Source organism: Alligator mississippiensis, chromosome 6 (assembly GCF_030867095.1).
Source record: "Alligator mississippiensis isolate rAllMis1 chromosome 6, rAllMis1, whole genome shotgun sequence".
Classification (NCBI taxonomy): domain Eukaryota; kingdom Metazoa; phylum Chordata; order Crocodylia; family Alligatoridae; genus Alligator; species Alligator mississippiensis.
The window spans coordinates 49,328,173-49,400,261 of NC_081829.1; the positions used below are offsets into that span (position 1 = coordinate 49,328,173).

The following is a 72,089-nucleotide window of genomic DNA, read 5'->3' on the forward strand; positions in this document are numbered from 1 at the left end:
GGGGTTGGGGTATAAGATTTCTCCCTTAGTCCCTCTCAGGAGGGAGTCTCCTACAACATGCACTCTGCGTTTCATCTTAGGGAAGTAGGGATGGTAGCTGTTAGTGTTCCTCCCTTGCCTGCAGGAGCTGGCAGCTCTGCAGGCTCTACTGGGGCTGCAACAGGTTCATATCTGTTGCAGAGCTCCAGAGGGGAGGGGACCCTGGTGCAGTGGGCCTTGGAGAATTGCCAGGAATTCTGGCAATTCCTGATTTAATTTGCAGTAGATGAAATTCAAGCATGCAGAGAATGAGGTATATTCTACTCTGCAAAATGCACACAACTTGGCATACTGTATTAAGGAGAGACTAATCACCCCATCCCTGCCAATATGGCACAAGGACTAGAGCACTGAACATACAGATGTGACTGGAAATAGGCAACTAAGAAATGAGTGCTAAATCCCAGTCAGCAAAGCTATTCAAGAATGTGCTAACTATAAGCATTTGAGTAAGCCCTGTGAAAATCAGAGAGGAGGACAGGAGCAACAGACATTGGAGAGCTGCAGCCTTATACCCAGCCTAACACAACTCTACTGGTGCTGTGCAGGTCAGATGGCCAGTGGCTCCTTGAAAGCCACATCTTCCTTTCTTAATTCCAGGATGGTTCCTATTATACCTAAAAGGGCTGTGTGAAGCTTCCGTCCCTGATTCGATTCAGCAGAGATTCAGCCCAGTTCAGTGGCTGAATCTCCAAATTGATTCAAGAGACCCTTTAATCTCTCCAGATTGAATCGGAACCCTCCGAATTGATTTGGAGAGATTCAAAAAGATTCGGCGATTTGGATATAGACACAGCTTTAAATGTTTTTTCTACATACCTCAAGGTACCAGGCGGCTCATGAATGCTATGATACTGGGGCAGATGAAGCACCACACAGAAGTATGGGGCCCCCCCAGCGCACTCGGCAGCAGACCTGGAAGTGGACTAGAAACACTTCTAGTCCACTTCCAGGTCCACTGGGGAGTGCGCTGTGGGGCCCCTGCACCCTCCCAGCTCAGTGACTGGTGCCTTCTGGGTTTGGGGGGACACCCAGGGTCTCCCCGTGGCTGATTGCCAAGCCACGGGGTGCAGGGAGGCCCCCCTGTGCACTTGGTGGTGGACCCAGAAGTGGACCAGAAGTACTTTTGCGCTCAGCCCCCCTGCATTCGGCCAGAAGTGGACTGGCCCCCCTGCACTCCTGTGGGACGATCCATCTGCCCCAGCATCGCAGCGTTCACGAGCTGTTCCTGGTACCTTGGGGTATGTAGAAAAAACATTTAAAGCTGCGTCTATGGCTGAATTGCTGATTCTCCGAATCAGCATCGAATCTTCAGTAAAAGGCCAGACTGCTACGTTTTGACAATGTAATGCAAGGTAAATGGTAGGGCTGAGCGAAACAGCACCATTCCATTTCGACTTGCATTTTGAGGCTTCAATGGAACAGCATTTCATTTTGAATTTCATTTCTATTCGAAACTACTGTTTCATTTCGTTTCATTGAAACAGTGACGCTGTTTCAACGTTTCGCCCATAGGCTATAATGGGGAAGCTCGAAACAGGCTCTCTCATCCAGCAGACAGATTGGGGGCCTGCAACCCTGGGAGGGCTGTGGGGCCTGTGTCTTTCCTCCCAGGGTTGCGGGCCTCCGATCTGCCTCCAGATGAGGGAGGGAAGCCGGGTGCTGGGGAGGGAAGTCAGGAGGGAAAGAAACTGAGCCCAGCTGACCTGAGTTCCCTAGCCCGATTGTTGCCTTCCCCAGGCTGATCCTAGTGTTAGGAAAGGAAACTCAGCTCAGCTGGGCTGAGTTGCCTTCCTCAGCCTGATCATAGTGCTGGGGAGGGAAACTAAGCCTGGGCTCAGTTCCTTTCCCCTGCACTGCGATTGGCTTCTCGCAGCCGGGCCATGGGAGGTGGGGAGAGGCAGGGCTGTGCTCCCACCTGTCTGAGCCACGTGGGGCCGTGGAGCCTCTGGGAGTGCAGCCCTGGTTCTCCCCTGCCTCCCACCACCTGGCTGCTGGCTGCTTCGAAACTTTCAAAATGTTTTGACTAGCCTTGTTTTGTTTCAAAGCTGTTTTGAAGCCCTTCGTTTCGTTTTGATTTTGCTGTTTCAAACTCTAAATGAGTCGAAACAGCGTTGAAACAAAACAGCCAGTGAAATTTCGCACAGCCCTATTAAATAGTGCATACATGATATTTCAGCATGGGTAGTAAGCCACAGACTTAAGGGATTAGATGATGCTCTAAGATGCAATAAAAATAATTTTCTTTGATATATCATCTATAGAATCATTTATGGGGTTGTCTTAATCACATCAAAGGCATTTATCAATGTGCTTCCAACATCTAGAGCTATGCTTATATAATTTACTTATTAAAGAGAAGTGCTATAACAGTGTTAAATATTCCAGTATTCCCCTGTCCCAAATTTAAAAATACCATAGCATGGTAAAATAAACATCTCTCACACTACCATTTAGAAGAGTGACATTTCCCTATTACCCCAACAGACATACACCTCTGGGCTAGCCTTAATGTTATTTCCTAAGATTTGCAACAATGTGTATAATGGTCAAGAATACCCAAACAAATTTTAAAACCTTATCTTTTATTGAAAGGGTCCATTTCCAATAACAGAGCTAGATCTAGAATTTAGAAAAGGGAGGGGGAGAGTGCAGATGGTGAGGTGCATAATCACATACAAAACAACACTTAATTTTCTCTAATTAAAAATAAACTAGAGGCTTTATTAGTATGCCAGGGGCCTAGGGCTGTATTGTTCAATCTAGAAGTGAAGTAAAAACAAATATAACTTCATTGGTATGAGTTAAAAATGATCTGCAGCGCTGTAAAATAGGAGCAGCTAACAGACAGCAGCACTTCAGAACAAAGAATAGCTTGACTGGTGGAACATCAAATCCATTTTAAAAAGAGACGGTCATTAACACCTGTAGAAGTAAGAGTTTAGAAGGGATCAGGTAGATTATAATATGCCATGAAGTCAATTGACTCAGCACTGCCTGACTAGAAATGCCTCTGCCAGGCAGTTAGTTTTAAACTTTGGGTGAAGCAGGAATCAAAGTGGGGTGCAAGTGCACTAGTACACCCCTCCACCTCCCCAATCCCTCTCTGAAGTTCTGATCATGCAGATGAAAGCCACACGGGCAGAAGAGTATATCAGTATGAATGCTGTTATAGAATCTGGGCCTTCCTTGTCACAAAAAAAAAAAAATCCTCCTTTAGTTACTGACTACTAATACATTCGCTACTAAAAATTTGCAAGGTCTACTGTGTCTTTGTGAGCTTATTCTGCCATATGAGCAACATATGGCAGAGCTCTCCAAGAGCAAAGAATCATTTATTAAAATGTTCTTTCTCCAGCCCATCAAATTAAGAAAAAAATTACAGTAGTCTCATATAATGTAAATAGAAAAGGAAGGGATTTCCTGGGTCATCAAGTCTAGTCCCCTGCTCTTATGAGCAACTACATTATATAATCCTGTTAAAAAATTTGTCATGTCCCATCTTAAAAACAACTAAATGTTTTATGCCCTCACTATTCCAACTGTAAGTCTGTTGTAGAATCCCTGATATCTGGAGACCACCTTCTAATTTCCAACCTTAAAGTATCCATTGCTGGTTTATGCCCATTTGTTCTTGTGCCAGCATTGCACTTTATCTTAAATAGCTTTTTCTCTATCCCTTGCTACAGACTTATGTGCACTATATTGCTTGCAAAGATGTTATGACATATTAAATAAACATGATATAAAATCAACAGATACTAAACAGCATAGCATAGGTCCAAGTCAAAGGAACAAAGTTAATATCAGATAGGCAATGTAAACCCAATGGAGTTACAGTGCAGATGCAAAACACAGTTATTATGGAGTCAGACCAGCTGGCTGCTTGGGAAGTAGGCACCAGTAGTGACTAGGTGGTAGGGAAGCTATTTTGAAATTGAGCAAATGACTGTCCCAGGTTTGGACCAAGGGAGCAGCCATACATGTTCCACATAGTGACATTCCTACACAGTAAAGTTTCTACATAGTTTTTTCAAAAACCGATTTAGCTTTGGATTCAAGTAGGGCTGTCCAAATAGCCTGTGATGGTTTAAATTACCACCCCTGGACTCCCACCCAGCCACTGCTACCCCATTGTCTGGCTGGGGACTCCAGGCTCCCCTTCCTCCTGGTTTCCCCTTCCCACCCCAGGAGGCAGGGTAGTACAACATTCAGTGCCAGGTTAGCCCACAGCCTGTGATGCCTGAGTGGTGTGGTGCAGTGGGGGACCTCAGGCATAGGAAGCCACAGGTGAGTCAGGTGCTTGGATACACAGCGCAGCTGGGGTGTGTGGGTAGCAGCAAAGAGGCTGAGGTGCCCAGTACAGCAGGGAGGCTTGGGGAGCAGCAGCAAGGGGGGTGCTTCGTACAGCAGCATAGCACCTGGGAACATGGTGTAGCAGGGGAGGTACAGTGGGAAGACATCCTGCATGCAGTGCAAGTGGGGATACCTGGGCATGGGGTGCAGCCACACTAGGCCGTGCAGTACAGCGTGGGGGTGGCATGTAGCCTCAAGGGCCCACACCCCACACTGGGCGGTCCCCAGCTACTTCAAAGTTGAACACTGTGGTTCAAGTACTTTACGTTGCAAAGCTGCGTCACAAGCCTACTCCACTTCTACTGAGCCCTAAAGTAGTAAATGTCACCAATGCACACCCAAGAGAAACACATGGGTTCCCTGTTAACTTCCCCATAGTCCGCTATTCTTATACGATTATTGCCAAGAATTGTATCAGGTTGGCTTGGATGTGACCTGGCTCTCTCAGTTCCAAGCATCCTTCCCACCTGAGAACACAATCGTGGCTAGCAAAGGGGCATTTCGCTTGCAGGCTAGGCTGTTTGCAAGATCTGGAGCACTGCTGGTGAAACTTGGCCCCTACTGAACTCAGGGGCAAAATCCCTATGAAGTCAGACAAGACAAATCATAGAAAATTAAGATTGGAAGAGACCTCAGGAGGTGATCTAGTCCAACCTCTGCTCACCCAACTAGTTCATCCCAGCCAAAGTTTTGTCTAACCAGGTTTTGAAAACCCCCAAGGATGGAGAGTTCACAACCTCTCTGGGTAACCTGTTCCCGTGTTTCACTACCCTCCAAGCAAGCAAATGCTTCCTAATATCTATCCTAAATTTCCCTTGCTGCAACTTGACACTGAGCTGCACCAAACCCACTGCAATGCAAAAGGCCCAAGCCCTTCCCTCCCCATCCCTTCGCCTCTTTGAAGAGCTTGTTCCTGCCTCCTAGCAGCGCCTAGGTGACGAAACCGGGGCTCATTCATGACCAGGTTCCCCTTGTCTTTCTCCTCCCCTCGCCGGGCTGCTTTGCCTGCCCCGGTGCAGCGGGGCCCGCGCGGCTCCGGCTCCGCGCCCCGAGCTCCCCGCCCCCGGCTCCTCCCTGCGCCCGCTCCGCGCCGTGGTGCGCGGGGAGGTGGGACGGCGCCGGGCTCAGCGTGATTTACGGCTCTGCTGAAAACGGCTTTACCCGTAGCATTAGCCCCGGCCGCGGTAGCGGCAACAAGTCAGGTAAGTGGTGCTCGCTGCAGCGGGGGAAGGCGACGCGCCTGCTGCAATCTGGGCGTGCGTTTGCCAATGCAGGGAAGCGTGCGGGGCAGATGGACGGAGCCCGCAGCCCTGGCACAACTAGGGCCAGGCCGCCTGCCCTGCTGAATGGGGCTGTGCTGAGACAGGCACCGGCGGGCTGGACCTCGGCCAAGCCTGTGCAGAAATAGTGACCTTGTCTCGCTGAGCCCGGCGTGCCCTCTGCCTGACTGCTGACCCCCTGTGTACACCCCACCTTTGTCTCCTCAAGCCTGCCAGGGTACGAAACTCCCAGCCCAGTCCTGGCACCTCTCTGCATCCCGATCTATACACATCAGTAGGAAATTTTGCATCTGTTGTCTTGCATGAAAGGGTTAGGTCTTCTTGCTTGCTGCTCCACATAACTAATGCAGCCATCTCCCTGGCCTTGATCTGTCAGAAACAGGAATAACAAATGAATGTCAGAAAAAAAGCATAGTAAGATATTAATTTCTGAGTGCACAGCACTACAAACTAAACCTTTCACATCACTTTCTTGTACAGTCTGCTAAACAAGTTCTTTAGGGTCGTGCTTCAGCTTCTCTAGTGAGCATATAGCAACTTCCCTAGTTTTGCAATAACAAAAAATCTTTGTAACTATTTTGTTGTGTCACTTTGGGATGAGACGTCTCTGGTTGCTTTTCCCAGAAGCAGGCTTGAAAATTAGTTTAAAGGCTTGTTCAGGGTTTCCCTCCATGGATTGTATTAGTGGAATATGTGCACTTATTTTTTTTCATTAAGAGATAAGGGCTTCTTTTAAAACAACCTTCAAATGAATCCATCTTTTCTTTCTTACAGGAATCTAAGAGTAATGCAACAGAACACTTTTGAAGAAAGCAGATATTCCTGGCAAGAATCTTTTGAAAATGTCGGTATCTGTATGCCATTTCGTTGCCCACGGTGTGGTGACCACACCAGATTCAGAAGCCTGTCTTCTCTGAGGGCACATCTGGAGTATAATCATAGTTACGAGGACAGAAGTCTTTTGACAAAATGCAACCTACTCTCCTCCCTCAAAGATGCAGATTTGCTTTCTTCCTCAGAGACCTCAACTCAAGGAAAACTGGGGAAAGCCAGCAATGCAATAAAACAAAAACCAGCCTACATAAATTTTTGTGATGCATCACATGAGAACACAAAAAATAGAAAATTGCTGGAGGTGGAAGCTGAAAGGCCTGTCTCTTTTGTCGCAAGTTACATGCCAGCAAACTCCCCTGATGAGCAAATTTCTAAACCCGGGATTCCCACAACAGACTCAAAAGCACCTTTTGAGGCACATGTAAGAGAAAAGTTTAATATGATGGTGGAAGCTGTAGATAAAACAATAGAGAAGAGAATTGACAGGCTTACCAAAGAGTTGGCCCAAAAAACTGCTGAACTGCTGGAAGTTCGGGCAGCTTTTGTGCAGCTGTCTCAGAAGAAACAGGAAGTTCAAAGGCGAGAGAGGGCCTTGAACAGACAGGTAGATGTTGCAGTTGAGATGATTGCAGTGCTGAAACGACGTCTCACAGAGTCCGAGGAAGAACTTCACAGGAAAGAAGAGTAAGTAGAAAGGCAAAAGAAGCAGTGTTAATGGCTTTGTATGTGCTTGGAGAACAGATGTAATATAAGAAAATATCTAGATGGAAAAAATATTTACGGGTAATGCTACTTTACTGGTTATGAAAGAATGTAAATGAGGGTGGGTCTGGTGTTTCTTGAGTTGTAAGCAACCTGATGCTTCTATTGACAGAAAAGTGCATTCTTCAGCAAAATGGGTTTCCTATTAGAAAGCAGTGCTTTTTGGTCACAAGAACCCTTCTGTCAGTACTACATTACAGTGCTAGCTTAGGAAGCACCTCAAGAAATACTACCCTCAGTAACATCAGCATAATGTGAATGACTACAGTGGGATGGCACGGGTATAAATGATATTAATAACTGACTGAACCTGAGGCTATAGCTACAACTTGCAATGTAGTATGTACTGATACCCAAGCTGGGTAATGAAATATCATCCTGGTAAATCAGTCCTGTGGATTGTTGCACTACCATGGCTATTACTACTTCTGGTACCAGAGCTAGGTCAAGTCGGAGTTAGCTTGACTATCTCCTACGTGCCACTACATTGTGTGGTGTGGACATCCTCTAACTGATATGTTCTAGCACATAACATTTTAAAAAATATGGGTTTAATAGGTGATAGGTGGAAATCCTCTTAAACCTGTTGAATACTATTCTCTGAGTAGTCCTACTGAAGACAGTGGGCCTATTTTTTGGAGGAAGATACTGTCAGTGTGAGCATTATCATTTGCCTCTGTCCAAGGGCCAAATCATGCCCTGTGTTGTCCTACAGTAGAATTTTGCAGCAAGGCAGCGTTATAAGGTAGTGCTCAATAGAACCCATATAGAAAGATTTTATTGGGAATTGGATCCATAAAAACAGATCTGTTTATTACTAGAACCAGAAGCATATTCTACACTCATTTTTACAAGCCCAGTCCTTCTAAAAATATCTTCATGATGCATCTATAAATAATGTACCAGGTTACTACATTTTTAATGTTTGAACTAATTCCTTTTATTTAGCATTCTCCGAAACATTTTCGGGCAGTTTGGAGTAACAACATTATTTTTAGGAAAATGCATATTTTTGATAATATAATGTGATTTCATTAGCTTAAAAATAAATTGTGTTGAACACCAGCGGACATACCAGTAAAAGACATAAGATCTCAAACAAGGGAGTTGGTGTGGGAGCTAGTATTCCCTAGCCTAAAAAAGAAGGGATGAAAATCCCCCAAACTCCCTCCTACAAAGAGAGCATGATGATAACTCCTGGTGCAACGTTACAAGAGTAATGGAGTAAGAGATCACAGAAGTGACTGGATACATAAGTTATGGGATGTATATTATCCTTGAGGGGTTCTTCATGGAATTTCTATCTGATATTTCCCCTGAAAGAGCTATGGAAGACAAGAGTTGAGGACTAAAGATGTAGCTGAATATGTTGGTAGAGTTCAGACAGTATCTGAAAACATGATGATGGTAGGAAGATGAAGGTACCTTAAATGTTCAAGGATTACAGACCACTACTAAACAAGGAGATCTGGAGCAACAGATGGCCCACAGAAGAATGCGTCCACAAGTATAAGACGGAGAAGACACCGTCTAGTGGAACAGAAACACAGTTGAGCAACTGCTCTCTAATTTCTGCTAAAGAGAGGAGAGACTGGATTCCAAGGAAGAGGAAGATCCTATATAGGGGACTGCTAAAAAGAACGGAAAGCAAGATGAACTGCTTACAGAAGAATGAAAAGCCTGAGGCTCACACCTGAGCCTGAGGTCTGTTTGATCAGGAACTTGTGACTAAGATGAATTGTCAAGCCTGTCACCAGAAATGAAACAATGTGCTGTCCTCTGGGAGCACCCAAGATGTAAAGGGTCCAGCTGGAAGTAGGGAAAAGTCTGCTTCATGATATCAGAAATGGCAGTGCCAGATTCTTGCTGACCTGGAAAAAGATACTCAAAGAAACGAAGGCTTAGAAAATCTTTAGTGAAATTTGTTGGATAAATGAAGGAAGGACAAGATAATGGGAACTGAGATTTGGTGCTGAAAGGAAAGCTTTGAAATTCCTTACCACAAGGAAGCATTCTTAGAAAGAGGACTCTTCCTAATGGACTGATTTCCCCTGAGTTATTGGGGTGCGTACCTGATGAATGTTTGAGAACCTTAGATATACAAATCTTCCACTCTTTTTTTTTTTTTTTTTAATATTGAAGGAATTGATGATTCTAAATGTGGTGCCACCCTGTCAACCAATTCATGAAAGATGGCAACAATTTCTGACGGGAAAAGAAGCAGAAGACACTCTCTCATTTTGATCTGGAGAAGTGAGGACATCCACAGTAGATTCATTTAATTGTGATCTTCCTTTTGTGTCAGCAACTACTATTGAAGATTTGCCTCCTTCATAATAGATCAATCCAGAAATACAACACAAGGAGCCAAGGGAAATTGAGGCTGACTAGAATATTGTGTTCAACATGGGTTCAGGTAGAAATGAACAGACCAATAGAACCAACTCCGCCAGAGAGCAATTGATCTGTCCATCCAAGATCCATCGTCAGATCCACCTCTTAAGCTTAGCCAAAAGGAAGAAATTGTTAAAGATTCCAAATGCCTTTCCAAGCAGGATTCATCAGTTGGAACTCACAAAAGAAGTGAAATTGTTAATCACTGAATGATTATGTATACTGCACACAGCAATGTTCAGTAGAGATACACCATCTAGCTTTAAATGAGCTAGCTTGACTAGATTGGGATCAGTCTAGCCATGGTATCATTAAGTCTGTGGGAGCTAATTTCCCATCTCTTAAACAACACTGATGGTCCTGTGTCCCTAAATTTCCCTGCTTTCTTGATGGAGTAAGCTAGCCTGTGTGGAATTCCATATAGCCGTAGCTAGACTGCTTCTGGCATCTGAACCAATGTGGGTATTTGACAGTACATTGCAGCCTTGCAGTCTACATATAGCCAAGGAGACACCAGGATGCCACCATGAAAAAAGCAACTATATTACTTGGTAAGTGGCATTACCAGGATATATCAGGAAAAATATTTGCCATAGAGGCAGGGAAGTATTAGTGCCACTGTACAAGATCCTGAGGAGATCTCATCTGGAGTATTGCATACAGTTCTGGTCACCTGTGTTCAGGAATAATAAATCCAAATTGAAACGGAGGCAGATGGAAGAGGACAACTAGATGAATAAGATGCTGCTTTGCAACAAAGATTAAAACAGCTTGGCTTGTTAAGGTTTAGCAAACCAAAGGCTAAGTAGGGATATAATTACTTTATGTAAATATATCAATGGTGTAAGAACTAGGAAGTGAGAAAAGGTAAGGGATAGTGTTGACAGAAGAACAAGCGGGCATAAACTGGTCAGGGGTAAATTGAGGCTGGAAATAAGAGACTGTAAGTGGAGAATTATAACAGCCTGAAACAGACTTCCAATAAGGGTAGCAGGGCAATGTCAGAGGTACAGCTGGAATATCATATAACTGTGTGGTCAGGCCTTGACCCTAGACTAGAGGGTCTCAATCCAGGGGATCAGGAATAAACAAGGTCAGGGAAGCAAGGGTCCCAACTGCAGTCATGGGATCAGGAGCAGGTACATGCTGAGGTCTCTAAGGGACTGGGATGTGGGCATCGCCTTGGGTAGAACTAAGGGCGAATTCAGGGGTAGGGGAAAATGTGGGGCTCAGCAGCAGTATTCACCCCTGGGGCTCCAGAGCTGGGTGAACACAGTGGTTCTGGCAGGAGCCCGAATTGACCAGCTAGTGAGCTCAGAGAGCTCCTTGCCCAGGTGCAGCCCTCCTAAGAGCCCATGCCAGCCAACCAGGAGCTCAGAGAGCTAATTGCACATGTACCGCACAACTGAAGGGCCCTCCCTCCTTTCCTGGATCCACCATCTCCATCCTGGAGATGATCTAGCTCTTGCCAAAATCAGTGGGAGTGCTGCCATTGTCTGTGTTTGGCCCAACGTTTTGTGTTCTTTCAAGAACAAGTAGTTCCATTAACCTCAATGAGAGCAGTGTCAGACTGGAAAAATAGCAAAATTATAAAGTTTGGGTTAACACCCCACTGGCCTGCATGCGAGCAGTTTATACCTCTTTAAATGCTGTTTTAGGCTGTCAACACACTCAGGCCTTGTCTACATACAGATTTTGTATTGTATAGCTATTTACTCCTTTGGATTCTTTTGTGTATTTATTGCATCTTTTCTTCTTAAAAAAAACAAAAACCCAATAGAGTTATGCAACTACAACTTCTAGTGTGGACATAGATGTATCAGAATAAATTGCTTTTTCAGTTGTGTATTATTCCCCTCACAGGAATAGCTTTGCCAAACTAAAGTACTTTTACCTTGGTATAATAATAGGGATAAAATGACTTAACCATAACTGTAACAGTAGTTAACAGTAATATGGTAACATGATTAACAGTACACTAGTTTTGTGCCTAGATAGACATTACTGCAGATGTCACTGCTCTGGTTATTCTGTTCACAGTTAAAAAAGCCAAGAGGGCAGAAACTTTTATTTTGAAAATGAAAAATTAATATTCTAGTGCACTAGATACATTTTAATATTTAATGTTTGATGAAGAAGAAAAAGACTCAGTGTGAACACTGTGATTTTGAGAATAATGCAGAACCTGCACACAGGAAATACCCATTGAATGTGCTAGCAAGAAGACAACAGAAGCTAAGTGAAACAATGAACTCAACTTAAAAGGAGCATCTAGAGACTTCTTTCTGGAAAATAAGGGGTTGCATTGATATAGTAAAAAAAATAATCAAGCAGATGAGGTTTGAGTTCAATGAATCTAAACAGGATGGCATGTAAAGTAAGGAGACTTTTGGCTGGCCCTAATTTCAGGATTTGAAAACACTTAAAAGATTAGGTAAATAATCTAATAAGTAACTGTCTGCCTTTATCATTGTTATGCCTAAGAACAACAGACATTCTGTAGGAATGCTTTCTTTACAAAAGTCTAAGTTTTCTATGAAGAATTTCTTTTTTGCTTTGTTTTCTTTTGACCATGCTCTTATACCAAAGCCAGAAATGTTTAACATTGTAAGCCATAAGGATGCTCTTGAAGGGCCATATGTTTAGCAGTTCGAGAAAATTGCCATTGGCTTTGCCCCATACCCCATGTAGGTAGGTTTTTTTACTCACAAAGGAGAACAATTGCTGTAGATTAAAAGACACTTATTTTGGAGTAATGTGTTTGCACAAGAGGCTACTCAAGAATAGCTATTATGGTATAGCCTATTTTGGAATGGCACTGCCAAACAATTTGCCCTACAGGCAAGGCCTCAGAGCAGTTGGTGGTTTTCACACTGTGCTCTGTGGAACCCTTGGGTTCCATGATAGATTATCAGGGGTTCTAAAAAGAGATTGGGGGCAGAATAGGCTCGGAGGTGGCATGCTGCCATTTGCCAGGCTGGGTCACACAGCTCTGCATCAGTCTTAAGGATAGAGGTAAGGGTTCTGCAGCAGAAGTTATATGAAAGGGTTCCATGACTAGGATGTTTGAAAACCACTGCCTTAAGGTATAATTGTAACTTGCCAGTCCAGGACAGGTTACAAAGCATCATCCTCATGCCCCTAAGTAGCAGACTGGTACAGTTGATGTTAATGTGCTGTCAGCAGCACAGAACCTCTTCTTTCCAAATGCCTTTTTGGGGTTCCAAATAACATAAAGGGAACAAGGAAGAATCAAAGCCATTATTGCACAAAAAATGTTGAACAAAAAGGATGATAGAGTGCAAAGCCCTTATTCTTACTCCTAAAGAGTTATTCCTGTTGATGGCCCCACCATCATTCATAAATTTTATGAATAACCATTCATGAATATATCCATTCACCAATGGTAGAGGTCCTGGGTGTTAGAGACCAATGTAACTCATACTTCTGTACAAATTGTAATGTTCTTCCAGTTATTTTCAGCTGCAAAATAAAAACAACAGTCTTTGCCAGTCAGTACAGTAAATTAATAGTGGTAATCTGTAGGGGTGCACCGATAAAAGATTTTTCTTGGCCGATACCGACAGCTGATTTTTCACCAGGCATATCAGCCAATACCAATCTGATAACTGATTTACAGAAATGCAGCCAGGCAGTGTGGAGAGCAGTGTCCTGCAGGTAAATCTGTGGAGGGGAAGGAGCATGGGGGGAGCAGATTAAGTCTCCCTTGGTGAGGGCAGGGTGGGGGCAAGGTGGTGAATGGGACCCTGGGGCTAGGGCGAGGAGCAGGACAGAGCCTTGGGGGCTTGCCCAGGGGATCAGCGTCCCAACACTTAAAAATTGGGTGCTCCCACACCGCTATTTTTAAGTGCTAGGTTGCTTTTATTCAGTGTGGAGCCAAGTGGGACAAGGGGGGACGTGGGCTTCCCACTGTGGACTCGGGTCTCTTCACCCTGCTGTCTTTGTGGTGGCTGCTGCGCACTGGCTGCACCACACCCCCTACCTGTCCAGCAGCTGGAGAGACAGCTCGCTGCCACCGCTGCGATTGGATGGGCAAGGGGCACACCATCAGTGCACAGCTCCTGGGGCAAAAGCAGCAGGGTGAGGCAGACTGCCCTTGCCCCGCTCAGCTCTGCTCCAGGTAAAAGCATTCTGGCACTTAAAAATGGTTGTGGCAGCACTTTAACTAAAGCTCATTCGATGAGCTTCAGTTCAAGCACCCCTGCCACCACTTTTAAGTGCTGGGACACTGATCCTCTAGACAAGGCACTTGTGGCCCTGTCCCACTCCCCTGGTGTTCCATTCACCACCCTGCCTCAGCCCCAGCACCTCCCCCCTGCATGCCTGCCCTCACCATGGGGGTCTCGATCTGCCCTTTCCCCTCCACAGACTTACCTACAGGGCACTGCTGTCTACTCTGCCTAGCTGTATTCCTGGCCAGTGCATAAGTGTGGCAGTGCATGTATGTGGCATCTGGAGACCCTGGCTGAAGACCCTGTATTTACCAGTACGTTATTGGCTACACCAGCCAAAAAAAGCTGATAGCCGATAATGTTAATTTTCCTTTTATTGGTGCCAATCCCATATGGCACCAATATATCAGTGGACCTCTAGTAATCTGCCTTAAAGTGATAATACCAACTCTGCTGATAAAATGCCATTAGGGCCGCAATCTTAATTACTAACTATACCTAAATACTTATACAATGCTTACCACCAAGCTAAGAATGTAGCCTGCTAATCTTTAAAAAAACAAAATCAAAGTTTGCTGCATTACAAATGTAACATTTTTTGTCTTAAAGTAACATGAAGGTTTTCTTTTATTTTGGACAAAATTGTTCAAAATATAATTGTTTAATAGGATGGAGTGCTTAGATCCTGAACCTGAATGTTTGCAAGATATGAAGGTGCTTTCATAATGTATTGTAAATAACCTTGAGAATATGATGTATTTATTTTCAGGTACAGTCAAGATGGCTGACTGAAAAATATTATCTTCCTATGAATAGTCTTTAAAGAAAGAGGAATATCGTCACTGTCATACTTGAGATACCACAAACTCTGCTTCTGCTAAAACATATGGTGGTTGTCAGCTGAAAATCATGTAGAAAACCAAGAGAACTGCAATATGCCCAATCCTAATACCAATAGAAAATAAGAAATCTGTTATTGGTACAAGTACATTTACAAGACAAGAAAAAATCCAAATGCTAAAAAACTCAGAGGAATGACTCTGACTTAATCTTTCCATCTGATTCCTTGCTTACTAAGACTCATGCAGGTTGGATGAACTAGCCACTGTGACTGAGGTCCACAGAGATTCCAAGTTCCATTGAGTATAAGTCTCCCTGCTCAGAAGAGTCTGAAGCAAGGCTTGGTATTATACATTTAAAGGCACAAACAGTAGCAGGAGCAGCTTACATTTTTGAGGAAGGGAGTGGTAAGAATTGTTAGGGTGTATTGAACAGAAGGGGTAAAAGGGCAGTTTAGTGTTGGAGAGTGAAGATAGGATAGAAATGAAATCAAGAAGAGAAGGGTTCAGGGAGATTTGAAAAAAATTTTGGAACATTGAACATGTGCAGAATGTACTAATACTCTTTGGAAGGGATTGTACCCCAGCTTTGAATTGGCCTTTAACAAATGTTTCCCATTTCACCTTTACATTGCTGAAGAGGCTGTTTGGTTTGGAAACTTAGTGCAACTTGATGTGTACTCTCTATTGTAGCACTCTAAAGAGAGGCCTAAAATTAGGGAGGTTTGCTACAGACTTCTGTAGAAGTAGTATTTGACCCAGAGAGAATATCAGTTAGTTTGCAAAGTAAATAGCACAATGTGGAAATCCAACATAAGTAATGTAAACTGTCAGTTCTCAACCGGGGGTCACAAGCAAGTTTCAGGAGGTCTGCTGAGCCTGGAGCAGGTGCCTCAACCCCCTGGGCCTGAGGCAAGTCCTGAAGAAGGGGCAGACCTGCCCCACCTGACCCCACAGCTTCCATCTTGCAGATGATGCTGTGGGCAGACAAGCAAGGCTCTGTGCTATTGCTTCTCAGGTGAATGGGATCCCAAGGCTACACACAGCTGAGTCCTGCCCACTGTACCTGGGGCCATGGAGTTGTTATAGCATGCTGGGGGTGGGATGGGGGTTCAGGAAGAAAAAGGTTGAGAACCCCTGATGTAAACAATACTGGTTAGCATAGGCACTGTATGAAAACAAAATAAAAGAGGCAAGACTTAAGAGCAAAGAGGCAAGGCTTTTAATAATGGATTTTAAAAATATATCTGAAGCAAGAAGGTCTGTGCAAGCTGTAAGTTCATACAAACTGCAGGGTGTGACAAGAGCAATAAAAAAGACAAAGTGGGTTCTGTGGATCAGCCTTCTTGATTATGGGTGACAGAAAAAAGAATCCCAAGGGAACTTTTTTTAGTTAATCAAGAGTAAACAATGACAAAGGGAGAGGTCTCTAAGGAAAAAATAGTTGGAACAGCTAGAGAAACTTAATAGTAGCAAATCCTTCAGGGCTTTATGTTGTTCCTCAGGGAATTGAAATAAAAAATAAAAATTCTAAATATAAATAAATAATGCAAATGGAGCTAGGCTATTAACAGCAGTATGTCATTTACCTTTGTGATATGGGAGCTATGGCTGAGGTTTGGGGGTGGCCACTAGTGTTCAAATCTTTACAGATATTGTAGGAAGTATAGAGTGATGAGGGTCACTTCAGTCTGGAGAAAAAGTAATTGCCAGTATAATCATTAAAGGAAGGTTAATAAGCTGTGTGAATGAATCCAAACTAGCAAGGACAAAGAGCATGGTAATTCTACTAGTACTAATGGCTTCCCTAAATTTAGGTATCCTTAAAATTAATAATTTATACATTTATTAATGATTAATTATTAATTAATAACAAATATTAATTATTAATTAACAGTAATTATTAATGAATTCCCTAAATTTAGGCTTCCCTAAATGTGGCAGAATTCCATCTCAGTCTCTCCCAAAACTGCCATCTGACAATTTGGTTACCATGGTGTCACAGACTGGCTAGGCGCTGTGAGTGTATTAGCCATTAGGCTGCTGGGTTCAGGATCAAGGAGGCGAGTTGGGAGTGAAGTAAAGGCAATTTTACTTATAGCTTAGCATACAGCAGTTAACAGAAAGTGCAATAATAAAAAGCTAATAGTAAATAACAACAACAGATAGACAAAATGACAAAGAGTTCCCACATGGGATTGGTAATTTATCAGCAGTCCCTGTATGCCAGGTGCACACCAAGTTGTTCCAGTGAAGTCAGACATCCCCGATCAACGCTGTCCGAGGGGTCACCGGGAAGGTTCCTAGGTCAGGATCTGGTCCTCACTCACACTGGGAGTCCAGGGTTCAGGCTTGGTACAGCAATGGTCCTTCTCCTTCATGCTGGTCACTTGACATATGTGCTTCTTTATACCTTATTTTATGCTAATCTGTTAGCTCAGAGCCACTCACAGTCTTGCCCTACAGCTGTTACCCTATGAGATTAAAAAGTGTTAGAAATTATCATAAAAGGTTATTGCCTAAACTTGGACTCACCCAATAAGCAAATCACACCACATCACTTTGGGGTTTGAGATTAGCATTTACTCTGCCCAAGTTCAACCCCTTGGTTTCTTCCTCTTTTTTCAGCTCCTCCTTGGATTTACGAAACGTGCTAATTATATTTTGTGGTCAGGGTTTGGCGTTATGGCTGAACCTTAAGTAAGAACCATTAGATTAGCTGATGTTTGCAGTTTTATTGTTGGGGCCCAGTTAATCTCATGATCAGTGCAGACCATTAGTTTCAACACTTTGGTTAAACTTATGACAGACAAGTTACATTTGTGGATTACAAACCTGCAAGCTTTGCATTAGCTAATATTAACTGTCAGACAATTACCAGATGTCTCCAAGAGCATATATTTATTGATTTAACCCCTCTGGTTCTGGCTGTCACATATGGTCATTGCAGAGGGCAGGCACCCCGGCCCCATCTACTTCAGGTAATAACCCTGAGTTGTAACCTGAGCTGGATACATTCCTGAGGGAGGGGGGCACCTGCTCTCTTTGCCTACATGAGTGGCTTCACACCTGGGTGTAGGGCCTTGACCTCCCTTTTGTTCTGGGCAGTGACATTATGGCTGGGAGGTGGGGCTAGAGACTGTCAGTCTACCCAGCGATGCATTTCAAATTGGTTGTCTGGCAACCAACAAATGCTGGACTTCATTGGATCAGGTAAATTAGTTCATAAGATCTATATAAGTTAAGGACTGCCCAGGAGATGGGGCAGCAGCCATGATGAAGACTGGACCATCCAAAACTTACTCTCTTGAAACTCATGAACTTCTTGCCTCCAGAAGGAATCTCCATCTATCTCTGGATGATACTTGTGAGTAAGCTATTTGAGATCTAACTAGATATGTAGCTTACAGTAACTCAGATGCGTGATCAAAGGCTACCATGCCACTTTGCTCTAAGGATTATTCTTTGATATTGCTCCACCCTGTACCCTATTCCAAACCTACTCCTTGTAATCAATAAAGTTCTCTGTACCTAGTGTGGGAGAGTTATTGGGAGAGGGTCTAGATTATGCCTTGGGGTCCCCTTGGTCCGGCTGACTAAGGGAGAACACTGTTGGTGCTTCAGACTAAGGGAAGCACCCCAAGTTCTTGCAGTGGGTCGAGTACCCTCAAGGACTACTAGGCCTATGTTTCCAAGGGGGCACATGGCCAAGATCAGTCCAGACCCTGGGTGGTGGCAGCATTATCCCCCAGCTTGTAGGTGTGCTCTAGGACAGGGGCCGGCCAGATGTGAGGTGTCCCCAGGGAGGCACTTGGAGCCTGGAAGGTGGTCGGGCATAGTGAGGTGGGTGGCTCAGGGCACCCCCTACTGGCCCGCCACAGGCTACATAAAGGAAAATAGCATAGAATTTACCATACTCAATAAGATCATTTGCTTGTCTACCTTGGCATTCAGATTTTGACAGTGAAATGCAAAAATAAGTTCTGCCTGTATTCCCTAACTGTATATATAGGAAAAGGGAGAATTCCTTCCTGATCTGTCCTTTCTAACCCAGCTGAAGTAGGCGTATCTTGAATCAGGAGGTTAACATACAAGTTGATTATGTACAACTATAAGGAATTAAGACTTTTTTTAGATAAAACGTAATAAAGTGCAGGGAGAAATGTTTGAGTTCTCTTAAACAAACTAAGCTTTAGAAGATGTTATCTCTCTAATTTTTCTTTATCTTTTTTTTTTAACACTCGTCTCCAATTATATTTTTCCCACGAGCTAATTTTTTGTCATTAGGCAAATATGAGTTTTGCCCTATATCCCATACTCCAAGTTTTGAATGAAGCTAAAGCAAATAAGGCTGCGTCTACATACCAGCAATCTCAGTTTATTAATTGTTTATTATTAGGGGCAAGTCCTGGCATGATCTGAGTTGCTCCTAAACCCATACCTCCTAAATGTGGAGTGTTCATTTTATACCTACATGCTGTCTACTCAGAACTCCTACAACATGCTTTTTCTTCACCTCTACCCTTTCCCTTCACTTCTTATATAGGGAGAGAAAATGTTTATCCTGGCTTACACTTGTCTGAATCACAACAGTCTTGTTCTAGCTACTGGCTCCTTGCAAGTTCAGGGAGGATAAAAGTTAAAATGCAACTTCGTGACCCTTATAACTGGCTATTAAGACATAGCCTGCATTAGATGCTGAAAATAAAGTGGGAAGGCAAAATACCGAACACATAGGTGCTGTGTTACCTCTCAGCTCCGTGTTCTTGTGGAACCCTGGCACAGGATGCAGCCTGTCTGACTCACAAAGAATTTCCTCCCCTCGGCCCCCGCTCTACCTAAGCAAGAACTGATTATGAAAGACAATGAAGATGCAGTGGGAGATGCACCTAAAGCCCTCCAGATAAGGGAGCAACTCTCTAGGTCTCATTTGCATCCGAGATGGAACCAGATGACAATTCATTTACATGGGAGATGGAGAACAGAAAGCCCCAAGCAAAGACTGCAGTGAATTCTGGGATCAGAGAAGCAGCGGAGCACTGCATGATGGGGAATCTGTGCTCCAAATGCTAATCAATGCACATTTTCACACACCCAGCTCAGCATTTATCAGACCAATTCTAATCTGGATTTACAAAGGACTTGTCATCCTCCCCACCTACACACACACCCCTCATCTAACTAGAACTAAGCAGAAATAAAGTTTAATAGGCATCTTGGGCCGTACATTCCCTGGTCCCACTATGGGAGGCCTATTTAAACTTGGTTGCCAGGTTAGGGAATGCTGAAGCAAGAGACCAAGTCAGAGGGGGTATGGGCAACATTTGAACAATGGTTAAGGGTTCATCACAGCGTCAAGCCCGTTGGAGCCCTGACCACAAATGCAGTCATACTTTTCCTGGGGTGACTGGTGGAAGTCCTCCCCACAAAGTTTATGAACACTTCAAGTAATCAATCCCTTTTAGTAAGATCTGGAAAAGTCATGCTAAGCTGAGGCTTATTCTTAACAGGTAAAACTACAAATTCTGATGCTGCAAGCTATCTATTGTTTCTGAAGAAACAATGAGGTATCCCATCCAGTACATCTGCTATCCGTAAGAATTTCAAGCTGGCTCCGAAGTGTCTGGTTACTCCTTAAAAACTTATGTTTTTTTCTGGTTGTTAATCAGTTTCTTGAGATGTTCCAAACCAGATAACCCCTTGTCAATAGAAAAGACAATTATTTACGCTATTAAAAGAATGCTTTGAAGAAGCTGAACTGAGGGTATAAAAATCTGTAAAAAAACCCGCAAAGTCATGCTTCAAGAGGAGAAATCTTTCTGACGCCATCCGCTGTTGTTCCTGAGAAGCTGGAAGAAACATAGAATCTCCTGTAACTTTGAAGTTAAGAACTGTGCTAGAATAACTTTAAGTCCATGCTATAGAGTTAAGAGTTGTACTTTAGAACTAAGATTGTAGAGTAATACTCTGTCAGTGTGAAATCTAGGTGACTATGTAAAGGAGGCTTTTTGATAGTGATTATTAGTGTGATAAGGGAAACAGATGTCTGGAAAAAACCCTTTAGCTGCTTGTTTGAGGCAGGGGAAACCCTGCAGGTTAGAGAGATGGGTAATGAAGAAGGAAAAATATACCCATTTATTACCAGTTTGACTATAAAAGTTATTTATTGTTAAGTATATGAAATATATAATGGTACTAGTAGTAATAGACATGCAAAGGAAAACAAACACAGACAATTACAATACTACTCTGGTTTCACTAAGTATTTGGGGAAACTTAGCTCAAGCTTAACTAATACAGTTCAGGTTCAGAAATCTATGGCTAGAGAGAAAAGAGAGAGAGCGAGAGCTGGGATCTCACCAGCCCAAGGTACTCAGGTTCCAGTGCTGACAGGTAAAGTTCTTAGCACAATCCTTGAGGGGAGATGATCTATTTCTTCCAGCGTCTCAGGAACAACAGCGGATGGTGTCGGAGTGATTTCTCTTCCTGAAGCACAACTTTGCTGCTTTTTTTACAGATTTTTATACCCTCAGTTTAGCTTCTTCAAAGCATTCTTTTATTAGTGTAAATTATTGTCTTTTCTATTGACAAGGGGTTATCTGGTTTGGAACATCTCAAGAAACTCATTTACAACCAGAAAAAACATAAGTTTTTAAGGAGTAACCAGACACTTTGGAGCCAGCTTGAAATTCTTATGGATAGCAGATGTACTGGATGAGATACCTCATTGTTTCTTCAGAAACAATAGATAGCTTGCAGCATCAGGGTTTGTAGTTTTACGTGTTGTGAATAAGCCTCAGCTTAGCATGACTTTTCCAGATCTTACTAAAAGGGATTGATTACTTGAAGTGTTCATAAACTTTGTGGGGAGGACTTCCACCAGTCACCCCAGGAAAAGTATGACTGCATTTGTGGTCAGGGCTCCAACGGACTTGATGCTGTGATGAACCCTTAACCATTGTTCAAATGTTGCCCATACCTCCTCTAACTTGGTCTCTTGCTTCAGCTTTCCCTAACCCAGCAACCAAGTGTTAGTCAATCAAGATTAAATAGGCTTCCCATAGTGGGACCGGGGAATGTATGGCCCAATATGCCTATTAAACTTTACTTCTGCTTAGTTCTGGTTAGATGAGGTTGGGGTGGGGCGGGGGGGAACAACAAGTCCTCTGTAAATCCAGATTAGAATTGGTCTGATAAATGCTGAGCTGGGTGTGTGTAAATGTGGGTTGATTAGCATTTGGAGCACAGATTCCCCATCATGCAGTGCTCCGCTGCTTCTCTGATCCCAGAATTCACTGCAGTCTTTGCTTGGGGCTTTCTGTTCTCCATCTCCTATGTAAATGAATTGTCATCTGGTTCCATCTCGGATGCAAATGAGACATAGAGAGTTGCTCCCTTATCTGGAGGGCTTTAGGTGTGTCTCCCACTGCATCTTGTCTTTCGTAATCAGTTCTTGCTCAGGGAGAGGAGGGCAGGGGGGAAGGAAACTCTTTGAGTCAGACAGACTGCGTCCTGTGCCAGGGTTCCACAAAAACACGGAGCTGAGAGGTAGCAGCTGGAGCACACAGGACTCACACACTTAGAAATCACTATTAAGAAGAGGAGGTTGCAATGGCTTGGCTATGTTAGGAGCATGGGAGGAAAACAATATCCCCAAGAATATTTTGTACAGAGAGTTTTGAGATGGCTCCAGAAAGCAGGGTTGCCCTCTATGGTGGTATCATGACATATGCAAAAATGATATGAAGTCATTCAGCATAAATGTAGAAGGCTGGGAAGAGTATGCAGAATCCCATCTGATCTGGAGGGAACAACTGGCATTGGATGCAGCTAAACATGAAGTGGCTTTGATCCAGAGGATAGAAGCAAAGCGAGAAAAAAGAAGGCAGCATTCTGTAAACTGGACTCCTTCTCAGACAACACATGGATCTATGAAACTTGTAACAAGCTGTATCACTCTCAACTTGAATTTGTCAGCCACAAGTGGATTCATCAGGCACATGACTTATGCATACACCATGATCCAGAGGATTGATGATTGCCTGTATAGAGAATCAGGATAAAATAAAACTATTTGGGAACATATAATTTAGTTAATTTAAACCAAATCTATCAAATTACACTGGCAGGATTCAAGGACAAATTTTATTTTTTTTTTCTATTTCTGCTCACACCCCCAGTTTGAGTGTCAAACTGGTGTATATTTAAATATGGAAAAAGGCACCACTTTTTCACCTGAAAAACATTAAGGAAACAGATATTTTGGAATGTACTAAAAGTTGCTTTTGCAAAATTTCTCCAGCTATCTCAGATGGAAATTATGGTTATTTCTTAAATTATATGAAAGATTCTGGTCTTTTATTTGGCATTCTTTTATTTATTTAACGTTACTTATACTGCATACAGATATCTTCCTTTGATGCAATAAACATTTTCAGTGCTGATGGCCAGGAGCTGGTGTGGTAAATGTCCTTTTAGGAGAAGAAGCCACCTAAGTGGCAACATTTTCCTAAATCTCTTTATCATTTACGCATTGTAATTGTAAAGTGCAGCCAAAGGAGGGGACATTCTTTGGGAGCACTCTGCCCTAAAGACATGAATGAACATGGAGAAAGGAGAGGTCTGTGCTGTAGTAATCTCCTGAAAAGCACGGTGGCTGAGCCATCCCTCAAAGAATGTTCTAGTACTGAAGTATGTGGCATAACAGGGCATCTTTTTTGTCCCTTGTGGGTGGTTTAATCTCCAACCTGGCTAACAGTTGAACAAAAGGAATTTCTTAAAGAGCCTCTTGTAATCCCATAGATTTTTTTTCAAGTTTTTAGTTTTCTTCCTTTCCAATGATTTACAGGAAAAAAAAACTTAGAAACATGACAGCAAAGAGGAAGAACAAATCACCATCCCTCCTTTGCATTGTTGTCCTCATGAAATTTGTTGATGGCACAAAGTTGGCAGTCATCAGCAATACAGAGATGAATCCGAATATCGAGGAGGAAAGATTGGTTGACCTTGAGAACTAGAAAACTAAAAATGAAAGAAATTCAATAGCTCTAAGGGCAAGGTCAGGCACTGAGAGAATAGTAACAAGAGTTTCTATTATAAGCTAGGTGTTCGTCATTTGTAGACAGTGGCAGACTAGAAAACCTGAGTGTATTAGTCAATTAGAGGATAGTCATATAAAAGGCAGGTGCATTCCTAGGATATATCTGGAAAGGAATTGGCAGTAGAAAGGAGAAGCTATTAATTTCATTATACAAGGCTTTGGTGAGAATAACATACACTATATATCATCTGCAATTGTGTAGGTTTTTGTTAACTGAAACAGGTGCAGAAAGAGGCCCTAGGATGATCAGAGGAATTAAGCACCTATTTTACAGAAGAACGCTAATAAATGTTTAATTTGTTTAGCCAAGCAAAACAAAGGCTGGGAGGTGATATGACTGCTGCTTATAAATACACCAAGGGATAAATACACTTGGGAGAGAAAAGATAAGCAAAAGGACAATGTAGGCACAAAAAGAGTGGCAATTAGAACCAGGGACTGGGATTCAGGTGGCAATCTAACCACCAGGAACTGGGATTCTGGAACAGTTGTCCATTAGGAAGAGTGGGCGTAGAAGCCTAACTTATTTTTAAGATGGAACTTGATACATTAATTAAAGGGTTTATATGGTATGATTGTTATATTTTGGGACAATGACATGGAAGGGAATTTCAAGTGCTATATTCCTATTCTTTTTCTTACCAGTACCATCCTGAGCTGCATTCCAGTACAAAAATGGTACTTTCAATATTTTTGTCTTAACAGAGAAGTTGTTACCTTTAACCACTTCCTAGAAGAAGCAGCTGAGAAAGAGTTCCGTGGAAAAGCCAGACTCCAGCACTTCATTGAGAATCTCTTGCAGCGTGTTGATCTGGCAGAAAGACAATTAGAATACTATCAAAATCAACAGATTACATGCAACTACAGTAATGTCAATGAACATGTGGTAAGCTAGTGAGGTCGTCTCATTAATTATATTCTAGTTCACTGCTCCAGGGAAAGTTATTGAATGTGAATGTTAATAGATTCAGCAAGACTGAATAATTGAGAATCCAGTCTTATTTGTGAAGTGTTTTTATTTCTGTGTACTTAAAGGTATAAGAAGTCTCTCTATGTGTTTGGCATAATATATACTATGTTCAGCAAAATAAGTAGTAAATGGGACACTTGACACACTTGTGTTGCCTATACATGTGCTCTGACACATTTTATATAGAATGTGTCGGAGCTGGAACATTCTGATTAGAATGCTCCAGTGTGCTGCAGTGTTATATGTATTCAGTGTCACACGTTTCATAATGCCGGCAGGGGCACTTTAACTAAAACTCGTTGAGTGAGCATTAGTTGAAGTACCCCTTGCCGCCATTTTGAAATGTGGGACACAGAATATACATGACACTCTGGCGTTTTAATTAGAACACCTGTCCAGGAGCCACTGTAATTAAAATGCTGCCCCCTCACCCCAACCCCAGAGCACGTGTATAGATACCCTTGGATTCTAAGCTTAATTGAACTTTATCTGTAACTTTGAAACTCAATGTAATGCATAATGGTGAAAACACATTTAAACATAGTGAACACATAGTAAATTAGATGGGATGATTAAGGAGGGTGGGGGAAGGAAGGATGTTTTACATAGATTATCTGTGATATTCACAACTGTCACACACAAGCTGAGCTACAGCTGACTTGCTGTTGTTGGAACTAAGAACACAAGACACTATTTCAAGCTAGTATCTGAAGCCACACAGAGCAGGAATAAAGGCCTTTCTATTCTTAGAATCATAGAAGCATAGAATAGAAGGACTGGAAGGGACCTGTAAGATCATTGCGTCCAGTCCCCTGCCATGGGCAGGAGGTAATTGGGCTCAAACAAGTTCTACGAGATGCTTGTCCAGCCTCCTCTTGAAAACCTCCAGGGATGGTGACTGCATCACCTCTGCTGGGAGTGTGTTCCAGATTTTAGTTACCCTTTGGACAAGAATTTTTTCCTTATGTCTATCCTAAATTTTTCCTCAACTAGCCTGTGCCCTTTGGACCTTGTCCTCCCAAGGGGTGCCTTTCTGAAGAATCGTTCCCCTAGATCTTGGTGTTTGCCCCTGACATACTTGTAGGTGGCTATCAAGTTACCTCTCAGTCTTCTCTTACACAGAGTGAACAGACACAGTTGCCAGAGTCTCTCTTTATAGGGCCGATCTCCTGGGCCCCTGATCACGTGGGTGGCCCTTCTCTGTACTCTTTCAAGCTTATCCACATCCTTCTTGAAGTGCGGTGCCCAGAACTAGACATAGTACTCCAGCTGTGGCCTCTCCAATGCTGAATAGAGGGGAAGGAGCAGCTTCCTGGATCTACTGGCTACACTTTGGCTGATGCACACTAGAGTTCTATTTATCCTGTTGGCGACTTCATCACACTGATGACTCGTATTCATTCTTTGGTCGATTGTCACCCCCAGGTCCCTTTCAGATGAAGTGCCAGCCAGTGGACCACCACCCATTGTATAGTTGTGAAGGTTCTTCCTACCCAGATGAGGGACCCAGCACTTATCCCTATTGATCTCATTCATCTGATTGCATTCATCCCATAGGACCAGCCTGTCAAGATCATCCTGGATATTTGCCCCGTCCTCAGATGTGCCCACATTTCCCCACCACTTGGTGTCATCTGCAAATGTAATCATTGTGCTTTCCACTCCCTCATCCAGGTCATTGATAAAGATGTTAAAGAGCATGGGCCCAAGCACTGATCCCTGGGACGATCACTGGAGACGGCCCTTCAGGATGAGGCCACCCCATCAATTACCACTTACTGGGATCAGCTGCTGAGCCAGTTGCAACCCACCTCACCGTAGCCAGGTCTAGGCCAGTACACCCAAATTTAATTGAGAGAATCTCATGGGAAACAGTATCAAAGGCCTTGCTGAAGTCTAGGTAGGTGATGTGTACTTCATGTCCCATGTCCAGCTGGTTAGTTACCTGGTCATAAAAGGACACCAGATTTGTTAGGCAAGACTTCCCCCCCAACAAAGCCATGCTGGTTCATTCTCAGCACCCCACCAGTTACGAGCTTGTGGTTGATGGCCTCCTTGATGATTTTTTCAAAGATTTTTCCCAGGATTGAAGTCAGACTGATCAGTATAGTTAGCAGGGTTGTCCCTTTTCCCTTTCTTAAGGATGGGCACCACATCAGCCTTATTCCATTCATTCAGGACCACTCCTGAGTTCCATGACTCTTCAAACAGTCTTGCCAGAGGCACCGCTCTGACTTCGGCCAGTTCTTTCAGGACTCTCGGGTGCAGGTCATCTGGCCCAGCCTACTTGAAAACATCCAAATGTTCTAAGAGTACCTTCACCTGTTCAGGGCTGATTTTATGTGGACTACTGTCATCGCCATATTCTCTGGGTCTCTGGACAGGTGATGAGTTCACGACTGATTTAAAAAATACTGATGCGAAGTAAGAATTAAGGAGCTCTGCCTTTTTGCAGGGATCAGCTGTGGGCTTCCCTTCCGTATTCAGTAGGGGACCCACAGTGGAGCTTGATTCTTTTTCTTGCTCCCTATGTACCTATAGAAGGACTTTTTGTTGTCTTTTATTTCAGTTTCCAGCTTGATCTTGATGCATGCCTTGGCTTGCCTTGTCTCATACCTGCAGGCCCTGGCTATCTGAATGTACTCTTCTCTTGATGCTGAACTATTTTTCCATTGCATGTATACTTCTTTTTTCTTTTTGAGAAGTTCCCTCATGTCGCTGTTGAGCCAGGCGGGTCTCTTGGTCCCTTTCCCTCCTTTTGACTGCATGGGGATGGCCTCTTTTTGAGCAATGAGAATTGCCTCCTTAAGGAAGTGGCACCATTCCTGAACTCCCAAGTTGCCCAGTCGCTGGTTGCAAAGGGCCTTTCCAACTAGACTCCTGAGTTTACCAGAGTTTGCCCTTCTGAAGTCAAGGACTTCTGTTCTGCTGGTAGAATTCCCAGCCTTTTGGTGGATGGTGAATCTAATCAAATCATGGTCATTGTCACCCAGAGTACCTCCAATCTTCAGGTTGCCTACCATGTCTTCGCTTTTGGTCAGCACCAAGTCCAGAGGGGCTTTCCCCCTAGTCAACTCCTCCACAGCCTGTGACAGATGGTCTAAAATTGCCAAGAAGTTTGTTGACCTGCTGGAGCTGGCTGAATGGTCTTCCCAAGAGATGTCAAGGTAGTTGAAGTCACCCATGACAATCAAGTCTTTAGTGCTGGCTGCTTTGGTCAGTTCTCTGTAGAATGTCTTATCGCGCTCCTCTTCTTGGTAGGGAGGCCTATAGTAGACTCCCACTATTAGGTCCCCTTCTCCTGATCCCCCTTGCATTTTGACTCAGAGGGTCACAAGAGACTTCCTCATGCAATCAAATGTGACCTGAGGGGAGGGGTACTACTCTTTCACATAGAAGGCTACCCCTCTCCATCCTTCTTCCTAACACAGTCCTTCCTGTAGATCCTGTAGCCCTCAGTATCCACTGCCCAATCATATGTATCATCCCATCAAGTCTCCATCAACCCAATGATGTCAAAATCCTTGTCTGCCAGAACGAGTACCAGTTTGTCCTGTTTATTGCCCATGCTTCTGGTGTTCCCATAAAGACAGCTGAGTTCACCCCTAGTCATCCCAGGTTTTCTGTCCGTCTGCAAGTGTCTTGGGCATTGATAATCATTTGGATGTCCCCTACGTGAATACCCTCCTCTGGGCCATCTTGGCCAGAGGATTTATGCCCAGTAGTGGAATCTACCCCCACTACCCTGGGCTTGTCTAGTTTAAAGCCCTTCTCCACAAGTCTGTGACTCTTGTGGAAAAGAGCTTCTTCCCTCTGCCTGTGAGGTGGATACCATCTCTTGCATGCAGACCAGTGCTGATGAACTGCATACCAAGGTTGAAGAATCCAAAACCAACTCAGTGACACCATCTCTGAAGCTTTTGGTTGACTTCCTCAATGCATTCCTCCCTCTGACGGCCACAGCCTCTAACTGGGAGGATTGAGGAGAAGACCACTTGTGCTCCTAGTTCCTTGAGCTTCACCCCCCTAGTCTTGTAGTTGCTCATTATTCTCCTGGGGGACATAGAGCATGGGATAGTAGTCCTTAGGACGGACCAGCTTTGGGATCCTGTCCATTACATCTTGGATCCTGGCATCTGGAAGGCAGCAGACCTCTCGAGCAAGGGGGTCTGGGTGACAGATGGCTTCTTCTGTTCCTTGCAGCAGGGAGTCTCCCACAACAATCACCCTTTGTTACTTCTTCGGTGGGGGTGGCTGTTCCCCTCGTTCTCGATGCGGAGGATGCAGATGCCTCCTCCGATGATGGTATCAGGGCTGCGTAGTTGTTGTGTAAGGCTGTCAGTGGAGCAGCTGGTGCACGTTGTGGCTTTGGGCCAATTTTCACTCTCCATCACTGGGGGCATCGTGCTGAAGCTCACTCTTCTGCCTGATCTCTGTGGCATTCTTCTCCAGGTACAAAGTCTGTCAGTAGGCATTGATGTCCTTCTCATGATCCCTGATGGAGTTCCCTCATCCGGTCTGCCAGAGTCTCCACCAGTGAACACATCCCACAAGTAGGAGTGCCTGGAGCCCAGATCCCAGCCCCCAGCAGATGCACCAGGTAGCCTCCACAGCCTGGAGTCAAGGGCTCCATCTGCATGGAGGCCAGGACCATGTACCCTGTCCGGGGAAGGATCCCCAAGGTACCAGGTGGGGGAGGTCTGTCCAGCTCAGGAAGCCTTGAGGTGTAGTGCATGCTACATGCGCATGCATATAGTGCTATATGCATGCTATATGCGCATGCATATTACAGCGTGGTCCCTGTTTGCATGGATCCTTAGGTGCTTTATTGAGTAGAAGACCTGGTGGGTACGATTACCCCCACATGGCCCTCTTCAGCAGCTGATGCTGTTGCTGTGGCCTGTCAGATAGGCTCGCGTAGCTGCCTACAGGGGGGTCCCCCTGGCTTCCCATTTTTTCAGGCAGTTGGGGGATTCCCTGAGTCCCCAGGTCTCCCTGGAGGGGGTGGGGGTTAACCCTTGTCCCCTTAACCCAAGTTCCAGCATTGGGGGATCTATCCCATGGCATGTGTGCTTTGGCTGCCTGGGGTTACAACAGGCATGGGGTATGCCATGCCTCTCTGCCCGGGGGGCAACTCAGGGCTGAAAGCCTGTTGGTGGCCCCTCTGTGCACCCCCCCCGCACAAACAGAGCTGACCCTGGGGGGTGCGGGGCCTGGGAAAAATCAGGCTGTGTGGGGCCCCTTTAACACTGCGCAGTGCCATGGTACCCCTGTAAAGGGGGGAGGGGTCTCTGTGCTTCTTCTGCAGCATGGGGCTGAGCCACCAGTTCCAGGCGGGGCTTGCAGAAAGAGCCACAGCCACTCTGCCTGGCTCTGCGGGGCCCCCCCAAAGCATAGGGCCTGGAGTGGTTGCCTTGATTCTCTGTACCCTCGGGCGGGCTCTGCGTTTAAAGTCCTGTGCTAACTCATGCACCAGGCCCAGAGCACACCTGTTTGTGCGGGTCCCAGCGGGGCTGGGTTAAATAAGGGCTGAGCGGGGCATGGCTCTCTTCAGCTCCACTCAGCTGCCCCGACCATTATCTGTCCACTTGCTGCAGTCCTCCTCTTACCTCCTGGCTCCTCACCAAGGGTAATGGGTTTTGGGGGTCTGCCTGAGGGTCCGCCAGGGGTCTACGGCACTCATGGGTGCAACGGACATCCATCCGTGCATCTCCTCCTAGGAGCTGGTCCCAACGTAGACGTACAGCGAGCCAGTGGGCATGTTGCTAGTGGGCATGTCTACATGTCCAGCGGTCTGTGCAGTTGTTACTGCACAGTCATTGCTTAACCAAGTACTAAATGACTGTGAAGTAACCAGCGTTACTGCATAGTCCTGTTGCCACATGGTTATTTTTAGACGCTACTGCCCAGTAATGTCGCTGTCATGGTTCGTGCCTAGCAATGCTACAGAGCTATAGCAACCAGCTATGGCACAGCAGCTCGTTGCTACTGCAGCATAGTGTCTCACATAGAGGCACCCACAATGACTCAGTCGTTTCCATCTAATATGTTACATTTGTATAGCAAGCTTCATCCACAAACCTTCTAGAGAACATTTCAGGCTTAAAATAATACAAGGTGTAAATTTTACTACACCTAATTTTTTATTTCATCCATCATGGAGATGCAGTCACATGTGAGGTGCAAGGCAGCCATTGTTTGACAGTGCACAGTGCTAAACAGCAGCTTATGGACAAAAAGGCAAAACTCACCATAACTATTTGAAATAGGAGAATCTTTAGATAGGTTGAGAAGATAAAACTGAGGTTAGTTTGATATGGAAACCAAGGTTGAAACCAAGTTCTTTAAAGAGGACAAGTAGTAAGGAGCTTAATTTCAAATCATTCCTGAAAGAGGCAACCTCAGTAGCATCTTTAGCACACTGGATTATTGTTTCAAAACTGTCTTTTAGGTTGTAAACAGACATCTTATTTGACACAGCATTGATTATCCTGGTATGTGACTCAGATTAAAACTAGTGTGGCAGTGCCTTATGCGTGTGCCACTGTTCCAAGCTACATTACTACTTCTTTACCAGTAAATGGCCAGCTAGAGTAAAGAGCCTGACAAGTTTGTCACTGGAATGAACCACAATATCTGTTCAGAAGTATAATGGGCTATAATGGGGAAAAGCATTAGTGCGTTTTATCTGGCATGCTTTAGAGGGACTTGAAGCAGGATAATGGATGTGTACATCAGACAAAAGACTTTCTCCTGGGACACATGCAATGTCTGTTCATTGCCTTAGCAGATAGTGACAACTACTGAATAATCTTGGTATGCCTTTGAGATTACTCATCCAGGTACTGATTAGCCTCACCCTCTTGAGTTCATGAGATTATAAAAACCTAAGGTGATATGGCTGCAAGCACTTGCATCCTAGTAGGATGAAAGATGTTGTTAAGGAAATCCAAGAGTAAAGCATGAAAAATACAGCAGAAAATAACGTTTATAGGAACAATATTTTTGCAAGCATGTCAGACAGCTATGTATCTAATCACTGACTATGCATATTCTATTATCCTTTTAGGCAGGGGACACAACACATTTCACATGTTATCTTAAAGGCTGCATCATCCCCAAAATTCTTTTCTTCCTGGTTATTTTCCTTTTAAATAGGTATTGGAAACAACTTTGGGGCATCTGATGGCTTTTGGCCATGTTTGATAAGTCTGATTTCAGTGTTTTAGCCCAGGTCTCAGTGAACTGATAAACAATAGTGATTAGTAAACAGCACAAAATGGGATTATAGCTGAGCTTGAACTATAATTGCCCCCTCCTCTGTAAGCAACTTTGATAGAATGGTCAAGAAAAGAAGGAACATTATTAAGAAAAACTTTCTTACTAGGAGGGTAGTAAAATACTGGCTCAGGTTGCCCAGAAAGGTTGTTGAATCTCCATCCTTGGAGATTTAAGACCCAGCTAGACAAAGCCTTAGTTGGAATGATCTAATTGGGGATGGTCCTTATTTGAGCAGGGGGTTGGTCTAAATGACCTCCTGAGGTCCCTTCCAACCCTAATTTTCTATGATTTTCTATGGATATGGAAAATGCGAATTAGGAAAATTTAGTCTGTCATTGCCAACATTTCAAGCAGTCTCCTAGGGCTGTCAACCAGGCACTAAAGTACATATTATATTTTTTTAAAGAAAAAGTCAAGGTCAAATTAATAAATGCTAAAGGCTGCTAGTGTTCATGGATGTTGGGAAGTGTAGCATCATATCAAACACCATCCTAGAGAGTCCACAGACAAAAGGACATGACCAAAGACCCTTAGTCCCATTGTGAACTGAGAAACTATAAAAAGGCAGGAAACTGGTGAAATGCTACCTGGGTTATATAACCAACCAGAAGGGTGTTTTCCTGCAGTTTTCTTAGCTGTAGTCCTATACAGGCCTCAAACCACAAAGCATTGTTCTGTATGCAGAGTTTAAATGGATGGAGAGGAAAGCAGAATTAATGGAACTTTTTGTTATTCTCTGTGATTTTTAAACTTTAGTCTGTGGGGATTTTTTGTCTCAAAATCCTTGCCAAGCAGAATGAGGGTTTGGGGTTTTCTTTTGCCTGCAGTTTGAGAGGACATTGTCTGAAATTATTTGCCAACAGGTCAGGAAGAGTGTATACCTGAGTAAATATGTTAGTCTTCTGTGCTGCCAGAGACTTGAAGACCCAGTCCTTACTGAAACCAAACTCCCCTTGACTTGAAGGAGTCGTGCCTGAGTAAGGATTGCAAGTCAGGGCTCAAAGTAACTGCATAGAGGACTATCAGAGGGAGAACAATGGGTGTAACAATTCAGAAACTGAACAGCCCTGTTAAATGACTGAAATCTGATTATTAGATTTCATTAAAAGCCACTTCCACTGCACCAGGTCAGATACTTGCCCTGGTAAAGTTTGTTTGTGCCAACCCAGGGGTGCAAAACAGCCTTAATCAGCTACCTAGGAATTACCCTGAAGTAGGGAAATCCCTGTCTGATTTTGAGTTGGCTACATTGGTGACCCCCAATGAAGAGAGGATAGGCAGGTGGTCCATGCTTTGAGAATTCCCTAATACAAAATGAACCCTTGAGGAATTGCAGCCAGACAGCTTGTAACAGCTTTGAGGCTGCCATTTTGTCAAAAACTAAACCAGTTGCACCTGGGAGTTTTGAGGGAAGGATGAAAGAGGAAGAAGTGGTAAAAATCAAGTGTTGTTCCCCTCCTTCCATACACTGAATGCTACTCAAGGCAAGCTAAGAACCTAAGCCAGAGATCTTAATTGTTCCTGTCAATGAAGTACATTTTGGCAAAAGTAAAGGCTGTAAGGGAAAATTTAATTAATGCGGTTTACTCTTGCACTATAGCTTATTAATTATCTTGAACACAATAATTATCTCTTACTGTATCTACACTGTTTAATCCAATGTAAAATAGCTACATTCAGCCCACACTATTCTACTTTAGCAATTTACTTTGATTATAGTTACAATAAGAAATTGAAAAAAAAATCTTACCCACGAGTTTAAAAAAAGATTTAATAAGTTGAAAGCATAATCAGTATAATCAGCCCTAAAAAGGCAAAGAACTTTCCTCCTAATATTTTGTCCAGTAAAATAAGAGAAAGAAATATAGTTTTCTACATACATTGCACATGTAAAATTGTTATTAGCCATCTTCATCGTATCTCCAATCCAACCTTTCTATCTGGTCTGTTCCAAATATTCTCTACAGGCGACTGCTTCTAGTGTTGGCATTGCCAGATCTTGTGGGGTGCATTGTGGTGCTACAGGGCATCTCAGGAGATGACCCATGGTTTGCTTCTCTTGACAAACATTGGTCGGTTGCATAGAGGCCATGTGATTTCATGACAAAGTTGCATCTGCCGAGACCCACTCTCAATCTGTTCATGCTTTGCCATGTGTGCCATTTGTCTTTGCCATGTGTGCCATTTGTAATTGGAGCCAGATGCTAACTCCTCACTGGGGGGGGTTTTCTCATTGCCTCCATTCAACAGGGGTGGGTTTTAGGTAGCCTGTTATAATTATGCTTGTATCATTTAAGGCAGTGTCAATATGTTTACTGTGACTTGAGAGTCCTGAGGTGGTGCAGGCATATTCAGCCATAGAGAAACAAAGTGCTAAGGCAGTAGTGGATAGATGTGCTCCTCACTTGAAATTTGTGAGCTTTTGCGGAATGTTGTTTCATATGTTGACGTTGGCTTTGGTATTTAATATGTGCTTTTTGTAAGTGTTCAATCTAGTGTTACCCCTAAGCAGACCGGGTGTTTCTGATGTTCAAGACTCTGGTCACTGCAGGTGACATTCAAGTGTTATTCCACATCCTGTTTCCTCAGACGCAAAGCACAGATTTGGGTTCTGCTAGGTTTCAGTTTCAGGAAATTATTTAGGTAATAATCTGATATCTTGTTCAGTGCTTTCTCCTGGATCGTCTCTGTATCCTCAAAATTCTTCTGCTATGTGGTAGTGTGGAGATTGTCAGCATAAATGAAACGCTGACATTTAGCAGGAAGTGTCTGATCATGTAGATGTTGAATAAAAGTGGGATGAGCACACTGCCTTATGGTAAGCTTTTGAGAGTGCCACCTACTTTTCTGGCCATACATGTAGAAGCGCCTGTTCTCCATGAGGCTACAGATGGTCTGGCTTAGATCCGAGTTGTTAGTCATAAAGTAGTTTGTGGATCATGATGCAGTGTTACAGTATCATATGCAGCAGATAGGTCAACAAAATCTGTGCTGGTGATCAACTTTTGTTAGAAACCATCTTCGATATACTGTGTGAGGTTTAGTAGTTGGCCTGTTGCTGTTAGTAAGCATTTTTAAAACACTCTTTCACTGGCCCCTTATTTAAAATGTTAGTTTAAAAATGTGAGTGACTGACCTAAAGTAGACAGCTGGAAGATAATGTCATAACTTCAAGATAACTGGATTGGGAAGATACAGAGCCACATCTCAACTTTGCCAAAGTAAATTTTCCATAGAAATGTGCTATGATATAACTATAGTGTCTGTAGCACTGATTCTCAACCAGGGTGCTGGGACACCCTGGGGTACCACCAGATCTTTTTAAGAGTGCCGAGAGCTGTGAGGAAATAAGTGAGGTGCAAGATAAACAGATAAACCGAACAGATAAAAGCAGGCTCAGGCTTGTCCCTGCCTGGATGATCCTCATGTCCACTGCCGGGCCCCTCTGCAAGGAAGCAAGCTATAGCTTTTGAAACCGGAGGCCACTGAATTCACAAAAAGTTATGGAGGGGTGCCTGAAGTCCATTGAGGGATGCCTTGAGTTCAGAAAGGTTGAGCACCACTAGACTAGGCAAAAGAACACTTCTGAAATTATACAGTGTATCCCTTATAACCCCTTAGTATTCAATTCTCTCACATTTTTATTCTCTTATTCCTGTTTTCAGTAATATATCAATTTTGTCTTGTTCTGAGACTCAGTCATGGACTTATTCTTTCTCATTTGATATCTTCTCTGAATAAATATTCCCTTTTATACCTTTTCTCTCCTTTTGTTTATTTTTCTTGCCCTTGTTTCAAGTTAAAATTGCTTCCTCTCATTTATAAGTTAGCTGATCTACCTCTGCATTTTTCTGTCCTTAAGTATTGTAATTGGAGGACAGTCTGACACAAAATGGCCATATGACTCAAAAGAGATATTCTTTAAAAAAAGAAACCTTTCATTTGTTTTTTGTAGATGCACATACATTTTATAGATATGCACATACATTTTATAGATATAAAGTAATTTATGAGACAGTGGATAACAGTGACATTTAGCAAGTTTATATTAATGTGAATAATATATTTTTGTTTCTTTCCAGCTTACAGACTTCTCATTAAATAAGAAACCCAGATGCCTGTATGTATGTTATTTCATTTTTCTTGTATTTGAATATTTTAACATGCTTGCATTTCTGCTTTTGTTGTCTAAGCTTTATCCTGAGCCCATTACTCTGATATCCATGGTCTTTGGATGAAGTCCTGTATTTTAATATTATATATATTTTATTTAACATAACAAAGGAAATCCAGATGTTTTACAAAATGAAAAATTAAACAATATGTTCCTAAAGAAATAGATTCCTTTGGTGTCAAATAAATTACCACTTCCTGATTGACCACACGAGGTACTCACAAAGTTTGATAAACCAGCAGTTGAATCTAGGCAATGAACATATGCTGAGTTCTGGATGAAAATGTCTTTAACATTCTGTTATGAACATCCTCAAGGGAGTTCTATACATGCCATTTTCTGTGTAAAAGGAACATTGTCAACTTAAAACCACATATAAACAACTACATACCCTGATCAACAGGATCAACAGTGTGTCATTGCAAATATCTTAAAGTATCAAAACAGTATAAAAATGTAGCTTAATTTCACATTGTTTTTGGTGCTTTGTTGTTGTTGTTGTTTGTTTGTTTTTTTGTTTGGGGGGGGTTGCATTTCTAAACTTGAATAATCCCTTTTGTGTCTTCCAGGTAGGCATGGTGGGAATTGTTATTTAACCCTGTTGGAGTTTGTGCCTTTAAAAAGAAAAAATTCTGTCTAATCAGTTAGTAAAAACTATTGAAGTGATTGGAAGTGGGAAAAATAAATAAACATGATTGGCCAAATTCATTACTGGGCTGTGTGAATGTAACTGCTGAAGTCAGTGGAGTTGCAAGCACTTTTGCCTGCATTAAACTAGGCCTAATATATCTTATTTCTGCAATCATGCATACTTTACTGAAATCACATATGGATAAGTGATGTGGAAATGGAAAATTGAAGAGACATTTGGCAGGACATGGCTCTTTTCACTGACGCTAACTGGTTTAAATCTAGTGCAATATGATGAAGTCCAGAAATTACCCCCATCTGCTGGGAAATTAAAATGTCTATCTAACTACTTATTAGACAGCTGTCCCAAGAAAACTATCAGAACTGGTGCAACCTTGTAGACTGAATCAACAGACAGACTGAAGTACATGTAGAGTGCATTCCTATAAAACAGACTTAAAGCAGTGTGGAGAAGCTTCTGCTGGTGTTGCTACATCTATTCTGTGGATGAAAAGAAAATTTGTTTTGAAAGCATTGAATTAGCTTAATTTGTAAAGTCATGGCACATTTAAACAGGATTGCCATATCAGCTGAGTTGCCATGCTGAGCCTGAATATAACCGTAACCCAAATATATTTACAATTTAATGCAACTTCAACAACAACATAATGTTCCATTTCTGTAGGTTTTAATTTAAAAATATATTTTGGGTCATCATTTGGCCTCGCAAGAGAACCAGGTTTGAATCCTACCACCACTCTAAAGTGATGATCCTTAGTTGACATTAATTACACCCACTGGGATTATGACTGCTGATACTAGGTGAGGATTTACCACCTGATCTAAAAGTGCACTGATACTGAAAAGGCTAAACAGAGAATAACATTTCTTATAGATTATCTAAATGCATCTTTCCTATAACAACTTTTTCTGTACTACTTCAACATCTAGCTGTGTAAATTAGTTCATAAAAGTAGATAAACTCATTTAACATGTTTAAAAGATATTTTGACTTCTGCCAGCAACTCCTTGGTGGATCTTCAGCTAGTATAAATCATCATCATTCCATTGAGGTTGGCAGAACTATGCCAGTTTACATCAGCTCAGGACATGTTTCTGGTCTCTCATTTCATCCATTGTTCTCACCACTTATTTGACCACCAAGTTGTGGCAAGCAGACACAGCTTGCTGGGTGCAGTGATCTCTGTTCATATCTCTTGCTTCAGAGTGAGGAGGAGGTGTCCATTTTAGAAATGTGTTCTTCAGGTATTCCTTATAAAGACTAAGGGATTTCTTTTCTCCTTCAGGGACACCTGCATGAAATCATCCAGAGTAATCAATAAAAGAAAACTATTAAGAGTAGAAAATAGAATTAAAATCAAAGAAACTATTTGCTAACATAACTACAATCTAAGCAAGGCAGGCATCCTCAGTTTAGGTACTTACAACTCTTAAAAGCAATCTCCTCTCTGACCAATCAGCTTCTTGTACTGATTGAATACTAACTACTGTAAGCACAGATGTCCATTATCAGTATCGTATCCAGACCTACATGCATGCTGCAGAATTCTTAATCCAGGGTTTCTACCTGGTTTTCCAAACCAGTTTTTTTTTCCCAGTTTCCTACAGACACAAGAAAGTGTGGGCTTAATAGCCACTTAGAAGTGGCCTGTTGAGGATGCAGAGGCCTTCAACAATGCTTAACACGTAACTTTCAAAGACTTAGGAACCCAGTTAGATACTACACTTTAAAGAGGCTGCATATTTCTCCCAAATCAGTTTCATATGTAAATCCAAATATGTTAAAAAGTCATTGTGCCCATCTCTGCTTGAAAAGACGTTCCCGAGCCGCTTTTTGCTCGGGTGGCTGACCGGGTTTGCCCCGGTCTTGCAAGAGGGCCCCAGAGGGTGCCTCGGGTGACTTTGGTGGACCCCTGAGACTCGCCTGCCTCAACTTTGAATGGACCTTCAGTGGTGGGGGTCCCCTTCTACACAGCCTCCAGGGTCATCACGCCTTCGACAGGCACTCACGGGGCTCCAACCTCCCCTACACCCTGGCCAAACGCCACCTTCTGCTGCGGATCTCTCAGCTTCTTCTTACCAGCCCCGTCTTGTCTCTTCCCCAGTCCCCGACCAGCTTGTCTCGGTGACCTAAGCTGGGCTCCGGTCTGAGGGCTACGAGACCCGAGGTCCCGTTGCCCCTGCGGACTCTCTCTCCGGCTTCCCTGCCGGCTCTCTCACCGGTTCCTTCACCGGCTTCCCTGCCAGCTGTCTCACCGGTTCCTTCACCGGCTTCCCTGCCGACTCTCTCAGCGGTTCCTTCACTGGCTTCCCTGCTGGCTCTCCCACCAGTTCCTTCACCGGCTTCCCTGGCAACTCTCCCACTGGTTCCTTCACCGGCTTCCCTGCCGGCTCTCCCACCGGTTCCTTCACCAGCTTCTTCACTGGCTTCCCTGCCGCCTCTCTCACCAGCTTCTACCCTGGCTTCCCTGCTGGCTCTTTCATTGTCTCCACAGCTGGTTCCCTCCCCAGGTCTCCTACCGGCTCTCTCGTCGGCTTCGCAGCTGGAGTCTTTGTAGCTGCAGCTCTCACCGCTTTCGCCACTTCCCTTGCTACAGCAGCTTTCCCTGCCCGAGGCAGACAAACCCCGCAGGTGCACTCTCCCTACCTCGTGCCTCCCTGCGGGCTCCATGGTCTTCTGCTGTCCGCCTCCTGTGCCCCCGGGGCCGCACTTTATTCCTGCCGGGTGGTGTCTCTCGCTGACGTCACCCGGTCTCAGCTGGATACGAGAACGCACAGGTAGTTTCCCGGCATGCGCTCCCCTGCTGCCCCCGGCTCCTGCAAGGGGTAAGTATGGGCTCTCTTTCTCTTTGGTTTTGGGCCGGGGTTTCCCCATAGCCCCGGCGTCCCTGGGACAGTCATTAATCAGGTCTTTGAAAACGATGAGAATATTGTGAAGAATCATGAGATTTTTAAAATGTAAAAAAGTTGTGTTTCTTTTGTTTACTTTTGAATGTGGTCGCCAGGTCTCAGTTTGGTTACCTATGCAAAACGTCTCTATATAACCCTGCAGGCTAGAAATGTGTTTCAAAATGAAAGCTGAGATTGTCACAATCACTTGCTTCCAGGAAGCAGGAGTAAAACCACATCACAAGACTTTTGCTCAAATTGTGAAATATGACAGCACTGGATTTTCTGTATTTTGCGTCATAATAGGCAAAAATAGCATTTTCTTATTTTCTGTTGTTATTAAATTAGGGTCCAGACATTGTGTCACATTCCCATTTAATTGAAATGAGATTTAGGCACAAATCTCCTTTAGATATTTTCCTTTGAGAATCTCAGGCATGCTACATACTATCTTTAATAACATTATTTGGTACAGTAATAAATTAATTAGAATTACATGTTGGGATAGTCCTGTAGCCTGCTTGTCTTGAGAATAAATTATTTAACTTCTTCATGATAGTTAATAAGTACAGAGTAGCATATCTTTTAACTTCAGTAGTTAATTGGTTGCAATATATAGTTCCATCTGTGTAAGCTCTTAAACCAAGAGTCCCAGCAGTGCTTCTTTTTAAGGGCAAGCTTTCACACTAAACAACCTTTAAAGGAAAAGAGGATTATTTGTACAGATTTATTTTACTGGTAGTTTTCTGTGCCCTTCTTGCTATCATAGAGTTTTAAATTGAATCCCATTGTGCATTAATTTTGAGAGCAGATCTCACATCAAACAAAATATTGGGACATGTTAAAACATCAAATATTTGCAGCTAATGATCTAAAAACTGAAATTCATACATGAAAAGCGCAGCCTGCGATATGGAATGGTGATTAAGTTGGCAATGTAGCTTTGAATTCCATGAATGTGGTGGTTTGAATTTTGTGCTCTTAAAGAATTGCAGCTTTTTTAAAATGGTCTCTATTAAATATGCAATACCATTTAAGTCCCTGTACAAGTAGTACTACAGATATGCTATGAGAATTCCAGAAACAATAAGATATGGAAAATAGTAGCCTTCTGGGAACCCTTAAACATAAATTTGTATGTCAAACCAGCTGTTCTTTGCTTTAATTGTAGTATTTGGGTAGATGTACTGGTGCCTTAGATTAATAGTATTTATTTTTATATTATAAATAACTGCTTTTATGTTATAAATAATTGCTATAAAACATCTCAAGGTGATGTAAAAAGGAAATAGTCAAAATTGTATTTAACTAAAACTTGGAAGTCTTGTATTTTCAGTTCAAGTTAAAATTTCAAGTTAGACAGCAAGATTCTGTTCTCAGTTACACTGATGTCGGTCTGAAATAACACCACTCAAATCAATCCGTTTCAATAAGGTTACCCCAAACACAGACATGTTTTCATTTCTGGCTGAAACTCTTATGGTTTCATTGTATCAAAGGTCTGCATTAGTGAGCACCACAGTGAAAATATGGCTGGTCCTCACCACGAACGTAACATACACTGAAGCAGATGTAACATAGCCACCTTATAGCATGTCAGTAGGCACAAACCAGTGGGCTTGCACCCAGCACCACAATGAGGTGGTTACATAACACCTACATAGGATAATGTGGAGCAGCTGTGCTTCACTGTGGTGCTCCTTAAAGCAGACCTTTGATGGTGCAGACATATTTTTTCCTACACCAATCTCTCTCCTCTTATCTCAACTTTCAGAACATAAATTAACCAAAAGCATAATTTCAAAACTAACATTTCTCTCAATAGTCAGCTAGTCAGGAGGCCAGGTACTTGAATTTCACTGAAGTCTATCTGCCAGTTTGAAAATAAAAGGCAGACTGTGGTGTTACAACAACCAGAGAGCTCAGTTTCAATACCAGAATCCCAGCATCCTCTCTCCACTGCTGCAGCATTAAATGTCATTGTTTTCAAAGCAAGGTGAAATATGCCCTTTGCAGAGAGCCAGCATTCATCCTCTGCATTGTATCATTCCTTTAAACTTCAAATCAAGGTGTGCCTTGTTCAGCAAGGTAGCAAATTTCACCTTAAATCAGTGATTTTCAACTGGGGTGCCCATGACACTCTGAGATATCACCAAAGCCTTTGAAGGCTGCTGAGAGGTGTGAGGAGATAAGCAGATAAGTGTCCCTGCCTGGTCAGTCCCCCACACCCATTGTCTGGCCCCTCTGTAAAGAGGTAAACATTTGGGTTCTACTCAATTCACAGAAGTTTATAGAGGGGTACCTCCAATCCAGTGAGGGGTGCTATGCGTCCAAAAAGGTTGAGAATCACTGCCTTAATTGAATCAACCAACATTGTAACATGTTCATCGACAGTACGTGTTCATTGATACTGCGTGCAATGATGCACGTACGCTTCTTCTGTTAAAGAAATTAACATTATTTCTTATTTGCATGGGGTAATGACCATTCTGCTTGCAATTCTGCTTCCTATTTGCAGTTGTTACATGACGTCCTCCAGTGCAAAAGAACAGTAGCTCTAAGAATGCTATTTTTACCACCCAAAAATTGATCGATGCCACACAACCTCTTAAAAAATCAGGCCATTTGATGCATATACAAAACAAGGCTGATTTTTTTATTATTATTATTTCAGAAGCCGAGGAAGTCAGCACACTTCATATAATGTCCCTGAAACAAAGCCTCATTCCCTTCAAAAAGGCAGAATGGTCCTGAAGAAAACCAAGGATGACAGAAACAGCATCCAACCCATTAAAATTATGTATGAAGCTGGTGACGGTTCAAGAGAATTATGGAGGCCACAGAGAAAAGGTGAACCAGTGAGTGCTGCTAGAAAAGTGAATGCAAAATCCAAGATGGGCAAAAAAAGCAAACCACTATAGTAAGAGTTAATATTATGTAATACCGTAGTAGTTAGGCTTCAACAAATCAGATATTGAATAAAGTCTGTTAGATGAGCCTTGTACTTTTTCATATTCATTAGTCATAACACATTAATTACATATATATAATATATAAAGAATGGAATATTTATTTAGTAACTTCAGTTTTGGCTCAGTAAGAGAAGTAACATTTATTTATTTCAATTAACATTTGTTTTTCCTATTTATGTACTATTTATTGCAAGAGGCTATTTAAAATGACTATAGTACCTTGCTGTACACTACTATGGATGTATGTTTTATAACCAGAGATTTTGGTGTCAGCATGTGGCTTAATAATCTATTTTTATATTTTATGTTTTTGCTTAAGTTTGGAAGAATCCACTTAATCAGCACGCTAATATTCAGTCTTAATTAGAATGATTGCCAGGGAACATGTTCAATGACTAAACACTCTGTATATACAAACATAGTTGTGAAAAGTCTACATTAGTGCTGTCCTTAAGGTTGTTCAGAGCAGTAGGTTGGCATTTGCAGTCCTGAATTTTCTGTTGTACAACCTTGTTGGGAATATTTCATGGTACTCCCATTTTTTATTTTATTAGCTAAACAAATTTGTCTTCTGAGGTCCAAACTCTCTGCTCATATTACTTGATGCAGTTTCACTGGCTTCAATGCTGCTTTGAAATGCTGTTCACTTTATATTTTTCAGTACTGTTATAACAGCTCTTGCCATAACAAATCAGCAGGAATAGAACCTGGGGTCTAGTACCTAAAACCATAAGCTGCTGGGTAGCATTAATAGATTCTTAACCTCTGTGGACCAGCAACTTTAGGGGGAGATAATTTACCCTATATGCCAGCAACTTGAGCAGAAGATGTTACACTATACGCCAGTGTGTTCAAATCAGGTGCTTGTTTTTAGACAAGTAATACTTACCAGCACAGTGTCTGGAATAAGTATGTCTTAACTGAGGTGATAATTTAGGCTCCAGTCCTTCATAGTTTCATATATAATGAATAATCTTTAAAAATGGTAACTGTCCTATGGATTTCAGGTGAACATATTGGAGCACTGTGTGCAGCTAGAAAAGGTTGTGGGATTAGAACTTCATGGAATGTCTGTTTCCTTTGGTTTGTGCCAGTTAAAATGAGTTCCAATTTGTCATGTTTGTCAGACTGAATTTTCTGTGTTACTCAGACTACGTATATTTTTAGTAACATTAATCTTTATGTCATGTTTACAAATATTAACATCCTGTTGATATAATTGACAAAAATAGTTTCTCAAGCAAAAGAAGGAATAGATGAGTCAAGTATTTGTAATTTATTTTTCAAATATTCATAAGAAATGTAAATTGTCCTTGTGGAAGGTGGTTTTTACAGTATGTGTATAAAGATTTTGTGGAAAATTTTTCTTGTTTTTATAATTATGACTATAATCTGAATTAAGTGATTATTTAAAAGAAAATATAACACTATCACAATTTCTTGCAATAAGCATTAGATTTGCAGTATATTTAAAATAAAAAGTGACCAATAAGCAGGTAACAACAAATGTCATATGTCCCAGAAGGCATCTTCATGAAGAATGAAAATATTAAGTCCTTGCTTTTATTCTAAATATTGTATAAGAAATAATCCTATGTCTAGTTAAACATTCACAACACTGCTTCAACTGAAATTAACAGTTTAAAAACAATTCAGGTATTTAATTTTTAATGACGTTAAAATTTGTTTTAATATTTCATTGTCAGTTTGGACAGTATGTCATGCTAGACTGGTAGAAAGGATTTGCTAATTGTATTGAATATTCTTTTTGTCAGTTAATATAGGATAAAAACTTATTTTGCAATTCAGATGGTCTAACTTTATTTTTATCTTCCTATTGCTTCCCACAGTTGGCTTTTTTGACATAAATGAAAAAAAATACAGCTAATACAGTGTGATCTTTAAAAACAACTTAAGTAATACATTAACTTATTTCTTTATTAAGTCAGAAGTGAAGTAACCTTTATATTTTCAAATATATTGCCTACTCTTTTCGATAAGGAGTTAAGTGTAACTATTCAGAATTCGTGAATAAGATGCTTACTTTCTATTTTATTTTTGTCATCTCAAAGTGATCGTTTAAATAATCTGTATATCTTTTTTAATGGCATGGTCTTTATCCTCCCAGATCCTAAATTATTGAAGTTATTTGCTGCAAGAATGTCAAGTTCATCAGTTACAAAGCAGTTGGAATGTACTGTTATCCCAGAAAAACATTTTACAAATATAAAAACTCTAATAATAAAGATATATTTCTCAGTTACTGTGTTAATGAGCTATGTAATACAATGCTAGAAATATTTTCCCAATAATTAGTCTGACAAACGTGGGCCCTAACCTTCTAATAAAATTATTTTTTCTTTAAAAAGAAATAGTTCTTTTGACAGATAAAAACACCTTTGGGAGAAGCTGATATAAAATATTGGAGGAAACCAGAAACTTCTGATATCTTCAATTCTGAATGTTATTAACTAGTTATTCTACAAATCAAATGGTTCCTGCTTTGGAATTTCATGTAATTCTATGGATTTGATTTTAGATTAATGTCGAATCATCTATATCCACCAGAGATACAGGATATCAATCATATTCATCATTTTATGGTACTGTTAACATTATAAAAAATAGTTACATTAAAAAAAAACAAGAAAAATTCTCTTATGCAGTATGTGCAATGTAATTGTATTTTGGTTGTGATTTTTGCCTGTTCTTTATTTTGGAACATAAAAATTGTAAATTTACAAATACTTTTTTTATATAGAAAAAAATATCTAAAGCTAAGAACTCTTAGACTGGGAACTTGAATGGCCTGTCCAGATGAGCAAGCATGTGCCTGTTGCAGCCTCGCAAAGCAGTTTGAGATGGCACAAGAGGCATGCTGGGAATGAAAAAATGTTCCCCATGCTGCATATTTGCAGTGCCGATTCCAGTTTTGATACCAGGAAATCCAGGTATCAAAAAAGAAAACACCCTGGAAAAAAGCCTCACACTCAACACCTGGAGGCTGAGTCTATGGCTACCTCTAATACACTGCCTCAGTGTGCTGGGGAAAATAGGGACAGGGCATGACTGCAGCAGTGAATTGACCCAGTCTCTGTCCCAGGTAAGCAGGGACTGGGGGTGGAGAGGATTGTGGGGGTAGGGAGCTGCTTGGGAGTGGTGGATTCCCCCACATGGCACATAGCCCACCCCACAGCAGCAGCAGCCATGGTGGCTGTTGGGCTGCTGGCAGAGCCCAACCTGGCACTGCCTGCACGTGCCCCACACACCTTCATAGATTCATAGAATCATAGAAGTAGGGTCGGAAGGGACCTTGTAGATCTTCAAGTCCCACCCCCTGCCTGGGCAGGAGGAAAACTGGGCTCAAATGCCCCAGCCAGGTAGGCATCAAGCCGCTTCTTAAAGACCCCCAGGGTAGGAGCCAGCACCACTTCCCTTGGAAGTTGGTTCCAGATCGTAACTGCCCTAACTGTGAAGTAGTTCTTACGGATGTCTTATCTAACTTGTCCTACTCTCCAACAACTTTTGACTGTTATTCCTTGTTATCCCGAGGGGCGCTAGGGGAAACAAGGTCTCCCCCAAACCCTTCTGGTCCCCCCTAGTGAGTTTATAGATGGTCACCAGGTGCCCCCTCAGCCTTCTCTTGTGAAGGCTGAACTGCTTCAGGTCCCATGGCCTCTCATTGTAGGGTCTGCCCTGCTGTCCCCAGATCATGCAGGTGGCCCTCCTCTGGACCCTCTCAATGTTGTCCACATCCCTCTTGAAGTGGGGTGCCCAGAACTGGACACACTACTCCAGCTATGGCCTGACCAGTGTCATGTAGAGGGGGAGGATCACCTCCTTGGCCCTACTTGAGATGCAACTGTGGATGTACGATAAGGTCCGGTTAGCCCTGGTGACCAAGATCTCGCATTGTCGGCCCATGTTCATCTTGGAGTCAATAATGACTCCAAGATCCCTTTCTGCCTCTATGCTCTCAAGAAGGGAGTTTCCCATCTTATAAGTGTGCTGCTGGTCAGTATTGAACCTGCACTTCTCAGTATTGAAACGCATCCTGTCTTTGTTAGCCCACCCCTGCAACCTATCCAGGTCTTGCTGCAGTCTTTCCCTCCCTACTAGCGTGCCCACCTCACCCCAAATTTTGGTATCATCAGTAAATTTAAACAGGTTGCTTTTCACCCCGTCGTCCAAATTGCTGATAAAGAAATTGAACAGCACGGGCCCAAGGGCCAAGCCCTGGGGGACTCCGCTGCCCACTTCCCCCCAGGTCGAATATGACCAGTCCACCACCACCCTCTGAGTACGACCCTTCAGCCAATTTGCAATCTATCTGACTGTAGGCATCAATGCCACAGTCGTCTAGTTTTTTAATGAGGATGGGGCGGTCGACAGTGTCAAAGGCCTTGCTGAAGTCCAGAAAGACTACATCCACGGTGACACCTGCATCCAATGCTTTTGTGACCTGATCGTAAAAGGCAATCAGGTTGGTCTGACATGACCTGCCCCTAATGAAACCATGCTGGTTGCTCTTGAGCATCATCCCCGATGCCGGCCCATCACAGTTGTGCTCCTTGATGATTTTCTCAAAGAGTTTCCCCAGGATTGAGGTAAGACTGACAGGCCTATAGTTGCCTGGGTCCTCCCTTCTCCCATTTTTAAAGATGGTGACCACATTGGCTATCTTCCAATCACCTGGCACCTGGCCCGAGCACCACGAGCACTCGTAAAGCTGTACCAGGGTCCCAGCAATAACCCCTGCTAGCTCCCTCAACACCCTGGGGTGGAGAGCATCTGGACCTGCTGATTTGAACATGTCCAGCCCCTCCAAAAGCACTCTAACCCAGTCCTCCTCAACCTTAGGTTTGGAGGCGTTCCCCTCGAGTCCGTCTTGAATCATGCTGGGGGAGTCCCGGTCTCTGCACCTTCAGGCCAGGCTGGCTTCATGCAGGCAGCACCCAGCCCAGTGCAAGGGTGCATGGCCTCTGTGTGTGGTGCCGGGATCTTGGGTGACAGCAGGAATGGCTCAGTTCTGGCCAAGGGTGTGCACGAGTGAGCTGGGTTGGTGCAGCGTGATATCACACAGGTGGTGCTGGGTTGGGGCTATGCCAGTACCTTGGTTGGCTGCTGCTGCTTCAGGGTGGGCTGTGGGCCATGGGCCATGCAGGGGGACCAACCCCTCCTGAGCAGTCCCACCCACCCCCACACACACAGTCCCGCCCAACAAATCCATCGACAAACCCCACACCCCAAACCACCCCTACAAAACCCCCACCCACAAACCCCACACCCCCAAACCACTGCACAAGCCCCACAGCCAACCCCCATACCCCTTCCCCCACAAACCCCACATCCTCCCACAGAGCTCATGCCAGCATGCCTGTTGTCCCCAAAGGACAGTGAGTTCGTGCCCAGTGCGCTTGTGCCAATAAACACAGAGGGGTGAAGGATCCAACTTAGTCTTTATTTCTGCGCAGAAAGTGGTGCTTGGCAATCGTTCGCAAAGCAAGCACCCACACCCCAGTGGGCGTCTGCCTTATATAGCTACGTAACAGGTTAAACTTGCTGATGTGATGAAATGTATAGCAAGCCCAGCAAGTAACCCCCCTTCCAGCTCCCCCCCAAGTAACCCCCCTTCCAGCTCCGGAACTTTGTTGATACAGCTTTCGTTCTAGCGAGGCCAGCAATTAAACAACTAAGCAACAAGCGATCTCCCCCAGCCTAAACAACCTAATCTATGCCCTTGGTTAGATAAAATACTTTTTCAAAACATACAAAGCTGTTCCCGAAGTAGAAAATGCATAGTAAAAGTTCAGGGGTGTTCATCAAATCCCCCCTTCGAGGCTATGGCCCTTATGGAAAAGGCCCATAGTCCTCAACTATCTTTCTCATCTCCAGAAATCTCTTCGCTTCCTCCTGATTGTTTTGGATCGGGTTTGTAACTGATGATTTTACAAACGTCACGCGGTGAATGGGGGAAGAAATTGATTTCTCGAGTACCTCACAACACATTGGTGCACACTGTATCCCACAACAGATTATCAAGAAAATACTTATACTTGCCACAATTAATAGGAAAATTTGCTTAAGCCATGAAAAATTAGGAAGCCAAGAAGTAAGCCATGAGAAGTTGAACCCTTCCCCTTGCTTAATGTGGGACAGAACCTTTTTTAACTTCTGCACTTTTGACTCTATCAACTCGGAGTTATCTGTCAAATTAAAACAACACATTCCCTTGAACTCTTCACATCCGTGGTTATGCCTTAGCAACAGGTAATCTATGGCTGCTCTATTTTGCAGAGTAGCTCCTCTTAGTTCTTTCATTTCAATATTGAGGGCAGCTAGGGCCTGTGAAGTTGTATTTAGGCCCTTTGCCAGGGCACAGGCCACCTTACCAAGCTGCCTCTCGGCGTCCACTGCTAGGCCTGGCACCCCTACTAGGAAAACTGCTAAGGACACTACCTCGGCCTCGCTCAGGAGGTCTACGTCACTATCACAGGATTCATCTAGCACCTTCAAACCCCTCCGGTGACGCTTACTAGAGGTCTTAGGCATACCTGGTAGCCAGACAGTCATTCGGCCTAGAACACAAGGGCCTCCTGTGGCATTGGCTGGGATATATGAATAGGCAGTCTTCCCACAAAGGAGGAACCACCCCCAGGGTAATATAACATGAATGTAGTTGCAAGATACATTAGTCATGTCTGAGCAATTGAAAATTTTCGTTTCTTTGGTTAGGCTTTTGCAAGCTTGGGTACAGTTCACAAAATTGGCACAGCTGGTGTTACCAGGGGAGGTGACTGTCAACAAATCTATTTCAAAGGTACTAGCGTTTCTTTCTGTGGTAATGGTTCCCCACATGGAGTTGTTAGTGTAATTGATTGGACCTCCTATTCCCCCAGATGTGAACCAAGTCTGATTCTGGAGTGCTTCCATTGGAGTGGGCACCCCTATAAGGCATGATGTGAAAACATCATCAACTGATATTCCACCTGCCAAACAAAAATGAGTGACATTTAATACATCCTTTGCCAAATGAACCCACACATTTTGACTCTTATCAAACCTTTGATGCACCAACCCCTAGACTCTAAAAACATTACGCCTGTGCAAAGAACTACTTTCCACATGGTTGACGTTTAAACAGAAATTTAAGTCCTTCTACTGGCTCTGCTGTCCAACGGTGTCCGTTTGTGTCGGCTTCCGGTGCGACACTCTCAGCAACTTCTCCTGCAGGTGGTACTTCTGGTGCAGCCTTCACCTGAGTGTAGTGTATCCATGGCTTTACCCCCTGAACTTTTACTGCAGCGTGAGTGGTGAGAATCACAGGATACGGTCCCTTCCACCTGGGCTGAAGCGGCTCGTCTTTCCACGTCCGGACCAGCACTTCGTCTCTGATCTGGAACTTGTGGACTGGTGTATCTAGAGGGAGTGGAAGTCGTTCCTGGACATACCTGTGGAGAGAAGACAATACAGCAGACAAAGAATACAAATAATCTTTTACCCAGCCTTCCCCTTTTACATGCATTTGACTCCCAGGCGTCACCACTGGATTCTTAGGATATGGCTTGCCATACATTAATTCAAATGGACTAACTCCCAATTTAGCTCTAGGGGCTATGCGCAGAGCTTCGGGCCATTTCAATTGAGTCTCCTGGCAAAGTTTAGCCAGCTGTCTTTTTAGAGTCTGATTCATTCGTTCCACCTGTCCACTTGACTGCGGTCTCCATGCTGTGTGAAGGTCCCATTGTATCCCCAGAGCCCGGGAAACTGCCTGGGTCACTTCTGACACAAAGTGTGGCCCTCGATCCGAGGCTAATCCCTCTGGGATTCCGAATCGTGGAATCATTTCTTTTAGCATCACCCGGACCACTTCTTTTGCTTGGTTGGTTCGGCACGGGAAGGCCTCAGTCCATCCAGTCAGTGTGTCCACGAGCACTAACAGGTATTTGTAGTGTCTCTTCCTGGGAACTTCAGAGAAATCTATCTGCCAACATTCTCCTGCTAATAGTCCTTGCCTTCCTGCTCCTGGCGGAGGTTTAGGGGAAATCTTAGGATTGTTGGCACAACAGACAGGGCATCTACGCACTATTTGTTCTGCTGTTTTTCTCATCTTAGGCCCCACTACAATTCTTTGGAGACCTTGGGTCATGGCGCCAGCTCCCATATGGGTGCTCTGGTGGTACTCTTGGAGCACTTTGCTAAGAATCAGTTTTGGCATCAGGACTTGTCCCTCAGGCAAAACCCACCATCCATCTTGTTGTTCTTTGCTTCCCAATTTCTCTGCGAGTTGGTTCTCTTTTTCAGTATATTTGGGAGGTTCCTCAGGTAACACTACCTGAGGCATCAATGCCAACATTTGAGTCTCCTGAACTTGTCCTCTAGTTGCCTTCTTCGCTGCAGCATCTGCTCGTCGATTTCCTTTAATAACGTCAGCATCTCCCTTTTGGTGGGCCTTACAGTGCACCACAGCTACCTCTAGTGGTTCCATCACGGCTTCAAGTAATTTCAGGATCTCTGTTCCGTGCTTTACTGGGCTTTTACTTGCCATTAAGAGTCCTCTTTCTTTCCATATAGCTCCGTGGGCGTGTAAGACTCCAAAGGTGTACTTCGAATCCGTGTATATAGTGGCTATCTTTCCTTTTGCCAAATGGAGAGCTCGGGTCAGCGCAATAAGCTCAGCTTTCTGTGCAGAGGTATTTGGAGGCAAGGCGTTTGCTTCCACGGTATCCCATGGTGTAACCACGGTGTATCCCGCCTTTCGGGTTCCATTGTCCATGAAGCTGCTTCCATCTGTGTAGAATTCAAGGTCTGCATTAGGTAGTGGGGCATCTTTAAGATCCGGCCGGCTAGCATACACACTCTCAATAGTTTCAATGCAATCATGCTGTAATCCTTCGTTCTGTTCCAATGGCATCAACGTAGCTGGGTTCAAAGTACTAGAGGTTTGCAACTGGATGTCTCCTTGATCCAGGAGAGTCGCCTGGTACTTAGCCATTCGTCCAGGGAAAAGCCAGGTTCCCCCCTTTGCATTCATCACCGTCAACACTGAATGTGGGGTATACACAGTTATTGGTTGTCCTAAAGTAAGTTTCTTAGATTCCTTTACCAGCATAGCGGTAGCTGCCACTGCTCGCAGTCAGGCCGACCATCCCAAACTAGTGGGATCCAGTTGTTTGGAGAAGTAGGCCACTGCTCTTTTCCAGCTACCTAAGTACTGGGTCAGCACTCCTGATGCTACTCCTTGGCATTAATGTACATAAAGTTGAAATGGTTTACTCAGATCGGGTAGGCCCAGGGCCGGCGCTGTCATAAGGGCCTGTTTGATAGTGTCAAAGCTCTTTCGGCATTCTGCCATCCATTGCAAATCTCCCTCACTACCAGTAGTGGCCTCATAAAGAGCCTTGGCTATTAGTCCAGAATTGGGGATCCAGATCTGGCAGAATCCTGCCATACCTAAAAAGCCTTGCAACTGTCTCTTGGTCTTTGGGACTGCCATCCGATACATGGCCTCTTTTCTTTCAGGGCCCAACATCCTCTGGCCTTGTGAGATGTCAAATCCCAAATATCGTACCCTTTTTTCTGTTATCTGGGCTTTCTTTCGAGATACTTGGTATCCAACCTGTCCCAGGAAGTTTAGTAAACTTACGGTCAGCAGGTGGCACTCTTCCCTCGTTTTTGCTGCAATTAACAAATCGTCCACATACTGTAACAGGGTTCCTGATGTCCCTTTGTCCCACTTCTGAAGGTCGGTACTTAAGGCAGTGCTGAAAGTAATGGGACTGTTCTTAAAACCCTGAGGCAAAACTGTCCAGCACAATTGGGTTTTTCTCCTAGTATTTGGGTCTTCCCACTCGAATGCAAAAATCTCTTGGCTTTCTCTTTCAAGTGGGATGCAAAAGAAGGCATCTTTCAGGTCCAGGACTGTAAACCACTGTTCCTCTGCAGACAAAGTAGTCAGCAAAGTATAAGGGTCCTTCACCACCGGATGAAGGGTCACCATGACCTTGTTCACAGCTCTGAGATCCTGCACAAAACGATACTCATTACTGTGGGGTTTTTTTACAGGCAAAATGGGGGAATTGAAAGATGATTGACACTCCCGAAGTAAACCATATTTAAGGAATCTCTTTATCAATGGTTCCAGGCCTTTCCAAGCTTCTATTTTCAATCGATACTGTGGCACCCTGGGCGGGGTAATTCCCGGCTTTAAATCAAGCCGGCAGGCACTCAGGCATATACAGGAACTGATGAGACACTTTCTTTCCTCCCAATTTGCATTCCATGGGTGGCACAAAAGGACGATACGTCTGCTGGCCAGTGGCTCCAATTATGGGGATCTTGGTTTTTGATAAGGGTCCTTTAAAATTGGTTACAACTGAATGAGTGGCTCCACTATCTACTAGAAAGTCAGTAAGTTCTCCCCCTACTTGCATTTTAACCAAAAAGCAGCTATGCCACTTCCAGAAGTCCCGCACATGCACCCCCTACGCATTGCTACTGCATGCCCCCCTAAAGCAGCCTGTGCAGGGGAGACTGGCCTAGAAAAGAAGGGGTTTACTCAACCCAGTCCCTGAGTCCCAGTTGAGGGCTTTCCAGGAATGGGATGGGGATCACTGGGGCCTGGGCACAGGCACAATGAGGATAACACCAAGGGCTTGCACTGCAGGTGGAACAGCTACAGTTGAACTCGTGTCCTGGTGCTGGGATGGAGCTAATGCCAGGAAGGAGCTAGTGAGGGCAGGGAGGGGCTATGGGTCAGGAGTGAGGGCCACTCCTGACCCATAGCCAGGAGGGCTCAGTTGGGATTGAATATATCAGTGCGGCTCAGCACCCCATATCCCGGTGAAAGAAGGGGGCAGGGGCAGCTCTGATTTTTTTATGATTAAAAAATGCAAATGCCAAAGTTATTTAGAATTCATTTTATGATGATGATAGAGGCACTACAGGCTTCCCAACTGCGAGGCTTTCAATTTGGAATGCTTCCAAATTGCTTTAAAATTGTAAATGCATCAATAAAAAGTTCCCCAACTGATATCTCTATATATAATGCTGTTTCATTTTAATAGCAGAAGAACATGGATTATGGGTATTTTAATGAGGGGATTTGAGTTTCTTATCAGAGAATTTGCAATTTTTAAACAGGAAACACTAGGATCTCTGCTGGTGAGGCAAGTGGCAAGACACAGGCAGAGGAGTCTGCCCTGGGGACCCCTCTGGAGGGTAGACAAGGAGGTTGACCTCCTGGCCATTTGGGGCCAAGAGGACACTCTTCAACAGCTCAAAGTGGGCCACTAAAATGAGCACATCTTCTGGGCAATTGCTGCCCAGATGGCAGAATGGGGGCACCAGAAGACCTGACAGCAGTGCTGTCCAAAGGCCAACTTTCACCCACTGCCCACTGGCAGCTGGCCCAGAGGTGCAGTGCCTGTACCACAGTCTGGGTGGCCATGCAGTCCCCACCTGGGTCTGGCAAGCAATCATAGATTCATAGATTGTAGAGTCAGAAGGGACCACAATGGATCATCGTGTCTGACCCCCTGCCCCTGGCAGGAAAGAGGACTGAGGTCAGATGACCCCAGCCAGGTGACTATCTAGCCTCCTCTTGAAGACCTCCAAGCTAAGTGATAGCACCACCTCTCTTGGAAACCCATTCCAGATCCTGGCCACCCTTACCGTGAAAAATTTCTTTGTAATATCTAACCTAAATCCACTCTCAACTAGTTTACACCCATTATTCCTAGTCACTCCCTGGGGCGCCTTAGTAAACAGCACTTCCCCTATTCCCCGTTGACCTCCCCTAATAAATTTATACATGGCCGCAAGATCTCCCCTCAGCTGTCTCTTGTGAAGACTGAGGAGATTCAGCTCTCTCAACCTCCCACCGTAGGGTCTATCACGAAGGCCACTAATCATGCAAGTGGCCCTCCTCTGGACCTTCTCGAGATTCCCTGTGTCCCTCTTGAAGTGTGGCGCCCAAAACTGGACACAGTACTCCAACTGCAGCCTGACCAGTGCCGCATAGAGGGGGAGCATCACCTCCTTTGTTCTATTAGTCATGCACCTGCTAATGCTTGACAAGGTGCGATTGGCCTTGTTGATGGTCTCGTTACACTGCCGGCTCATGTTCCTCTTGGAGTCAATTCTGACTCCAAGATCTGTCTCTACCTCCGAGCTGCTGAGAAGGACACTCCCCAACCTATAGGTGTGCTGGTGGTTCCTCCTTCCCAGGTGGAGTACCTTACATTTATCTTTATTAAATTGCATCCTATTTCTCTCTGCCCATTGATCCAACCTGTCCAGGTCAGCCTGAACCTGCCCTTCGGTGTACTAACTTTGCCCCATAACTTGGTATCATCAGCGAACTTGGAGAGGGTGCAAATCACTCGTCCAAATCACTGATGAAGATATTGAATAATATCAGTCCGAAGACCGAACCCTGTGGGACCCCACTGCCCACCTCTCCCTCCAGGCCGAGAAGGAACCATCCACCACCACTCTCTGGGTGTGGTACCTAAGCCAGTTGGCCACCCACCTGACCACGCCACAGTCTGCTAGCTTCCCAATGAGGATGGGGTGTGAAACTATGTCGAAGGCCTTCCTAAAGTCCAGGAAGATGACGTCAGCCTCGGCTCCCAGGTCCAGGCAGTGTGTGACCGGGTCATAGAAGGCTACAAGGTTTGTCAGGCAAGATCTACCTGTGACAAACCCGTACTGGTTTCCCCTCAGCATCGTTTCCCCTGCTGGGCCTGCACAAATATGTTCTTTGATTATTTTCTCTAGCATTTTCCCAGGAATAAAGGTAAGACTGACTGGTCTAAAGTTACCCGGCTCATCCCTTCTCCCTTTCTTGAAAATGGGCACCACATTGGCCCTTCTCCAGTCCTCAGGGACCTGGCCAGAGCACCACGAGTGCTCAAACAGCTGTGCCAGCGGCTCAGCTATGACACTGGCCAATTCTTTCAGCAGCCGTGGATGGAGGTCAGCCGGGCCTGCTGACTTGTACCCATCCAGCTCCTCCAGGAGCTCCTTAACTGTTTCAGAACTAACCGTAGGCGGACTGGTGCCATGTGGACATCCATCAATGATTGAGGTGGGGGAATTGGCTTGGTCGGTACATAGAAATACTGAAGCGAAGAACTCATTGAAGAGCTCTGCTTTTTTCCCTGTGTCAACCACCAACTGTCCTGATTTGTCCTGCAGGGGCCCTATGTTGCTCTGAGATTTCTTTTTGCCTCCTATATACCTGATGAAGGACTTTTTATTGTTCTTGATTGTTGAAGCCAGCCTGAGCTCAAGCCTTGTCTTGGCCTGTCTAACTGATTCCCTGCAATAGCATGCCAGGGAGATATATTCCTCCTTGGTGGCTGCTCCCCTCTTCCATTGCCTATACATCGCTTTCTTTGTCCCCAGACTCTCCTGGAGTTCCCTGTTCAGCCAAGGGGGCTTTTTTGCCCCCTTACCTCCCTTTCTACATAATGGTATAGACTCCTTTTGAGCCCCAAGGATCACTCCCTTGAGATACCTCCAACCCTCCTGGACCCCCATATGCTCTATGTTCTTTAGTTGCATCCCTTACTAACTAACCTTCTAAGCTTACTAAAGTTGGCCCTTCTGAAGTCCAACACCTTAGCCCCACTTGTTACTTTACCCACCCTTCGCTGGATAGTGAACTCGACCAAGCAATGGTCACTATCTCCCAGGCTACCATTAACTCGCATGTTCCCCACGAGATCATCCCCCATTGCTAAGACCAGGTCAAGCAAGGCACTACCCCTGGTGAGACTAGACACCACCTGGGTTAGGTGGAGGTGCTGCACACAGTGTAAGAACCTCCATGAGCGGCTTGTTTTGGCTGTCTGCTCCTCCCAGCAGATATCTGGGTAGTTTAGATCTCCCATGACCAATCAGCCATGGGGCCACAGGTCCAAGAGGGCAGATGATGTTGCAGGTGGCAGCAGGTCACAGCCAGGCAGTAGCCCCCACTGCCAGACTGCTCCAAGCTAGGGCTGCTTCAGCAGTCCAGCTGTCAGAAAGGGTAGTGTCCCCAGATACCAAATGGCTGGACCTCAGAAGCTCCTGTCTATTTGTGTTACCTAAATGCCATGGGCTCAAGGCCCACCCAACTAACTAGTGGCCCCTATGGTGTGGGGCCAATGAATCAATAACACAAGTAATACTTTGGGACAACTAAAGCAAAAACAGGATAGGAGTGATGTGGCGGGGTCAAAGGTTCAAAATGTGAAAATAAGTGCTCCAGAGGGCAGAGACCCCTGAGGCCAAACCAACCGGCCCTCAAAGGCATCCAGGGAGCTAGTGGACACTGCCCACTGGTGCTCTACCCGGAAAAGTGCATGGACAAATGAAAGGCAAGTGGCCCCGCAGACTCTGGACACCTTCCTGGCCATAGCCTCCTTCCTGGTTAAGTACAGGACCCACATGGCCAGGGCCAGGAGGAGGTGGACCAGGAGGTCCCAGGTCATGGGGCCATGGATGGGATGGCCAAAAACAAAAAGGTGGGGGGTGAAATTAAAACAGAACCTCAAGAGAAGGTTTTGGAGGTGGAGGTGGAGGGGCTGCAGCCTGGCACATTCGAGGATCATTTGCACCAGGGTCTCCCTCTGCCCGCAGAAAGGATGAGAGACTGGGTTGTCTGTAAAGCTCACCACATACACACCTGTGGCGACACCTTCATGCAGGAGCCACCAGCTGAGATCCCCAGCTTGAGGAATGAGGGTGGAGTACAGACTCAGCCACTGGGGTGCCCCAGCCATGCCCCTACCGAGCAGGTCCTGCCACTTGGTGTCTGGACGGGACACAAGAGTGGCATGATGGGTTGTGTGGTGCATGTGTGTGTAGAGGTGGCAGTGATGGATGGTAGAAAAGTGGACCTATCTGGTGTCCTCCAGCCAGCTCAGGTGGTGGAGTGGGGAGCGTAGAGCACCATGAGGCCAGGAGAGGTGCTGGCCCCATGAAAAATTCCGGTGGGCTGGAGGACATGGAGAGGGGCAGGGACCACCACCACACAGGACCTGTTCAACAAAGGCAAGGGCTTTGGGAGGAAGAGCAGTTTTCATCTCCTGGACCAGACAGCAGGTCGCACATGTTGAGGGTAGACCCATGTACCAGGCCAGTGCAGCGGGGTCCACCCACTCCTGCCTATCATAGACCAGGAGGTCTCCGATATGGGGTGACACCACCCAGGATCAAACTCTGTCACAACCAGGGCACCTCTGCTGTCGGTATCTCCAGCTGAGAGTTCCAAAGGGGCTAGAAGAGCAGGTCAGCAGCCTGGGCTACTGTTGCAGGGGACCTGGAGGCAGAGACCAGCCTCCAGGCCCAGAGGAGCTCCTAGTACAAATCTGGCAGCCCTCACAGGTCTTGCAGGGAGATGCCCTTCAGGCCAAGGACCTGCCAGTTATATCAGAGCCCCCAGAAGTGGCAGAGGAAGGCACACCCCAGGTGGCCCCATGCGATAGGTGAAGGCAGCGGGGTCAGTAGGATGACAAGCACGCCAGACATCCACCAGGGAGTAGTTCATCAAGATCTCCCCAAGGACACCCATGGTGGCCTGGTTCCGCTCCCTGCCTGACTGGTCTTGCATGTCTAGGTTGATCCAGTTGACCCGGGAAGAGGAGGTCACTGAGTACAATGCCTGGCAGGCCTCCACCTGTGCTGGGTCACCTGAGTCCTGGAGCACAAGGAGTATGTTGTCAGCATATGCTGACATGACCAGCTGCATGGCCAGCTTCTGGAGCAACAACCCTGCCACCTGCTTCTGCAGGAGAACAAGGAAGAGCTCCAGGGCCAAGATGTACAGCTGGCCTGACAGTGAGCAGCCTTGACATACCCCTCTCCTGAATGGGATGGGCTCCATCAGGGTCCAGTTGAGCTTGACAAAACACTCTGCAGAGGCGTACAGCACCTGGAGAGCCTGCACAAAGTGGGGCCCGAAGTCAAAGGCCAGCAGCATGACCGTGAAGTACCCGTGATCCACTCTGTCAAACGCCTTCTCCTGGTCCAGGGATAGGAGGGCAAAAGACAGGCCCTCCTGGCGTGCTAGCTCCAGGAGGTCCTGAACCAGGTACAGGTTATCAAAGATGGAATTCTGGGCACCGTGTATGTCTGGTCTGGATGGATCACCTCCGTCAGCATGGCCCATAGGCACAGCAAGATGGCCTTCGCTGTCAGCTTGTAGTCCATGCCAAGGAAGGACACGGGATGCCAGTTCCTCAGGTTGTGGGGAATCCCCCTTCTTCAGCAGGAGAGTCAGCATGGCCATCCAGCACAACAGGGGGAGCTCCCCACTTCCCTTGGATTTGGCCCAGACCGAGGCAAAGTCCAGGCCGAGGACATCCCAGAAGGCCCAATAGAACTCCATGGTCAGCCTGTCGATGCCCGGTACCTTGTTGCCAGGCATCAGACAGAGAGCAGCCGAAAACTCAGCCAGAGTGGGATGAGCCTCCAGCCAGTCCCAGTCACTCACACTGTCCTGTGGGAGTCCCTCCAACATGGTCTGAAAGGCTTCAGCATTAGTTGCATCCAGGGAGAAGAACTCTTCATAGAAGGCCTGCACATGCTGGCGCATCTCACCTGGATCCGTGAGGGGGGTGTCATCACCCACCAGAAGGCAAGTGATATACTTCTTGGACCCCCCCCCCCCCGCCTCCTCTTCAGGGCATAGAAGAAGCAGGAGTTGTGGTCCATCTCCCAAAGGAACTGGGTGAGCGAGCAGACAAACACACCGCTGGTGCAGTGGTGATCAAGAGCATGAACCTTATCCCACCTCTCCCAACACTCTTCACAGAGGGACGGGTTGGTTGAGCTGGTGGCCAGGCACCTCTCCAGCTCTAGCACTACCCACTCAAGCTGCTCCTGAACTGCCTCCCTCTGCTGGGTGTGCTCCTGAGTGTAGCCATGGCAAAAAAGCCAGATGTGCACCTTCCCCACATCCCACCATCTATAAGCCAAGGGGAAAGCTGCCCATTGCTCCTGCCAGGCCAGCCAGAACTCCCAGAAGGCCTCCCTGAAGCCCACATCCTCCAGCAGACTGGCATTGTAATGCCAGTAGCGGACCCCAGACACCCAGGCCCTAGTGTGGCCTGAGCCCAGACAAAGTGGTGGTCACTGAAAGGGGTCGGCCGGATGCTGAGGAGTGGGCCCAGGCAAAGTGTGGCAAGGAGATATAAACCCGGTCCAACCAGGAATGGCATACCTGCTCTGCTCCCACCCTCACATAGGTGATGGCAGGGGGGTCGATAGGGTGACAGGCAAGCCAGACATCCACCAGTGAGTAGTCCATCAAGATCTCCCTGAGGATGCCCACAGCAGTCTGGTTCCACTTCCTGCCTGATCTGTCTCGCATGTCTAGGGTGATGTTAAAGTCCATGCCAAAGACCAGGCACTTGCAAGGGATGAGGGTGCAGATATATGTGGCCTCCTGGTGGAAAATATCCACCAACTCTGGGTACCTCACAGGGGTGTACACGTTCAGAAGGTTCAGGACCACCCTCTGCACCTGGACCCAGAGATGCAGCAGGTGGTCCGGAAGCACCCCAATGTCCTGGAGAACCTCCAGCTGCAGACCTGGGAAAAACACCCTGCAAGAGGTGGCTAAGAGGTGACTAAAAAAGACCGTGCCTCCCCACTCCACCCGCCAATTAGGCTCACCAGCTGGAGTTGTCAGGGTCTTGTGCAAGAATCCCATGAGGTACCCTCTCTTCTGAAGGAAGGAGAGCACCTGGCATCTCTGGAGACCCTTGCTGCAGCCGTGGACATTGAGGGTCATGATCTTAAATGACCTCATGACTGAGGGGGTGGAGTAGGTGGTTCAGCAGGGGCCTTGTGCATCTCAATGCCCGGTGTGGGGTCCGCCGGCTTGTGTAGTGCTCTCCCATATGTATAGAGGATGTCTGTGAAACTGCAGGCCCGCCTATAGTTCCAGGCATTGCAGCTTTTGGGTCCCTTGCCTTCCCCCACCAAAGCCCTCACAGTGGCAAGAATGCTGTCAAAATTTCCCCAGAGGTCCAAGGCAAGCTGTACCTTGCTGGCAGACTGGCAGGTGTAGTCACAGTCAAAAAATGCAAGTAGTTCACCCTTGGGGACCACTGGGACTGAGAGGTCTGCAGGCTCCATGGAGCCTGCTGGTTTTCAGGCACCCTCCTCCTAGTCCTAAGGCCTTCCTTTTGCCTTTGCACCCAGAAAGGACCTACACCCACTGAAGCATGGGGTGGTCCTCAGGAAGACAGGCTCCAGTAGGAGAAGGTGAGGGTTCCGGTGGTGGGACAGCTATGATGGGGGCATGACTAGGGGCAGGGGAAACCTGCTCCCTCTCTCCCCTTGGTTGCTGCTGCCCTCTTCAGGACTCTGGCAAACTTGCGAAGTCCCCAGTTCTTCTAGAGGCTTGAGGGGGACATACTCACCCTCCACCACAAGCCCCCTCTCCACCACCTTTTGTGCAGAGGCCTCTGATGAAAGGAAAAAGGCCCCCTTGCCATGAAAGCAGGAGGCCGCCTTGATCCTGGGGGCCCCCACTACCCAAGCCAGGGCCTGCACCAAGGTCTCAAAGTGCAGGTTCTCCCACTTGGGCAGTTGGCACTTCACCCCATGCCTGTGGGTGAGTGCAGGAAAGGGGGCCACCCTGCCCAAGCTGGAAGGGCTGGTGGTGGAGGGTCCAGGCCCCCCAGCTTTGGGTCTCTGCACAGCTGCCTGTGTATAGCTGAGGTTCCCACCCCCCAAGGGGCTGTGTTGGTGGGGCCAGGGCTAGGGACAGGGACAGGCTGAGTGGGTGTGCTGGCTAGTGTAGCACATCTGGTCCCCTCAGGCACTGGTGGTCTAGGTTTGGGGGCAGGACCCTTGCCCTTCCCATGCCCAGCTGTGGAGGAGGTTGAAGAGGAGACCTTCTCACTGCCCTTGTGACCTTGATGGTGGGAGAGGGAGCTTGGGAACCCCTCCAGGGCAGGACCTGGCCAGGGGAGAACCCCTGGCCCTGTTGGCTCCCTACCAGAGTCCCACCTGCCTCCTCAGCAGAGGTTGGAGGCTTCTCCACCCCTGGAGGAGGTTGGTCAGACCCTGCTTCTGGGGTGGACGCTGCAGGCGCATGCATCCCCTTGGGGGCTTGGTTGGAATCCACCCCCATAGTCAGGGCTACAGGAAGCTCTGTTGGGGCATCTGCCCCCCCCACCCCTGAAGGTTTCTGCCTGCCATTGTTTTACATGAGGGCAGGGAAGGCAATAAAGAAAAATATCCAATGAGGCTGGTGAATGTAGTAGAGGCAAGCTGGGGTTGTGGGGGAGAATGGGGGTAGGGAGGAAGGGGGCTGAAGCTTCGCTGATCTACAGCCACATGTTAAAAAAACCAGGAAGGCAATGCTTGGAGAATGTGGGGGAGGAGGAACACACACACACACACACACACACACACACACACACACACACACACACACACACACACACACAGTGGGAAACTTGAGCTGCCTTACTCATCCATGCAACAAACACCAGAGCAGGGGAAGTGGAACACAGGACTTAACACACAAGGGCAAGGACACACAGGGAAGGCTGCTGAGGCAGATGTAAAAGATGGCTGGAGCAGTGGAGGGGCTTTGTTTGTTGAAGATCTGTCCAGGAGCCCCTCAGGCCTCCAGCCAGTTGCTCAGCATCAGAGCAGTAGGCAGGAAGACAAAGCAGGATCAGATGCAGTGAGGTTGCTGTAGGAGAGGGCAGAAGCAGTCAGTCAGTTAGGGAGTAATCCAGTGCAGGTGTGGTGTCAGGTGGTGCAGGGTGGTGCAGCAGGGAATCTCCCTCTCTCCTGAGAAGGGGCAGTGGCAGAACAACTGCAGCAGCAACAGCCGCAGTGATGGTAGGAGCCATCCAGTTCAGTCACTCGGGGTGTGTTTTAGGTGAAAGTGGAGGTGAAGGTGGGGGTTGGCCTGCCAAGGCAGCTGTGGCAGGCAAGGCATCTCTAGGCTCTGGCAATGCTGGTGAGGGAAGGGCCCACAGGCATCGCAGGCTCCCTCCCCAGGCTGTCCCCCACCCGCAGCTTGCCGGTGGGCTGGGCAGGGGCGCAGAAGCTGGGGTGCAGTACTGGGGTGCAGTGCAATGTGCACCTCCCCGAGCGGGGATAGGAGCGTGCAGCAGATGATCCCCTCTGGTGGGGGCAGGCAGTAACAGCAGCAGCAGTAGCAGCCCAAGGCAGGAAAGGGATGTGGCCAACTTCCTCCCAGAGGCTCCTCCCCCAGAAGCTTCTGAGGGCAAGTAGCCCTAAGGTGCTTGTCAGCGCACCTTTTATACCCAGCTCCCTCTGGCTGAAGATGCAGGGGAAGCTGGACAGATTCAGTTTGCCCCAAGTAGCACATTTTGCCCCACACCAAAGTGCATGTTGAGGCACGTATGCTGAGGCACAAATCTCCGGCACAAGTTTGTGCCACTTGTATTTGAACTGCTGCAAGCACACATGTCTACATGTGTCAATGTGCCTAAAGAGTTTAAGTGATTTAGGTGTTCAAATCCAACTGAAATGTAATAGGAGCTGGATCACTAACTCTTCTATACCCTTTGAAACTCCCAGTGTGATGTCCTATCACTCCTATAACTTCAAATGAATAAATAGATGTTTAAATCTCAAAACAGTGTACTCTAAAGTAGGACCTGATGGGTAAGGTTTCAGCTTAAACCTAAATGTTCTACCTGCCATGTAACATTACAAGCCAGAAAAGAGCAGAATCTAATGAAAACCTTGACAAAACCTTAATTGCTGCAGATTGGAGAAGCTCCACTATAATTTTGATGTGTTCCCACTCATTTAAGAGGCAACCTGTTTTTCAAGTACTTGATGGCATTTGATCCCTCTGTCTCTCCACAATTTAACAATATCTCCTATGTGAGGAAATCTAAACATGCTTATTTTGTTTCCAGTAGAGTTACTGGAAATATTCAAACTGATATTTGTACTCAAGGGAATAGTAGGTGCTCTTATTGATGCCCAAGTCAAATTACCACTTCTGTTTTTTCTAATCATCTATTACAAAGGTAGCCAACTTCTTGAATACACTTGAGCAAAATCCTGCTATTCTGTCCCTTTATTCTGCGTCGCAAAATGGTTACTGCTGTTTGTTCTTGCATTAGCCTAATACTGATTATTTCCATACATCCTGTCTGAAGTACCTGGAGTGGACTATTTTAGTGCTTTGGACATAAGCACTAGGGTCTGGTTTTTGTTTTGTTTTGTTTTGTTTTTTATCTCAGAAGTGATCTTACAGATTCAATAGGCTCGTATAAATAGAAACTGTTGTAATATGAACAATATATCCAGTCTTATTTCATTGCTAATGCCAGATTCTGTTTGGCTTAAACATATTTCAATCTTGTTCTTCCTTCTTAGATAGGTGATATAGACAAACAATTCATGTTAAATTAAGTTGGTGGTCTAGCAAAATCCCTCTCCACACGCCCCATCTTAGTTTACCCATTCTAAATTGATTTTAATTGTATATAAAATAATTTAGTAAAAAAATAGGCATTATATTCCAGTTTCATTGAAACAATATGCAGGTGGAATGAGTTATCTTAACTTGATGAATGAAAATCAACACTCCATGAATAAGAACTAACTTTCAGAGATCTAACTGAATTGCTCATACAAATTCCAGATATCACTGCCCACTGGTACACCAAAGGGATAATGAAATCCTTATTTAAAGCAATAGTGGCAGCAGGAACTTCAAGTGCTCATTGCATGGTACAAATTTATTAGACCTTTGTCTAGCCACTGGCAGCTGTTAAATTAATGACAGTGTTGGGATCTGAGAAATTTTATGCCCCATCCCAAAAATCACACTTCCTGCCATAGCAGAGGTGCATGAGCTATAAAATTTTTCAGGTCCCAACTGCACAACTGCTGGGGACAAACATAGATTGGGCAGAGGCTTGTTGTGTCCCAGCCCTGGGACTACCCTCTATCTGACCCTGGGCCTGCCTACATATGCACATTAGTTAATGCACATTAAATCTAGTACCTCCTTTATGAGGGTGTCTGTACATGAACCAGGAGGCTGCTCTGACATGTTTTCATTACAGCACATTGGAGCAGATTCAATTAATCAAGTCTGCTGAAGCATGGTAATTACTGTGCTCCAGCCAGACCCCGTGTCTTGTGTATCAGTGTCCCTGAGCTTCAAAATGGTGGCTGTGCTATAACTAAAGCTCATTTGATGAGCTTTAGATAAAGTGCCCCCCCTCCCCCACCATTTTGAAGCACGGGGTGCTGATACATGGGATGCTCTGGTGCGCTTTAATTAGAGCAGCTCTAAAAGCCCCCTTGCTTCCCAAACTCCTGGAGCACATGTAAAAATTCCCTGAGGTACTAGGAAAATGCACATTAGCCTGGCTAATTAACTAAAGAGCATGCAAATTAACTAAGGAGCATGCTTTTCTAAGTGGCAATGTGCATTAGCCTAGTTTAATGTGCATTGAGTAAAAATCATGGTTTTTAAGTGATGCTTTAGTGCACATTAAAATAGGAAAATGTGCATTAAAGTGCATGGTGTAGATGCACCCAGCCTGACAGTCAGGTGAGCATCAGGATTAGGCATGGGGCAACCCTGCATCCCAGTTTGGCAACCCTGTCTCCCAGTTTGGGATATGGAGCTGCCACCAGCCTGAGCCTCAGGGATCTAGACCCAGGGCTGTCCCAAGCCAATGCCAACAATCAGCTGTCCAGGGCAGCTCCCACTCTGGTACATATGATATGTGTTGAATTGAAGGCACCATATAAAACAGCCACAGAGTTATTCTACAGTGGAAGTGGGACATGTTTTTGGTTGGTGTGCCATTTTAGAGTACCATAGATTACCTGAACATATGGCATTTTGCAGTTTATGTTAACTCATTAATCATGCTATAAATGTAATATCTTCCAGGGTCCACAGTACTGCTTGTTGCCCAAGTCCTAAATTCGAAAAGAACTGGATAATCTGTTGCACTAATACTCTAAGTCCCTGTTCATTAAGTTAGTAGAGGTCTAAGTATTTATTTCACAAACACAGACTTTAGGGAAAAAGTATCAAAATTATGCCCCGAATTCCAGCCACATTTTCTAAAAAAACAAATTACATGAGAAAAGATAAGCTTTTTCTATAGCTCTGGGGCCTTGTCACAGACTTCAGTAGGCTTTAGATAAGCCAAGAAATGGATTTCGGTTTTGGGGGTTGGGGGTTTGTTTTTTTTTAAAAAAAAAAGCCAACTAAACCAGGCAATCTGGATTTGCTCTACTAGAGCTTCAGTTAAGTCACATGCAGCAGAACTGTTCTAGGTGATGATGTGTAGCCCTATCTAACCTATGATACTCATTTGCAGTCTCAGTGAGGGTTTGGTAGGTCTTCTCTACTCAAGTTTGGATTGTGTTGCTCCCTGAGGCTTTCCAAAATATTGGGGCTGATTCAGGAACTGGCTACTCAAAGTGAAAAAAGCAATATTTGGCCTGTATTGAAGAAGGTAATTAACACCTCAAAAACAGCTAAATAAATGCCATGGTATCATATGGTATCTGAATCTAAATCAAGTATGATTCATGTTGATTTCAGTAGGCATAGCTCCCATGCTAAGAAAATGGCAGAAGGGAGCTTTGAACTAAGGAACATTGAACTTGTTTTATTTCAAAGCGCACCATCGATATTTTCTCAGTGCAGAGACGCACTGCACCACTGATACACATGATGCATGAGGCTGCCAGAGCATGTCAACTTACATGCTCCAGCAAACGCGATTAATTGAGTCTGCTCCAATGCACTGGATTTCTGTGTGTGTAAGTGTGCATGGATTACACAGGTGTGTAAGTGCCCTAAGAGATCGCTGGTACAACTGTTGCCCTCTATGGCCATATCCACATGAGTGAACATGTGTCTGTTGCAGCATCTCAAAGCAGTTTGAGAGGCCTCAGGAGGCATCCCATGAACTGAAAATATTATGCAGCATGGACACTAGCTTTGATACCAAGGAATTCTGGTATCAAAAGAAACACCGGAAAAAAGCAGCATAGGGCGCAGGTCCTGGGCATACACCAAAGCAACTGGAGCCTGGGTCCTTCAAGAAGATGCTCTAGCACCTGGCCAGAGCATCTCTATGCTTGCCACATGCCCCCGCTGCTTTGGCATGCTGCCTCAGTATGCTGGAGGAAATAGAAGTGGGGTATGGCTGGCAGCAGTGGCTTGGAGCTGCCTGGGACCCAGGGTCTGTTCCTGGTAAGCAAGGACATGGGGGTTAGGGGGTTGTCTGGGAGGGATGGGCCCCCCACCTGCTCCCCGCATGGCTCACAGCCTCCACCACCAGTGACAGCAGCCAGCACCAGGCCCTTGTGGTGCTCATGGCCCACTGTAGGCAGAGCCCCCTGGTGGTGCATGATGCCACCTGAGTCCTGGGAACTACACATGGAGCCAATCTGGTCTGCTAGCATGCACCTTCAGGCAAAGCCAGTCTGGCTCCTGCCACCACCCAGCATTCCCAGCACTGCAGGCAAGATGTGCTTGCACTTGTGGATGTGGCCTATGGACGTGTCCAGATGAATGCACACATGGTATGTGGTGCCCTAGACCCATCTATGGCACCACAAACTGCATGCGCTACACATGCAGGCATTTGTTGCACTGCTAATTTGCAGCACAGCAGGCTTTTTTTATACCAGAAGATCCTGGTGTTAAAAAAACCTGTGCCTGGAAAAGCAAGGCAGCACACCCGGCAGCAGTGTGCAGTGCCCAAAACCTGAGCCTTGTCAGCCAAAGCCACACTTCAGCTGTTAGCCAGGCTCCATGCGCTGGATCACTGCCCCTGGAACCCCCAGGACCACAGGTAAGGCTGCCAGGGCCAGCCCAGATGCTGGTCCCAGTCTTCTTGACCCCAGTAGTATATAGACTCACTGCCCTTCAATGCAAATATAACAGATGGGCAGAATCAAAATTCTGCCCCTTAGCCCCACCCTCTCCCCTTATATGGTGTGTGACATCACTAGCCCCACCCCTGACCTCAGTCATGTGGTGCGTGACCTCACCAGCCCTGCCCCGACCCTAGTCACATGGTGTGTGACATCACCAACCCCACCCCCTCCCCCAGTCCTGTGGTGCATGACATCAGCAACTCTGCCCTCACCCCCAGTCACATGGTGTGTGACACCACCACCAAATGGTCCATGTCATCAGAAGGACAGCCCATGCAGATCCCCAAAGCCCACCCCCTCATGCTGCAAGACCCGCCCTAGACCACATGGTACAGTTATGACCTATCAGGTCTGAAACTGCTGTAGCCCCCCAGAGCGACGCCTTAGTTTGCTCGAGACCATGCAAGCAGGGGAAGACATGGAGGAGATTCAGGAGTGTGAGATGGGTGCTAAGTCTACCAAAACAAGACCAGGGACCATGACAAAACTTGAGCTGCCCATATCAGAACTGCCTATGGAGAGCGTGGACAACTCTGTCTCAAGGGACTCTGCTGAGGTAACTAATTTGGATGAATTTTGTGGCGGTGATTTTCTTGTAACTGTCTGGGCTATGTTAATAACAATGTTTTTGCAGGTAGACAGCACCTTCATAGAAAGCTTTCAAAACATGCACGTTGGCACCCTGCCAAAAGCAAAGGTCTTTTGTGTGAACTGTTTTTGTTTGTGTTCAAAAGAGAGCAGTTCACGACCAAAGACTGATGCAACATTTTTGTCCAAAGACAATGACCGTTAACCCCGGCTTTGAGCCTGTGGAGATTACTGAGCAGGGCTATGAGCCCATGGAGATCACCAAGCAGGGGTGTACTGGGGGATTATTTTCAAATATGAAAGTATCCCACCTCCCTGTTCAGAAGAAGGTTTCTTGCATAACCTGGTTTTGAACAACCTATCAAAATTTTGGACATCTGTTCAAGACAAGGCTGAAGACCTCTATTAATATTGTATTTCTTACCTGCTTAATAAACCTTGTTTTACCATGGTTTAAATTTGTCCTCAAGCATTTGAATGCATGAGACAGGTGTTAGCGTGGGGTGGGGTGGGGGACAGCGGTTACCAGACATGTCTACACAGGAAGCTATGTTAAAGGAAGTTTATTACTCTCCTGGTGAAGCTGGCAGTTTTGGTAGGGTGAACACGCTTTTTGAAGCTGCCAAAAGGCAGAATAAGGTTCTGAACAGAAGCAGGGTGGCCACCTGGCTTTCAGATCAGGACACTTACACCCTACACAAACCAGTGAGAAGACGTTTTAAAAGAAACAAGACCGCTGTTTCAGATATTGATGCGCAATGGCCGTCAGATTTGGTGGATATGCAGCAGTTTTCCAAGCACAATCATGGGGTTAAGTTCATCTTAAAAAGTGATAGACATATTATCAAAGTATGCCTGGGCTCTGGGTCTAAAAGAAAAGTCAGGCAGTGAAATAGCTTGGGCCTTTGAAACCATTTTTACAGAGGGCTGTGTACCTCAAAAATTACAGACTGATTTGGGGAAAGAATTTTTAAATAAGTCTTTAAGCAAACTGTTAAAACAGTATACTATTCACCATTTTGTGATGAATAGTGAAGTGAAAGCAGCAGTAGTAGAGAGGTTTAACAAGAACATTAAAATCAAAGATTTTGCAGCCTGCAACAACTTTCGCTACATTGATGCATTACCAGAGTTTATAAAGAGCTACAACCACAGTTTTCACAGAACTACCCACACCAGGCCTGTTGATGTGAACTTCTCAAACTCTCCATGGGTGTGGAAAACCATGTACAGGGACTATTTCAAAATAAAACCAGCAGCACCCGTGTTTAGAAAAGGAGACCACATGAGGGTGTCTAGGACCAAAGGGAGATTTGAAAAAGGTTATGAACAAACATTCACCAATGAGATTTTCATAGTGAATGAAGTCTTTAGACACATGCAGATGCCTGTATGCTGCCTAAAAGATTACAAAGACAAACCTATCAAGGGTTCTTTTTACCTTGAAGAACTAGAAAAAGTGAACCCCAAACAGGACAGATTTTACAGGGTTGAAAATATTCTAGCAACAAAAGGAAAAGGAAGAAAGAAGCGGTTGTTGGTGAAATGGTTGGGGTGGCCGGCTAAATTTAACAGCTGGGTGGAAGCCTCCCAAGTTTGTAACATATAGGGGTACCTCAGTTAGAAGGCCATGTGTGATAGCGGCTTTTACATCACTTTGCCCAGCAATACTTGTGCCAGGATTTTTCCACAGAACACTAGCTCAAACTTTATCATACACCTGGTTAAACCTCTGGATCTGCTGGGGAACTGGGAGATAGGATTAGCAGAAATACAATACCTGCACAGCTGGAACAGCATCAACAAAGACACCCCTTTCAAAATCATTTCTGGGACTAAAAAATGGGAGTACCTCCTGCCTCGGGGGTATTATACAACCATCACAGAGTTACTGGGTCTTCTGAACAATACAATTACCATCCAACCTACTCCTCCTGAATTAGTTATGCACTATGACCAAGTGATCGGAAAAGTGAGACTTAAAGCCGAAAATAACTCTTATGCTTTTTATACGTGTGGTAAGCTAGCCTATATTTTGGGAATGCTACCCAGGTCCTCTGTTAAAAAAACACCCTTCCCAGCTGATATTACTGGTGGGTTCAATTCACTGTATGTCTACATGAACATTGTGGAAAATCAGCTTGTCGGGGAGTTTTCGGTTCCTTTGCTATGTTGCATCCCTGTCCATGTGAGCAACAATGAGTTTGTCACCATCAACCCTCATTATGTTCCCATTAGTCAGCACCACATTGACACAATCAGCATTGAAATAAAGACGGATCAGAACAAACACATCTCATTTCGCTTTGGTAAGGTGATCATTAAGCTTCACCTACGCCCCTAGAAGACTTTGAGATTTTAAAATAAGTAAAAGCACAATGGTGATGGTAAAAAAAATGGGGACCCTAACTTGTACAGAAATTATTATAAAACCCAGATCGGGATATCAGGGGGTGCCCATGATGTATGGGGCTGGTGTGGGAGGCATATTTCACAGCCTCTTTAGAAAAGCCATTCCACTTTTGAGAAGGGGTCTGGAGATTATTAAGCCCCATGCTAAAAATGTGGCATAAAACAGACAAAGATGTGATTGGTCACATTTCCTGAGCTGTCCTGGATAAGGTGTTCAAGCCGGCAAAGCAAGAAGGGTCTGGCCTTGTGTATATTCAAAGAAAAAGCCTTAAAAGAAAGAGAGACGCACCAGACTCCGTACGTGCAGGACCTCCTCAAACCCTTAAAAAGAAGAGGGTAAGTTGACGGGGCAACCATACATGAAAAACTAAGAAGCAGCCTGGGAGAAAGAAGGGGCATTCTCCTGGAGGAATCAGAAATATATTTTACCGCCATGGCCTTTGTTCACTGTGGGTCTGAAGAATGAGCCAAATCTGAATTGGATGTGTTTCAAATAGCCCCTACACAGACCTGCATTGAGAAAAGCCTGTTTGTTGAGATCCCCCCACTCTCAGCTATTACCGAGTCCAGCCCCCTTGACTTTTTCATAGCTGGGAATGGCGAAGATTACATGGATTTGAACAACACGCTGCTGTACCTTTGCTGCAAGATTGTAAAAGGCGATGGAACTGATCTTGTTGCCGGGGCAGCGGTTGGTCTGGTGAATTACCTGTTAGCCTCTGTCTTCAATCAGCTGGATGTCACGCTGGGAGATCATCTCATAACCCAGAGCAACAACTGTTACCCCTACCAAGCCTTCATCGAATCGGTTCTCAGCTACAGCAATGACACCCTCGCCACCTAATTTTCTGCCTGCCTGTTCTACAAAGATACCCCTGAACATCATGAAACAGTCGTGTGGGATGATGATAATCATGCGTTTCAGAGATGGGCAAACCTGACAGACTGGAGCAAAAAGATAGAGCTGCTTGGTCATCTCCATAGCGATTTGTTTTTTCAAGAAAAACTATTGCTGAATGGCATGGATGTGAAAATTAAACTGACACACAGCAAAGATGCTTTCTGTTTGATGGGCAACTCAGCGGCTGGCCAATGTAAACTAAAAATCACATCTGTCTCACTTTTTGTGAAAAAAGTGAAGGTAGCCCCAGGCCTCCAACTGGGCCACGTGGAGGCCTTGCTTATGGCCAACATTAAATAGCCCATAGACCGCATGAGTATGGAAGTGTTTATCATTTCTGCCAACAGCCAAGTTAGCAACCAGGAGAATCTGTTTCTGTGGCAGTTGCCCAAATTCATCATCACTGGGTTCGTGGATAATGATGCCTTTAGTGGGAATTATGCTAAGAACCCCTTTAACTTTAAACATTACAATATTAATTTTGTGGCCCTCTACGTCAATGGAGAACAAACCCCGACAAAGCCCCTACA

The 72,089-nt window shown here is 45.0% G+C and overlaps 1 protein-coding gene across 3 annotated transcripts; it reads left to right on the forward strand.

The window, feature by feature from the left end:
• The first annotated feature begins 5,433 nt into the window (after nt 1-5,433).
• ZNF365 (zinc finger protein 365) lies at nt 5,434-44,993 on the forward strand. Of its 3 annotated transcripts, none has more exons than XM_059729868.1 (5): nt 5,434-5,597; nt 6,450-7,193; nt 24,503-24,683; nt 36,131-36,172; nt 42,437-42,554. In XM_059729868.1, the coding sequence occupies exons 2-5, from the start codon at nt 6,463-6,465 to the stop codon at nt 42,464-42,466; spliced, it is 984 nt and encodes a 327-aa protein (XP_059585851.1). In that variant the 5' UTR covers nt 5,434-5,597; nt 6,450-6,462; the 3' UTR covers nt 42,467-42,554. The 3 variants fall into 3 exon arrangements, with proteins under 3 accessions (XP_059585851.1, XP_059585852.1, XP_006266294.1); XM_059729869.1 differs by lacking the exon at nt 42,437-42,554 and adding an exon at nt 36,792-36,930 and having other exon boundaries at nt 5,435-5,597; nt 36,131-36,168; XM_006266232.4 differs by having other exon boundaries at nt 5,438-5,597; nt 36,131-36,168; nt 42,437-44,993.
• The last annotated feature ends 27,096 nt before the right edge of the window (nt 44,994-72,089 follow it).

Bases quoted from the DNA above. Each gene is read 5' to 3' on its own strand.
- ZNF365 (XM_006266232.4), top strand. From the start codon at position 6,463: ATGCAACAGAACACTTTTGAAGAAAGCAGATATTCCTGGCAAGAATCT. The intron at 7,194-24,502 runs GTAAGTAGAAAG...TTGTCTTAACAG, and splicing joins GAACTTCACAGGAAAGAAGA to AGAAGTTGTTACCTTTAACC. The intron at 24,684-36,130 runs GTAAGCTAGTGA...GTTTCTTTCCAG, and splicing joins GTAATGTCAATGAACATGTG to CTTACAGACTTCTCATTAAA.